Consider the following 72,089-nt stretch of genomic DNA (forward strand, 5'->3'; position numbering starts at 1 on the left):
CACATCCCAAGAGGGATGTTTACGGATACTCCTCGGACATCCGCCGGCGGATGTCCGCCAGCCATCCAAAAACGAACGTCCCTCGTACATACACAGAATCTCCGATGCGTATATCCGAATATGGACATACGTAGGCATGCCCTATGGACATCCCAGCCTGGCACTGGAGATTCGGACCTTACTCGGACCTACCCCGGATACCCGTGGTTGACTGGGTAAAGTTGGAAGTTGCGCTTCTTTCCTGTCGTCTCTATCTTTTTCCTGTGTACGTCTTTTTAGCGCACACCCTTTCAAATATGGATATGTACGAACTAGCCCGTCAAAAAGCTTTACTAACATATAGTTCTTGCTGTCACATTCGAAGCTATAGAAATCTCATAAAAAGGAACTGCGCGCATTATGCAACTCAAAATGTGGTGGAAATAATCCAGTTAGACTGAGAAAAGCTTCTTTGGTAAAAAAAAAAAGCTTCGCGATCATTTTATGCGAACAGCTAAGAATAATAAACCGTACGTATGACAAACCCAGAAACTCAGGCATGATTTAAGCAGAAATATGGCGCTCTCTAACCCCCCCCCCCCGCCAATAAAAAAAATTACGTAGGAAGGCCATGCCGAACTCCACTTTTTCGGCGAAAAATATCCAAGAAGTATACGCATGTGAAATGAGCCCTCGCTCATAAATTACAGGCCCCTCAAATGGTGTATCTTTCTGTGGTCGCTTAATTTTACTGCCTATGATATTTCTTCACTTTTACCAGTTAACAGTAACTGAAACAAAGATCTCAGTAAAGGAAGCCAAAATAAATGGTACAGGTCGCGGAAGCAAAAGGGATGGACATCTCTGATTACAATTAAAGGAAAGCCGCTGTGGTGGTTACAGTAGTATATGCATCTAATTGTGTGTAATGTCTTGATTGTAATGATGCGCAAGACATTGCTGTACATGGATTATTCCGCGCTGTTCTCTTACGAGCGCTAAATAATTATAATCAAATTTATTTCTCGTGCTATTTCGGTTTCAACAGCCTATAGCGATGGCTGTGACGCCAACGTGTGTTTATAGCTAACAAGGCAGGAGCGGGGCCTAAAGCTGGTCCTTCATAGTGCAGATATCGCGCTTACTGATACTGATAACTATTGCTATTCTGTGCATGTGCTGTTTGTGTCAGTTGTCTGCACTGTGCTTATGGTTCACAGGTCACGGGAGACATGAAAAAACTGCGATACGTTGATTAGTCGTTTTACTTCGCTACAATGCAGTCTGCTTCAAGAATCGGATTGACAACGAATGTAGAAGCAGAGATTATATTGTAGTTTTTTTCATGTCTCGCGCTTCTTGACCTATAAGCCACTTTGACGGTACAGTCATCGTTCGGCTGCTAAAAACCGAAACCGAAACAGCATGACAAAACATTTCCCTGCTCACAGAGTATCTACCGCGAAGAAAGAAGAACTGTGAAAAACGGTCATTTACGCTTGCATTAATGAAAAAAAAAAGGTACTGTTTTGAGAGTTCAGAGGTGCAAAGCGGCGGCGTGATGGTTACGTAACTGTGGAGGCCGAGACCGCGCGCCAATAGCGCAGTCTATTTTTCCATGGTGCGCTCCTTCGTGCCTCGCCTTCGTTGAGTGCGTCTGTTAATCTGCGTCGCCTTTTTGGTACTCGGTTCGAAGGCTTTCTTTTACCAGCAGGCCGTGCACTTTATCGCAGCATGCCTCCTAAAAAACGGTAACTTGCTTATTTTGAGCCCGGTGCGTCGTCAGCGAAAGTTCCGCGGCAAACCGTGTGGAGCCAGCGGCAAAGGGAACCGTCGAATGAAGTTTCACAGGTGAGCCGTTGCGCATGGCACGTTTCCAAATACGCCCGCTACCCCCCAATTTCTCCCCGTACTCCTTGGGCTGTACCTTGGGCTTCTACGAAAAAAAATAAAAAATCGATGAGCAGAGGCAAGCAAGCCTGTTTCTAGCGTGTCGTGGGGCCCGCACCGAATCGAGGCGAGTGCATATTTGTGGGATGGGGGCGGATTTAACAGGCAGTGGTGAATAGGTGAGGCGTGTTTCCGAAGTGAATGCAAACAACCATGGAAGAATCGTCTGTCAGCTTTTTCCGGTTACAAATTTCTCCCATGCACTGCCTTCTGCATAGCAAATGCCCTGTATTCGTGCATCGTTTATTCGCTAATCTATTTGTGCTGCGACATTGCGTATTGCACCGTAAGATCAGCGCGTGCTGTGTATGAACGCGTCCTGAGCGCAGAAAATGACAATTACGAAAGGTACGAGTGTTTTCTCGAGTGTGTGCACGGCAGTCGGCTGTGTGCGCGAAATAGTTTAACGCGTTGGTCGTTATATATTTGTTTTTTTTTTGCTGCATCACGAAGGCAACGAAGGCTGAGATTGCACAGTTTAGCAAACGATTGATGTATTTGCCTCAAAGCGTGTAAAAGCTGCCAGTGGGCTAGCACATACATGCAACCGTGCGCGCAGCGCGTCTCAACACGTCCCACTACGTACGCATAGGAAGCATCCGACCGTTTACATTATTGTGGTTGTACTTCATGCGAGTACACGCTACGAAGCAGAACAGAGTCGACGTCTGGTTGGTCTTGCAATGATGCAATACAATCAGCGGTGTTGCAGTGGAAATAAATTAGTGTTAGAAGCGAATTAACACAGCGACTGCCGTGAAGCAAGCAAGCAGGGGGAGAAATTTGGAACCGGAAGTAGCTGTAGCAGACGACTTTTCCATGAGCCTCTGCGCTGACTCTGGAAACGCACCTCACCCATTGAAAGGGGACAATCTATCCCCCTCCGCCTGAAATTTTGCATAGGAAAACTTTGCTTATCCCAATTTTCCGAAGAAAAAAAAATCTCCAAGCAGTACACAGTTCAAGTGGTTTGCCCTCCCCCCCCCTTACACACACAGACACACACACACACACTGATGTACTACCCTACTGCCCTTTGCCCCAGAATGAATCTAAATTTTCGTGTAAATGTTGAGGTGTTCAGAGGCAATTCTTGAATTCAAGCGAAGCCACATAGATATGTGCACGTAGACTTGCTGTGGTGACTATGTGTTTAGGTGCTTGGCAGTTGAGCCCGAAAATGCATGTTTAGTTTCTTGTGTGCCCTTTTGATAGTTTAATGTTAGCTGCCTGTGAACCAGGCAGATGCGGTATTATGAGAAAATGTATTATTTTATTTGCCCATGTTTCCTGCCCACTCAGTTGTGCTAATGCTTGTTCTATGCATGGGCTCATGCCGCTGTTGAGCAACTCTTTTTTTTTTAAATATTAGCATCTCTTGTTGTTGTCTGCCTTGTGTGACTGTTGTGAAATCATACTCAACAAAACTGGCAATGGTGAACTGTAAGGCGGCTTGTCGCACTTTCACTCTTGGTCCTACCTTTTTAACACTTTCCCATATAAAATTTAAAGGAGTGTAGATACCAAATTTTGGTTGCGTATGTTTTCTTGTTTGTAATGGTGCGTTAGACATTACTATACATGGAATACCATGAGGTATCTGGCTACAGCTGCCAAATAATCAAATTTCATCTCTTACCTGATTCGGCTTCTGTTACAAAATCAGTGTGATGGCTACGATGTCAGGTCAGTATAGGTCACATGAGGCATGAAGACAGCTGCAATATAATCGCTGCTGCTTCACTCATTGCGATTCTGCTGCTGTGGTGGCTCAGTTGTTATGGTTCTCAACTGTTGACTTGAAAAGCGGGGGTTAAGTCCCAGCCACTATGATCACATTTCAATGCTAGAGTCTCATGTGTTGCGCGATGTCAGTACACATTCGAGAACCACAGGTGTGGGTGAAATTATCCGGAGCCCTCCACTTTGGGATCCCTCATAGCCGGGGTCGCTTTAGGACGCGACAACTCCCATGAACCATGCACCAAACCCATTGCCATTCCAGCTCTTGCGGCAAGCTGTCTTTAGCATCACAGTGAATTAAAATTATGAAGCAGTGATTATGTTGCACTTTTTATTTGTGTCTCACGTGACTTATACTGACCTTTCACGTTGTAGCCATTACTTGACTGTTGAAGCTCAAACAGGTGAGATACGAAATTCGATTATAAATTATTTAGTGATTGTAGGTCAATGTCACATGGTGGTCCATGTATACTATCTCTTATGGATCATTATAAAGAAAAAAACATAAACCTGTGATGAAAATATTAAAATGTGAAGGGAATCGGAATGATGTTCATGCGGAATGATACCAACTCGGGGCATACATGAACAGGTTGCAGACATTCACTTCGATACTGATGTTTTTTTCTTCTGTTGCTGATGTAGTCTTTCCAATGTTTTTTGTAGCAAGCTGAAGATGAGGTGCATGACAACGCCTCTACAAGTCATCCCAACTTGGATGATGAGCCTTCAACCCTGCATCTTGATGACAGCATTTCTGATGCACAACTGCCAAGGCTTGATGAGGACACCAATGGGCTTGACAACCATGTGCTAGAGGACCCCGATGAAGACTTGTCGGAATTTATCAGAGTGAACTCCGAGTCGAGACTTCCACACTGAACACTACCCACCTGCAGGCGATGCTGCTTGTATTAACATTATTAGCATTTGTTGTTGCTGCTGGCCTTCCTTGGACACAAGTGGACAGCTTGTTGAAGCTGTTGAATGCATTTCTTGGCTAGAACGTCTTCCCATCGACAAAATATGGCTTTAGGAAGTTATGGGATTTGCACAAATCAAGGATGGTGGAAGTCCATACATACTGCCCAACGTGTGAGTGCCTGACATCAAGCTGCGGCCTAGATTTCCAGCACTGCACTAATTGTGCAGCCACAATGACTGTGGCACAGCTGGTGAAAAAAAGGAAGCTTTTTCATAACTGTCGACCTCAAGCATCAGCTACAGTGTCTCTTAAAGAAGTTTGGGGATATAGTTGGCGCAAACCTCCAGAAACTGACAGCTGAAACTCATCAGGGAGCTTACAAGGATATCACAGATGGCCAACTGTACAGAAAGGTCCGCCGTGAAAGGAACATGAATTGGAGTGACCTGACTGTTACCGCTAACAGCGATGGATTGCCAGTATTTAATTCGAGCAAAGGGTCAGTCTGGCCAATTCAAGTAGCGCTTAATGAGCTCCCTCTTCCCTATCGTTGGAAGAACATCCTCATCGGCGTCATTTGGTTTGCCAAAGGTCACCCACCTACTCGTCTCTACTTGAAGACATTTGTTGAGAAATTCCACACTATGGGCAGCTTCACGTGGTCATTTGCCAGCAAAGTTGTGCAGTCAACAGTGAATGTGTTGTGCTTTTGTGTTGACTCGCCAGCTCGCGCTTTACTGCTGAATGCTAAGCAATACAACGGATACTGTGGCTGTTCTTGGTGCCTTCAAAAAGAAACGCTTGTTGATGGTAAGAATTGTTTCAGTCATCTTACAAGCTTTGCCTCTTCTGCTTTCTGCACACTGTACAGCTCTAAGAACATAATTTTGTTGCTTAAATGCATTCACATGCAACAAGTAACATACTCGTATCCCATGTGGTTGGTATCAACTGTTACCAGGTATAAAAATACTGGTTCACATCAGTTTGAACAAGGTTGTGTTCTAATACAAAAACAACTTGGTGTTGCAGCAACTTGGTGATGGAGGGCCATGATGATGACGTGACAATCTGTGCTTCCCCATAAAAGCAGTGAAAGAAATTTCACTTGGGAAGGATTATCACCCATATGGGGGAGAGAGAGACTCGAAGATGGTATGGCAGAGAAAAGGATGGCAAAGTTGCTTGATTGTGACAGCTGTAACTCTGCTGCTTAGTCTTTTAATGAAATTTTTCTATTCACATATTCCAGAGATGGAGCCTGACAAGTGCCAGGGTATAGCAGGTTTCGACCATAGGGATCACAGGTCTTCTAAAACTCCTTATAAGTATTCTGAAACAAAAGGCTGTTGTGGGGTGCTTAGTTTACTCTCTAGCAGGCATAATGACAAAGGACGGTCATTTTGCGCGTTGGTGAGCAGTCACATTTAGCTTTGTGTTTACTGTGAGAAATATGTGCAGATATGCACAGGGCACTTATTTCTAGCTACGAGGAGATTGGGTGCTGTTAATTATGTGAGCAAATGTCTGTGCTGTCTGTTTAAACTCTTGTGATAAGTTTATTGTCTGGTGATCCAAGACGTACGAGGTGTGAAGACTGGAATCACAGTTGTCACCTGTGGTGCACATGTATGGATTCAGAATGGAAAAAATTGTCACTTGGAAGTTCTATCTTACACAAGCACTCTTGTAAACTTTTGTACCTCTTCCTGCAGAAGCTATGCACATTAAAGGTCAGGAAGATTGACTGTGCAGGTCAGATTCCATAGTGATCCTAATAATCCAGAGCTTTTCATTAGCATCTCCCATAGCCTAGGTCTACCTCTTGGAAGTTGGGTTCTGCAGTGAAAAATAGGGCATGCAAGCTCCACATGTTGACTTATTGCCCATTTACATATTCTGAGTGTAACATGAAAAGCCTAATTTTGTAAAATGGGCTTGTGCATTGATTAAAGGTAGATGTGGTACCATTGCATGTAGTTTAAGTTATTGTAGCATTTCATAACCATCACTTACATGTGCATTCGTACTCTCCTGTCTGTTCTTTAGCATGTATTTCTTTGTTTATTATGCATAGTACTATGAGAAATTTATCTGTCATTTCTTTTTTCAGGCACCCTGAAATATATCATGGAGGGGCGAGATATGGTCGAGCGATGCCATGACACTGTGTACAGTACAATGAAACTTGTTGCAGCCAGGCGAGACCGTCCTGTGGATGGTATGAAGGGCTTGTCAGCCGTCGCAACCCTCAGCACATTGGACCTGTCGTGGGGCTTTCCACCGGACTACATGCACTGCGTACTGGAAGGTGTCACATCGCAGCAAATGGAACTTTGGCTGTGTTCACCAGGAAGTGCCTGGCACATTGGGAATCATGTGAGGGAGTTGAATGACCGCCTGTTGAAAATTCGGCCACCAATTTCACCAGATTGCCAAGACTGGTAACTGAGCGCTCGTTTTGGAAAGCTACTGAGTGGAGATATTGGCTTCTTTACTACAGTGCACCTTGCCTCTTCAATATGCTCCCGCAGAGATATTTGACGCATTTCTGCCTTCTTGCACAGAGTTTATTTTTACTCTTACAAGCAAGTGTTGAAGAGACAGATATTTTTTGTGCCGAAAGGCTTCTTGTGGAGTTTGTTGAGCAGATGCAAATTCTCTATGGTGAACACACCCTGACATTCAATGTGCACCAACTTGTGCACCTTGCAAAATCTGTGCGCATGACTGGGCCACTGTGGGCAACCTCTACCTTCCCATTTGAAGGAGGGAATGGTGACATTCTCAAGCTGGTTTCTGCAGCGAAAGGTGTGCCACATCAAATAGCAGAGCGCTTCATCATGCGAGAGGTGCAGAAGTCCCTGAAGCGTCTGGTACTACTGCCACCCTACCTGAACAAGCAGCAAAAGCTGATCTCGGGGAAGCAAGGCAATAAGCTCCAGTCAGGAGTATTAGGTTCGCCATTGCAGCCTGGCAGTCTTGAATGCCGTATTCTGGATTTGATCAGCCAGACCATTGGTGCTGTGCCCAGTATGAGTGAATACCCCAGAGCACGTATTAAAGGGTTCACTGTACATAGTGCCAATTACAACAGGACCGAGAAAACGTGCTCTGAATATATTCTAACAGATGATGGCAAGTTCTTGCGAGTGATCAAAATCTTTTTAGTGGAAAACAGTATCTTCTTACTCTGCCAAGAACTAATTACCGAGGAAAGCTTTATGCCTTTCATGTTAACTGCTGAACACCCTCCGACTGATGTTGGGTTGTGCCTAATTTGTGAGCAGAAAGTTATTTCACCTTGTGTGCTTGTGGCACAGAGCGACCAGTCACATATTGTGAAGGTGCCCAATCTCTATGAAAGTGATTAGGAACAGATGCCAGGGACAAATTTAAATTGGCTTATAGCCAATCCCTGCGACGCTGCGTATGACCAGAAGTTTTCTATGTTGTCCGTCTAGAGCCCAATTATGCATGCTGAAGGACACTGATCCCACACTGTTTTTTTTTGCACAGTCCATTTTATTTGTTTGTAGTCTTATGTTTTAAAGCATTGGGTCGATGCTTCTTTGGAAGGGGAGAAATTCTGTTAACCTTTGTAGTGTTTGTTTATTCTTCAGTGTTGCCGGTGCGCCGCTTTATTGCTTTGGCTGTGATGCAAGACGCGACCAGATTTATCTCGATTGATCGCATACAGGCGGAGCCGCTTCTACGTTATTCCAGAATGTTCTAGTAACTTTGCTCACTTTATCTCGAAAGTTTGCTATCAGCTTTAAATTCAGCATGGCCAAGAGCGGCAGGCATTCTGTCCGACCGCAGAGTTCGCCTGTTGCTACGCCGCCGCGGAGTCATTCAGTTCTTTGCTTGTGCGAGTCAGCACAAAAAGAGTTTCGGTTAGAAGCAATTTTCGCTGTCTTCTTGCTCTCCGTACTGCAGTCACCACTCTGTGACAATATTTGCCTCAGTTGTATGGAAGGTGTGCACCTTTTGCTGCATATGTCATTTGAAGTTTATTTCCTTGTGCTGTTCTCGATTATTGTGAAACATCTCTGCATCTCTGTGTTGCACTGTTATAGGTCATTGTATATAGAAGAAGTATTCTGTCTAATATCCAGTGTGTAGTCCTGTTTGTAATTACTAAAGTTGAATGTGGCTTGTAATCGCATTTTTCATATGCCATATTTGGCCTAAGGTTCAAATGTACGTGTTTTGGTTTGTTATGTGAGATTGTTAGTTTGTTATGTGAGGTTTGTTAAAATAGCGCTTCAGTTGTAGTGTAAATAAAGAATTATGATGTTTGATATATAATTTTCACACATGTTTATGAAAACATGTTAGGAGGTTACCTTAATTATCATTCTACTCAACATTGTTTCACAGAGGCGATTAGATCTAGAAGGGCGACCTTCTGCTGCATACGTTCTGCTTGAATTGGTATGTTGAGGCATCTGCATCAGCACATAACATCCAGTGAAGCAAAGTTAGGGCATGCTTAAGCATGACACTTCTGCCCTTCGCTTTACCTGAAAAATGGTTGGTATAGTTCTATACTGCACTTTGTGATCAGTGCTTCGCGCGTTAGACAAGAAGTCCAGATTAGGATGGATGCACTCTGCCAATATTTGTCTTTGCTGTGTATGCCCCCAAACTAAAGTAAACTAAATTAGGTACTGCAGTGTAGTTGTATACGTTTACAACAGCACACTAACTTCTTGTGTGTGTCAGCCAGAATGTGTTTGATTGGTGTCCAAACCTTAATGCCTATTCAAAGTGTTTTTCATGCCAAAATTAACCAATCCACTCTTAAGTGCAATTGACGACCAAAACAGTGTGCACACCACAACCCATGCAGTCTGGTGTATGCACTACAGCACACTAACACTGCATGCTGTGGGTACCAAAATACACCAATCAAGTGTGATGTGCATGCTACAACACACCAACGCTTTCTGGTGTGCACGCTACAACACGCCAACCCGTTGTGGTGTGCCCGCTGCAGCACACCAACCCAGTCTGGTGTGCACACTGCAACACACCAGCCCAGACTGGCATGCACGCTGCAACACACCAACCCAGTCTGGTGTGCACACTACAACACACCAACCCATTCTGGTGTGCACACTACGACACACCAAACCGGGCTGGTGTGCACACTAAGACACACCAAACCGGGCTGGTGTGCACGTTACAACACACCAAACCGGGCTGGTGTGCACGTTACAACACACCAGCCCGGTCTGGTGTTAACATCAGAACACACTACAGAAGCTGGTGTTCACACTAGGAAACACCAGAACACACCAAGCCATCCTGGTGTATTTTTCAACTGGGATGCATACGGAGGTATTTCTCCACCTGCTGCCTGATCAGCCAACAAGCAAAATGTGCTTAGGCAGATCAGAATAGATGAATGTGTACGCATACAGACGAATAAAATTTTGATTTGATTTGACTCGGACGGGGCCTCTCGGTACGGTTTCTGGCGGAGGGGGTGTGCATATCCAATGTCAATGCGATGACTGGTGCGAGACACGGGAATGGGGCGTGCACTGTCGGGCTGCGAGAAGTCAAATAATTTTATTCTGACACCGACGCAGGGCGGAGCCTCCGGGAGAGATGAAGGAATACGCACGCGATGTTGCTACTGAAAGAAATACCCCGAGGTGCTACGTGAAGATATTAGGCGACAAAAGATGTAGCTACAGAACCAGCACATACGGTGCCGATAGAAATCTGGTTGAATATCTACAACGTGTATATTCAGACAATCAGGTGGTAGCAACCTGGGAGGGAGAAACTACAAAACCAGCTAAAATTAAGAGAGGGCTAAGGCAGGGCTGCCCACTATCACCCCTACTTTTCATGGTATACGTGAGTCAAATGGAAAAGAGGTTGGAAGAGAGCAGGGTAGGAGTTGACGTGAGTTTTATGCAGGAAGGTCAGAAGGTAAACCAGGTGTTGGCTGGACTAATGTATGCGGATGACATTGTTCTACTAGCAGACAAGCGAGATAGGCTGCAGGAACTAACTAAAAACCGTGGTGAGGAGGGCAACGAGCTAGGACTCCAGTTCAGTAAAGAGAAGTCAGGGATAATGGTATATAATGATAAGAAGGGAGACCCACAAGAAATACAGGACACTATGATACACCATGCGAGAACTTTTAAGTATGTAGGTGTATGGCTAATTGAAGGGAAAAAATATCTGGAAGAGCATGAGAGGATTCTGAAGTATAAAGGAAGAAGGAATTCAGACATTATGAAGCATAGAGCACTATGGAACTATAATAGGTATGAGGTGGTTAGAGGGGTATGGAAGGGAATCATGGTACGGGGCCTCACATTTGGAAATGCAGTCCTGTACATGAAATCAGAAGTACAGTCAAGGCTAGAGGTCAGACAAAGAAGTGTAGCAAGGCTAGCCTTGGGAGCCCATGGGAACACTCCGAATGAGGGAGTCCAGGGAGATATGGGTTGGGCGTCGTTCAAGGTTCGGGAGGCAATCAGCAAACTGAAATATAATCAGACACTAACGCAAATGGAGGAAACAAGGTGGGCAAAAAAGGTGCACAAGTATCTGTACATGAAAAGTATTGACACAAAATGGACAAATAGAACCCGAAAGCTAAGAACGGAGTATTTACGGGTGAGGGATGGGACACAACAAAATACTAACGTGAAAGCGGAGGTAAAGGAGACGGAAAGACAGATGTGGAAAAAGAATGCAAGAAAAATCGGCGCTGGGTATATATAGGACACGTAAACAGGACATCAAAAATAGCGATTGTTCGATAATTCGCGGGGCAGTTAACTGCTTTTTCAGGCTAGGACAGGGGCTCTCATAACAAAAACGTCTAGGTCCAAATTTGAAGAAGTGGATATTTTGTGCTCTGCTTGTAAAACGGAAACGGAGACCATAGAGCACTTGGTTCTGAGGTGCGCAAAACTCCGCCCAGCCCTCCTACAGGGGGCAGCAACAGCCACAGAGATAGCACTGGGATTTACTGGGGAGGACGGGCGAGTGGATGGGAAGGGCGTGACATTGACGAAGGGGAGGTTGCAGGATTGGTGGCGGAAATCAAGGGAGGGGTGAATATGGAGGGGAAAAGGATAGCCAGACTAGACATTGTGAGAGCGAAAGTGGAAAGAAGGGAAAATAAAAATAAATTAACAATGGGGGAGGTGTAGGCTAGGTGGCGAAAGCTACTGCCCAATACAAAGGGTAAAGCCATTAGAGAGGTTTAGTATAGCGTACGTAGACATACGCAAAGGCATAGCGTACGCTATAAAATAGCGTCAGTCGTACTGCGCATGCGCCAAACGCTATGTCTTACGTACGTTGGCGTTACGTACGCTATTTTTCGAATTTAGCGTGCGTGCTCTTGCGTACGCCAGGAAAAATAGCGTTGTCAACATGGCGGCGCCCATGGCGCCCGCTTCGGAGAAAATGTCATGTTATTGAGTTTTTAGGCACATTAGTTGCCCTAAGTGGAACGTATGATACTCGCTTTGCCTCCTCTCGCCGACAGCAGAACGAATGAGTGATTAACTTGCCCTATTTTGGATTCTGTGTAACGATTCCGCTGTTCCTAGCCCTAAAAAACACCGCAGACTATGGATTGGCTCTATTTGGATTTATATGCCAAGGTAGTCAGAGCCTTGCCAAAAGTAGCTGTTTCGGCTGTAGGGCAGCAGGGGTCCAAAAATGCTAGTACGTACCATGACGCTCTTCGAAAACCTTGCTCGGTTCGGTTAACTAAACAAAAATTTAAAAAAAGCTAGCCCCTCCTATTCTAGAGCACTGTAGCCCTGCCTCGACTGCGCAGTGCGCGACTCACCAGGGACGCCATGCAAGCGGTAACCGGCTATCTACGTGATACGACTTGGATCGGCTTGGCCTATGCCTTGGCTAAGCGCGAAAAATAGGCCGGCGTTATTGCGACCGGGTGAGAATAACGGAAATCCAAGCCAAAGCGTTATTGCTACCCGGTGGAAATAACGAAAAGCCGGCCCAAAGTGTTATTTTCACCCATGGATTGCCTTGGCTTCGTTTATTGTTGGCGGACGGGATTCGGGCCGCCGTTTTTGCAACGTTTGCTTGTTTGATCGGCCCCTGTCAACGCCTGGACGTGTGATGTCGGGGTCGCGCTTCGATTTTAGGCGGTGTGGTAAAGTTTCCTATGGTCATGCAGGCGTTTGGCATCATTCTCACCGTGTATATGTCACCTTGGCTTTTGCGTGACGCGTTGTGATCTCTTGATTCGTTGTGAAAGGACTCGTGTGTGCTTGCGTTGTTTGGGTGCTCGCGCTTGTGCAGTGCCTTCGAAGACGCTCCAGCTTTCTCTGGAAAATCTTGTTATAATTCGACATGAATACGCTTTCATTTCGCGTAATTTATGAGTTTTGCGAGTAGGCATATGTGCGCTCATTCGTTTCGGCATTCAACCTGATTTGCGCAGAGGATATATGCAAGTTAATAATGAGAATTCATTACAACGTGGGGCCAGGGTCATAAATACGATCCAGGCACGGTGGTTTTGCAGTCCCCGAGGCATTCGTCAGTTGAAGCGAGCAGTGGTTCCGTATGTACTCTGGAGGGCCACGGCACGGCCGCTCATCGCAGCCAAGTGGCGCAGAAGTTGGACCTGGACGTGGTGCTTCACGTCATCTACCACTTCGCTTCGATGCGCGGCCGTGTCGTGCGCAGTGGCCGTCCAGAGTGAGGCCACGCGCGTGTTCGTACTGAGTTGACGACCCTGTACATTCCAAACGAATGGCAGGAGTTTTCAAAACGCACTTGGTGAATATTGCCCACGTGCTAATTAGTAAATTGCGCGAGGATTTTGCAAATGTTAAAGATGCTCTGCCTCGTTCGAAGTTCCCTGGAATGGTTTGTCTTGCAACGATTAACTCGGTCTACATCGGGGGAGACAACTAGAAACATACCCAGGCGGCTGAAAGAGCATCGCAGTGATGTCGGCAGGAATCGAACAGATGCTGTGGCAGAACATGCACAACCAGGGCGTGAAATTGCTTGGGAGAGTTTGGAAATCTTTGCCACTGAAAGAAATTTGTAAGTGTGGCTGCACCTGGAATCCTTTATAATATAGATGATTCCGAAGACAGTCATCAGAACAGAGGGAAACCTTTACCAGGCTTATGCAAAGTCATTGCCCTGATTAGTTAAGGAGCTGCTTTGTCATGACCGGTCCTTCATTTTGAACGAGCAACCTGTTAGGGTTCTGAAATGTCAATCAACGTGTTCGACATGATCAGTGACCAATGTTTCATTCTACTATTAAGGCAAGATGAAAACTTCACGACGTGTGCCCTATGCAGCAAAGCTAACTGCAGTTGCGCCCTAAGCCCACAATATATTCCACAATTAACGTCAAAAAGGTGGCCAGCAGGTTCAGAATCCTTAATTGTTTTGTAACACTTCTCTCAAGCTGCCTTGCCTGAATCCACGCACATTTTGTGTTAGAAAGCATGGGTGACAGAAAAGACATTACAAACAATTGGTGTACTGCATTGGTGTTCTGTGGGAAAACTTAATTCCGTCAGTAGGTATGCTAGATGGCGTGGCAATGGTGTATACTCCCCCCCCCCCTTTAAGATGCATTCATTTACCTATGAGATTGAACGTCTTTTAAGAGATTAGGGTACCAGTTATAATAGCATAGACATGATGGCACGTGAACAACTTTCATACTGGCTTGTCTTTTGAATTTCTTATTTAATTGCAGTATTGCTTTGCATTGAAGCCATACTAATAATGATTCCTTTATTCCTGTGTACAGTGCTTCAGCCAGGAAATAAATTGATTAGTTGCAGCTCATTTCCCATGTTTTCATTCCTTGTTTGTGTGCTTAAACCACTCAGACTGATATGCTTTCTTCAATTCTAAGCCAACTTTCTCAATAATAACTCACCTTGTAAGCAATGCATATAAGCAGAAGTAATTCACACGGCACATTTCACTTGGCCGAAAAGTGTCACAATGACTCAAAATCGGCCACTTCGTATTGGTTAGCAGCAAGGAAAACCTTTTTTTTTTATTGTAATAAATCTTGGTACTGTGTAGATATTTGTGTATGTTAGTTGCTGTTGAAATGAGGTCCTCGACGTGAGCATGGTCTGCCGCAATTTCATGGCACTTTGTGCACTGCCAACTTCGTGCTTCTGCTAACAAGGTTTGTTGAAGTGCTGTTCAAAGAGCTGGGATCATGTATTGTTGGCACCAGCTTAGCGAGGACCACTGGAACTTGCAGAAGCATGATCAGTCCTTAAACTGGGGCTATTTGATCTTGCAGTTTAATGATCATTTTAATGTTGGATAATCGTAATTCAGCTCTTGCTGTCTTATTAATATGAGTGGTAGACACCTTTGACCATGCCCCGAAATCTCAACTTTACAATCCAGAGGTATAGACTCGTTATACAAAAAGTGTTTCAAATAGGTATTACATGTTGCGAGAAAAATTTTTACAAGTTTTGGCATTGGCAGAGCAGCAAAGGCTGGTATTAAATTTGAATCAAAATAGTTGTTTTACCACACATTATAAAATTCTCTGCAATTCTTGATAAAATTTGGGAGTGATATTAGGATGGCAAGATGTTTTTAGCATTTCAAATGCCCTTTTTTTGACGACAAATTTGTCACAACAATATTGATGTTTCTTTTGCTTTACTATAAATTTTTCTTTCTTTTTACCATTCAGTTTCAACACTACAGACAGTCTTGTTTTCTGTTTTGCAACATCTATTTCTTTCCTCTGGTGCACTGATTTTCAGCTTTTCACAAGCACTACAATGAGCCCTATATTTCATCACGTAATGACCACATGTTTAAAGTCTGTGTTCTCGCATGTCATATGTTCATTTTATCCACACACCAGTAACGACTGGAACCACTTTTTTACCTTTGTCACTGCGATCGTCAATAACATCGCCTTCAAGAAAGCTGCAACTGATTTGTTCTGTTAATAATTTGTTCTGTTCACCCATTTCTCTAAATAATACCCTTGAGCCTTGAGAGTGAATAAGTAAGGTGATGGAACAAAATATTTTAATGCATAACTTCTTGAAATGAAATTGAATTTTCTTTTCGTGCAAAGAGGGTGCAGCCACAAAACGCTACTGCTGTCAGTGGCTTGACAAGGTAACCCAACAGGTGATGACAAATGCAGTGTGTATACCGAAACACTGAATGAAAAGCATGGGCAGGCCGCCACGGTGGCTTAGTAGTTTTGGTGCTCAGGTGCTGACCTGAAAGATGTGGGCCTGATCCCAGCCTTGTTGGCCTCATTTCAATGAAGGCGTAATGCTAGAGGCCTTTTGTACTGTGCGATTTCGGTGCACGTTAAAGAACCCCAAGTGGTCGAAATTATCCACAGCCCGCCACTACGGCATCCCTCATAGCCTGAGTCACTTTGGGACGTACGATAAACCACATAAAACCAAACCTCAGACAAGCATGGGCTAATTCTACTTGGTCATAAACTGCACACACATACTCATTACAGCTTATTGAACAGCAGAACAAAAGCAAGTGGTCAACTTACCTATATACGATACGAAAAATAAGTAGGTGAATGAGCAGCATTATTTAAAGACGTGGGGTGAAGCAACGAATCATCCATTTAATTTATACAAAGGGAAGAAAGTTGATATATGCCACCCACCAAGCTAAAGAACAGACAGACACTCCAACATAATCACCAGTAAACAAAATATATTGAGGAAAACGAGTTTTCAGGCAAGTTTGTATGACACTTCAGATGTAGCTGCAGCGCAAACACCCACATTCCAATTAAGGAACACACGCATCCATGGATTCTGCAGCAGCCGCATGTGTGTCTGAGAGAGAAACAGATCTATTATGACGCAACGTGAAGCGCCGCGGATATCTTGTGCCAGGGTCACCAAAGCAATCTGGTCCATATCAGCTTGTCGGATGCTGTGAGTAATGCTGCAATTGAAAGGCAATCATCATCATCATCATCAGCCTGACTACACCCACTGCAGGGCAAAGGCCTCTCCCACGTCTCTCCAATTAACCCGTTCTTTTGCCAGTTGCGGCCACTGTATCCCCGCAAACTTCTTAATCTCATCCGCCCACCTAACTTTCTGCTGTCCCCTGCTACGTTTGCCTTCTCTTGGAATCCACTCCGTTACCCTTAAGGACCAGCGGTTATCTTGCCTTCACATTACGTGCCCTGCCCAAGCCCATTTCTTCCTCTTGATTTCAACTAAGATGTCATTAACCCCCATTTGTTCCCTCACCCACTCCGCCCTCTTCCGGTCTCTTAACGTTACACCTATCATTTTTCTTTCCATAGCTCGCTGCGTTGTCCTTAACTTAAGCTGCACCCTCTTTGTTAGCCTCCACGTTTCTGCCCCATAGGGGAGTACTGGTAAGATACAGCTGTTGTATACTTTTCTCTTGAGGGATATTGGTAAACTACCATTCATGATCTGAGAGAACCTGCCATATGCGCTCCACCCCATTCTTATTCTTCTGGTTATTTCCCTCTTATGATCCAGATCTGCGGTCACTACCTGCCCTAAGTAGATATATTCTCTTACTACTTCCAGCACCTCGCTACCAATTGCGAACTGCAGTTCCCTTGCTAGGCTGTTGAACATTACTTTGGTTTTCTGCATGTAAATTTTTAGCCCCACCGTTCTGCTCTGCCGGTCTAACTCATTGATCATGCTTTGCAGTTCTTGTCCTGAGTGGCTTAGCAAGGCGATGTCATCAGCGAATCGCGAATTACTCAGGTATTCTCCATTAACTCTTATCCCCAACTCTTCCCATTTCAGGCCCCGGAATACCGCCTGTAAGCAGGCAGTGAATAGCATTGTTGAGATCGTGTCTCCCTGCCTGACACCTTTCCATATTGGAATTTTATTGCTGATTTTATGGAGAACTATAGTAGCTGTGCCATCGTTGTAAATATCTTCCAATATTTTCACATACCACTCTTCCACACCCTGATTCCGCAATGACTGCATGACAGCTGAGGTTTCCACTAAGTCAAATGCTTTCTCGTAATCAATGAAGGCTACATACAGGGGTTGGTTATATTCTGCGCATTTCTCTATCACCTGATTGATAGTGTGAATGTGGTCTATTGTCGAGTATCCTTTACGAACGCCTGCCTGATCATTGGTTGACTGAAGTCTAAGGTAGTCCTGACTCTATTAGCGATTACCTTAGTAAATACCTTGCAGGCAACGGACAGTAAGCTGATCGGTCTGTAATTCTTCAAGTCCTTGACGTCTCCTTTCTTATAAATTAAGATAATGTTAGCGTTCTTCCAAGCTTCTGGTACTCTCGGTCACAAGGCATTGCCTGTGCAGGGTGGCTAGTTTTTCTAGCACAATCTCTCCTCCGTCCTTCAACAAATCTGCTGTTACCTGATCCCCACCAGCTGCTTTCCCTCTTTGCATTGCTCCTAAGGCTTTCTTTGCTTCCTCCTTCGTTACTGGCGGAATGTCCCACTGCTGTGCTCGACTGCCTCTCTCAGTAACCTGATGATTACATTCGCTGCTGTATAGGAAGGCAATGGAGTTCAGCTCAAGTTAAGGACATTTTTTAACATTTTCTTTAACAAATTTTTTAAACATTCTTTGTTTTTTTAATCATGAGGAAGGCGATATTACACGAAGGGGCATTACATTAATTCTTGACAAATTTGCAGCTGAGCTGTATTCGTCATTTGACAAATTGTTTAACTGCGCTTTTTTTCTCAGTATTCAGAAAATCTTTGATGTGATAAAACAGGATTTTACCAAGAAAACTGTACCTGCTAGGCTTTTGAGCTCCCTTTTTCGCTATACTTGAGAATTTTTTGTGTAGCCATTCATTATTAAATTAAATAGCCAAACTGAACCTGGTGGTAAACTACCAATATATAGAGGCTGGTAAACTGCTGGATTCTGTTTTATCTTCCATACTATTTAAAAAAATTTAATCACTAATGGCTTGAGCTCGATAACTTCAGGTGCTTGGTCTTCCAGTGCATGGACTGCACAGTTTTGCTCACAGATCAAGTACACTTTGAGACAACAATGCATTAGTTGCAGGAAAACATAAATTATATATGCTTAAATCATCTGACAATGGAATTTCAGTTAACGCACAAAAACAATGATCTCTTTCAGGAATATTTCAAAGGCTAACAGATAGAGTGGCATTTTACTTAATCGTGGTTCTCTATCCTGCAGCTGTAATTCAATAGAATATGTGAACTGAATCAAATATCCTAGCATATTCTCTTATACTATAGTGGTAGCTTATTATGTTTGTGTCACATTACGGAAGATTCTGTGGTTGCTCTTTAATGTGAAATCCTTGGCTCTTGTATCCATGAGAAAAAAACAATATTAGAACTCAGTTATGATACTCTTAGCTAAGATATTACAAAATTTGTTTCAACTCCTTCATGTTTGCCATGTGGGCAATATAGCTTGAAGAATGTTTGAAATGTGTTTTGAATAGCCGTCTTCTGTCACCAAGTCTATACATTTTCCTGTTTCTAGGTCTTTCCATAGTCTTTCTTACAAACAGACATCACCATTTTTTACAAACAGAAATTACTCATCACCATTTTTAGATATGAAACTTATCAACAGAATCTACTTCCCATCGAAAGTTGCGGAACCACAAAATTTAGCTGGGTACAGGAAGGCACACTGGCATATATATACCTGACAACTTTGGTGGATCACACAAACAGTTCTTTACTGTACCATCCGTGCACAGCCTAAAGGGGCAGCTGAAGCTGCTGTATTATTCTTCAGTGTTTTGCTGCATTACCACACGCAGTCTTCTGGCAGTGAAAAAGGTGTGTGTGCGTGCAAGTTAAATGAAAGTGCTTTACCGAGATGGCATCTTGGGAAAGAACAGGTGAGGCTGAAAATGTTTAAGCACACTTCTTGCAAAATCACATTCTCATTATTGATACACAAGGCAGCATGACTGTAACATTTCAAAAAGAAAAAAATAATCTGTATTTGTTGTGCCTGTAATAATTGTTTCGTGTAGCTTTTGGTTGTTTTCATTCTTTTGCTTCCGGTAGGAGTAATTGCACAGTTTGCCCTTATGTATCTACAATTGTCAGGCTGTTTGTAATCTTTAATTTAATATTGTGTGAATGGAAGAAAAACAGCAAAGAGGTATTTTCAAAAATGTGTGAACAGAACGAGTGCAGTACATTATATTTGTTCTGCTCAGTAAATGACCTGATTTGAAACATTGCAAACATTATTCTGAACATATTGATTTATGATTGATTTATACTGCAATCTGGGCCTTTAAATTATTTCACAGGGGCTGCTGGCTCTTATTGTACTGTCTGCATTATTTTTTCCGTGAGCACAGGTTCATCTGATGGTATGTTTTTCCATGCTTCATCTTTAATGGGGTAAAATGTGTGCTTTACATAATTTTCTTGCTCAGCAGCTTTGATAACAACTAAAGTCAAGAGCTTTCAACCTGACATCTTAACAATAAGCAAATTATTTCTGCTTCTATTTAATAAGAAAAGTTGAGCTTTCTGACGACCAAGTAACCATATGACCCATGTCTCACATTGCAGTTCTAATCCCCACTGTCTCTCTCTGCTTGATGAAAATGCCATCATACCTTTCAATGAAAATTAAGTGGGTCTTGCACTGGTATTGCTCTTACTTGAAGGAGCTTTAAACCTTTTTTCTACAGTCATGAAGGCAGGAGTTGATAAGCTATAGTTCAGGTGAAATATAATTTGCTTTCACTGGGCAATTGCCATCTGGATTTACATACGTGCAAGGGAAACATCCTAAACTGAGAATTTGACATAGTTGCAGCTGATATGAACTAATATCACCCAGTCTCAACCAGAAATTTGTTGGCCACAGTTTCAAATTAAGAATCGTAGCTGTTTGCTAATATATGATCCCACACCTCTTGCAAAGCAGCTTCACTGTTCGAGCTGGAACTTAGTGAAACTGTGTAATCAAAACTGAGGTGTGCCTGAAACATCATTGCAAATAGTTCCAGTTAATGACATAATAAAAGCCAAATGTTTGTCCTGGACCAATGGCAGGTCAACTTCACAAGCATGGCAGATTTCGAGTGGTCACCAGCTACGGTAACCACAGGGTTGTGTGTGATCTCAGCAGGGGTCAGTTGGGATTTATGAGAGTAAACTGTCTACATTTTCAGTTGATGCCTGTCAAAAGCCTGCAGGTGTTTCAGCTGTGTTAAGGCTTCTGCTGTAATCTTTCTGTGGAAGATATATCCTAGCTGGGATTAGTTATTTTATAAGGAACAGCTCTTAAAGGGATCTGCTTTTACACTGGCTGAGCTTGAAAAACAGTAGCTGGGAATAAAGTGTGTATACACTTTAGTTACCGCAGTGGGAACTGCTCGAGGAAAGAGCTGGGTATGGACTTGTAGGCGTGGATGCGAGTGCTCCTGGCCCGTACAGTTTCGCCCATTTGGGCACCCCAAACTCAGTGCGCTGCAGCCGCGATGAGAATCACAATTTGAAAAATCTAAAAACTGATGCGGATATTACGGCCAGCTATAATCAACCTCTCAATAAATAAGGTGCATTACTGCAACTGGTAAAAAGTTAAATATGTTATATTAACTTACAAGCCTGTGGGTTAAATAAACATCTTAGCTGTATTTAATCTATTTAAAAAATTACCACATCTTCAGTGAAACAATCCGTAGGCCATCAATTTTGGACTAATTATAGCTTGTAGAGTACTTTCTCGAAGATAAATTAGGATTGGCATATATACGTTGCAATTGAAAACTCTCACAGTCACCTGCTGAATCAATTTTATTTTATTTTTTTGTTTTTGCAGTACATGCTTGAGTTATTTTCTACTTCAGTGACTACTACACATTTCACATTGCAGTAAAAACCAGTTCAGCTGCAAATGTCGCTGCGCATACTACGACGCATTTCGGTAGTGATTACTTCTCTGTTGCAAGCGATCAACCTGTGCAAGCTCACCCCGTTACCCATGCTTCTGGCCGAAAACCTCAACTGCAGCCATGGAATCAGCATTCTTGAATATGCATGACATCTGTGGTCATGTTGTCGAGGTGGTGATGTACGTGATTTGTGTGCATCTGGGAGAGACAATATGGAGTTAAATTTTTGGGCAACATATATGCGTGCACAACCTAAAGTGAGAGTTCAGAGTGCACTCAAGTGTCCACATATAGTTGTTAAATGCACCAGAGCGTCGAATGCAACAAAACACATTGCTGCAGAGTTTTTCACAGGACCGCAAAAAAAAGCAACAGCCAGGAAACGTAGATGAATGTTTAGCGTGAAAAAAAATTGTGCACCTTTGCCTGCAGTTTTTTTTTTATTATTATGACGTGTGCGCCATGTCCTTGTCTGGATTGTTCTGCATGAGCAAAGACCAAACAACACAAGTGATGAGTGTGCTATTTTTTCCATGATGCTATGCAAACTGTTCCTCAAATGTCCATTCCGCTTCTGAGCAGCTGTCTGTGGAAGGGTTTTAGCAGCTAAGAGGGAGCATGCCCAGAGCGTGCGAAGCTGCGGTACGCGTGCTCCTCTTCGCTGTTATCGCGGTGGCTGCGTTAATCCCATACAATCATCGCCTATTGGAATCTCGAAATTGTGTATCTGAAGGTGCAGGTGACAAGAATAAAGCGGATGGCAGAAACAAAACCATCGGAGCCAACGCGCGCAACCGCATCTCGTACAGTGCTGCTTGTGCCGTCTGCCGCGGCATAGTTTCGTTTGCGCGCTTTGGGTCGTTCGCGCTGGCATCACAGCGGCGATGTAACTGTGCCAACAGCCCCACCAAAAATCACCTATTCTGTAAGCGTACTCGCTTTGGCGTGGGGGCTTCCCGCCATAAGTCGTCTTACACAGCGGCGGACAAGCGCCGATAGAATGTATAGTTTGCTTTTTCTACCCGGCGCCGACATTGCATACGCATTGAACGAATGCCGGAACGGTGTAAACTATCACCGCGAGGCGACTTCCGCGGCATACGATGCGGAAATTATGCAACAATTGCGTTATGTAACAGATACAGGCGATCGAGTTTCAATTAAGTATACATGGGCTTCGATCTGCGGCAGCTGGACTGGCTCATGAAAACGTACCACTGGTAAAACGCAGCAACCGCGAACGTAACAGCGGGGTTCTACTCAACGTTTGTTTTGAAAGAAAAAAAAATCAATCCTTCCACTTTTCACTGTGAGGACTATAGAAGCGCCAGCTGCGGAACAACATATAACGCGTACTTCCATCTCGTATCGATATCATCGTTTCGCTGTTCCGCACGCAAGCACCACGATCAGTGCTTTTAGTGGCAAAACCTATTGAGCACGACCCTTCCTCAAACACACACACTCACGGTGAACTCTCGTTGTTCGTGCTCGCTTTTTTAGCTCAAACTTTTGGTCAAATTCTATTCGAACTGAGGGTGCCAATAGTGGACACGTGTGAGCGGCACGGTGGTTTTGTAGCCGCGTGCTCTTTTTGAGCAGTCTTATATTTATCTTCACTTCACTTTATTACCTTAAAGGCCCCCAGGATTGGGGGTATTACATAAGGGGTGGGTTACATTGAAAAATCAGATTAAATCAAATCAGATTTGTTGTAAGTAAACTTTTGAGATTTGCGCCAAGACTTTTGAAGACGAAAGTAAGGACCATCACGTCTACAGCCAAATTGTGCGCGGCGCCATGAGAAGGATATATATCGTTGCAACGCCAAGCGCCAATGGTCGGGCATATCTCGACGCCTCAATACTTCAAACTGTTAAGGGATTGAAAATTTGTTCAAATCATGCCGATTTGAAATTAAGGGTAAGGGGACCGAAAATAGTTCTTGACACATAGTTCGGAATAAAGAGAGCCCGACGAGAGGGTTTAATGCATTCACTGGTCTTGTCATTCTTATATGCGACCGCTCATCAGCACTGGCAGCATTAGCGGCGCCTCATAGATACCACTCGATCGGCCTCGCATGTTCTAAAATAAACTGGCCCCACGTCGTGACAGGAGCGCAGGAGAAAAAAAAAGAACTCCAGTGAAGCAGCCGCAAAGACCACAACCCACAGCAAGCAACGCGCGCATAGTGCATGTAATGACCCTTCATAGACTGTCGGTCCGGGGGCTCTCTAAAGCACGATGGCCACGTGCAGCACGCTGCATTGCCATGCTTCATCATCGGTCAGGACAGGTAAGCTGTACGGCCGTTGAATAAGCGTGTACTACAGGCAGTTTTGTCGCACTGAAATACGAGATTTTGACGGGACCGAAGTACCTTTCTGTAAATGGCGTAGATTTGAATGAGGCGATGTGTGTGTACAGTACACACCCTACATACCTCTCGGGCAATAATGGCCCTTAGCAGATAAGAAAGGTCAGAGCAAGAAAAAAATTTAATCTGACATTAACAAGTGATGCGAATTCAATCAGCCACTGTTCTGTTTGAGGAAAGATAGGTCAGAAACGGTAAGAGAAGACTGTAAATCGAATTTACCAAATATCATTTTAATCATTTAGGGTCCTTTTTTAACAGGTAAACACCAACATTACCCAGTTTGTGCATCCAAAGCATCATGAAAACTGGGTGAAACCCAATTCATGCTCAAAAAGTGCCTTCAAGAGAAATGTAGCCACGTGATGTTTTCCATGTCATGAATTACCGTGGAAGAGTTTCCTTTATGCTTTTTCAGAGTGCAGTTTAGGGAGATACCAATTTCACTAACTTCCAGCGAGAGCCAAGCACTACAGAATCTGCCTAGTTTGTTGTTGGTTGGAACCCCAGTAGTGCTAGGACGGTTGCCTACCCCTTTTGAAATACCTACAAAGACCATTCAATTAAAAGCACCCAGATTACAATATTCAGCAAGAGCTTTCCTAGCACCGTCAGTGCTGAAGGAGGTGGCAGTATAGCTAGAAGCATCCCACACCAAGGGATGGTGCAATCAGAAAAGGCGCTACCTACCTGTAAAAAAAGTTGGAATTGGCCCCTCCTATGCATTGAAAGTACACGTGCAGCGCCCACAAACATTCATTACCTGATTAACATTTCCACTGGGCTTCAGTACCCTTTTAGCAGTAGTCTCGGAGCATCTTGTCAGTGAAATTTATTTTCCTCATTAACTCTGCAGCATTTTCTGCTGCAGGGGCACGAACAGAAAGGCAATATGCGGCTCTGCAGAGGAAACAATGTGGTGGCTGGGTGTGGTCTCAACCGACTGTTTTGTAACATGGTTTGTCAATAGGGCCAACCAGTTGTTAGTAATCTATTCATACGCTTCATTAATCACTGACAAGGCATATGTTGGTAGGAATGCTTTATTTGGCAGAGCAGTTCCGGCCGACATAGGTCTATTGTCACTCTGCTTGCAGGCCAGGGTGCAGACTTGTGAGCACGTTCTTGAGCCAGTAGCCTGGAACGATGAATAGGTGCATGCAAGACAGAAAAAGATTAGGACATCTCCCAACACACTATCGCAGCAGCCTACACACTCCTGTAGTGGCCTTGTGCATGGACATTTGAAAGATAAAGGCAACATTGTTCAATATGTGCTGGAAGAACGACACACAAAAATTGTGCACAGAGCTCAAGAGAGAATGAAAATAGTCAAGACAAACAACAAAAGGGTTTCACTGGGTCAGACCAGTACCAATTAAGAGGATCAAATTATCAGGTATCAAGTCTTGGCAGTTAAGCTTGGCCAGCCAGCAACACTGCTGCATTTCCTTTTGTGGCTCCCGACGCTGGCGGCACACAGGAGGTCGAAGGCTCCATATGCACCATATGCTCCATAAATAATTTATTACCGTGTTACTTATACTGAGCGGTTTCGCTTTCTGAGCGCCGAGGTGTGTCATAACGTCACTCACAAGGAAGAGCAGCAACCCTGGTCACGCGGGCTCCAAAAGTAGAGACAAAGGAACTGCTGCGTCGTCTGCTCTCGTACACACGCTGTGCATAGCAGGGCTTTTCGAATTGCCGGCCGGTACTACGATATGCTTAGCAAAGACAAGCGGGTGAGGGGCAATGTCTAGTTTTGAAACCAAGCAGCTCACTTGGGACAATCACTGTTGGAATACGCGATTTGGCCGTTGTATTCAGCTTTGGTTTTTAGACTTGGAACACTCAGCCCATTCCAAAAGGATAAAAGGGTGCAAAGTTTTCCGGCAGTTTTTTTTGGTGATCTCGCACTGTATGTTGTGCATTCATAAGCAGATAAAATTTGTTTTGTACAATGCATTTTTCAACATAAATATTTGCTTTCCTTGTGATCTAGATGCCAACTGAAAGCAGCATCTGCTTGCATTGGATGAAAATGCTCCCAGTGCAGCGCATTGGTGCTGTCCACATTGCACATAAAGTACGAATCCAATCCCACTCAAATATCTTTCCGCGTGCGTTACATGGTCGAGTTTCCTTGCAGTGTGGATGGAATAACAAAAAACTGCGGACAAAAATACAAAAATGTAGCCGCTAAATGCATTCCTGAGTTAAATATGCCATCTAGGCGAGCTGGAACATTCAACAAAGAAAATTAGAACTGGGCGTCCAGCAAGCTACTCATTTTGAATTCCCGACTGTTGAAGTGAGAAACATAGTGGCGATAATAATGGACAGTATACATGATCAATTCACAGAAAAAAATTAATGAAGCTGCAAAAGCTGCATTGAAAAGAGATTTGCTTTCCCTGTTTGAGAAAGCTTCTTTTCTTCTTTTCTTTATTCTTCCCAGCATTTTATGTTCTCTGCCAAGTGCGTGTCAACATCAAATTTTTTCATTTTGAAGCAGCCAATAGTAATAAAATTCAGAGCAAATACAACTGAATATTCTAGAGTAGTTCAGATATCAATACAGATAGTTAAAATTACAATACAAACATGTTTCCTCAAAATGCACCAATGAAACAGTATTCCACACCAATATTTTACTCCTCATAATATATCACATCCTAATGCTTATTGAGCATCGCAATGAATGAGGGGAAATCATGTAGAATGGTACAATTTGCCTGAAGCATAACTGTGAGCAGGGAAAAACGTGACAGCTTGAATTTGTAAGCTGGCAAGTGGAGATGATGCTCTTGCCACAGTTCGCACTCAAAAGGCGTATGACGTGACATGGCACACTGCAGAGAAACAAAAGATTACGCAGAAAAATCAATGAACAGCAGCTTAAGCTGCAACGCGAGTGAGAGCTTTAACAAGACTACGTCTTCCACGCTGCCTCGTGACAGCAGCTGTTTCCGTTCTCACCAGACGAGAAGTGCCTCAGTGATCTTAGATCTGGAAGTTTCTAAAAATTATGCTCACAAGTTTCTGCTCTCTTTTAATGCTTCATAAGAGTGGTGGTCATACGTGCTTTTACAGAAGAAACAAAGAGCACCACTTTGAGAAAATGCTGGAAAATTATCTAAACGAAACACTCCGCATGCTTTCAGGGGATTCATAAACTGCTCATTGTACTGCCAGAGATTATTTCAGGCTTTCAAAGGTTGGTTTTTCTACCAGTGAAAAGTACTGCCCTTTCCTGCCTTTCTAATGAAGGCACCCGTGCTCACTCTGGCACCCCTTTCGACAACAGCAATGCCACGGGACAAGCACCAAGAGAATCCCTTGTGTTTGGCGCATGATAGCCATAGTTGCTTATGCGCCATAAAACCCCATATAACTAACCAAGAGATTTCCATAAAAAATATCAGCTTTCTATGACCACATCACAGCTCAAACCGCAGCGAAACTAGCCTTTATTTGTTTGCTTCTGCAATAGCCTACAAGATTGATGAGGCCCGAGAGCAAGATTTCTCGATTGATTTTGATGCCACGCTAGGGTGGAAAATTTACTGTCGAGTCCAGGAACCTGTACAGAATGAACCAGTATATACAATGCTCACATCATGGATGAGAAGAAAAAGACACCTAAAACAGACAGGCTGCCATGCCTTATACATGTTAGAAGCAAAAATATGCCACGCCAACGTGGAGAGACCGTGTGCTGGGCACTCGCAGTACCGTCGAAACTTGCGGCAGACCACTGCGTTAATTTCAGTCAGTCCTTTTTTCTAACTTTGTCACTTGATCGTATCCCTCACAATTCCCTCATTTCTCCAGGTAAAGAAAATTCCCCTGATGATTCAAGGTTGCTACACACCCTGCAAAGCCATCACAGCCCTTCAGAGAAATACAGTAGTACCTTGCTATTTTGTTCTTGGTTCGTGTAATCTGCCGTATAACAAACGCAAAAATTATGCATCTTACGCTATTTTTCTTCAGAATATAAATCCTGGATAAATTTATAAACAATTCCCTGGTGCACATGCCCATAATTTCGTCAAATTCTGACGGCATGATCCATTCAGAGACTAAGAGGAAATGCCAGCCAAGCTAGTCATCATTTCGATGCTTTGCCCAAATGCACCTGAGGACTGCGGAGAAGGTTATGAAAAAAAAAGCAAGGAGACAAAGCATCTTAAGCACTATATAGTTATATCTGGTATCGTAAGTGGATTACGCTGTAGTTTAACTTTCAATATCACAGTACAGGCAGTGCAAGGCATAAACAGTGAAAAGGTGATGAGCGTACGCAGCCCAGCGCTCGCTCATTTGTGAACCAGGACATAGTATGAAATGGTTGCAGTTGTAAAATAGCAGCCACAAGTGAACATGCAGGCACCAACCTCAATGATCTTGCAGTCAATGGAAGAGTATGGGTGCCATAGCCCTCTATCATCCCTCCACTTCCACAGCACTGCATCGGTCTGGTGGGCGTTGGGCTTTACAAGGAGTGAGTCCACCACAAAGATGCCATCTTGGGGCAGCACTGGCATCAGCTCTCTGTGAAAGGAACATCACACAAGTCTCACAAAAGCGAAACAGCAACATTTTAAAGCAACATCCTGTTAACGGTACTGCCAACGAATCACACCATTACAACCAGCAGAGGTGGTGGTGGCATGCTTTTTCCAAGTATACACAGCAAGTAAATGGTCTTGCTAATGCTGTCAAATAATGATGCCCCCCAAAGAAGTTCTACCCTAACTTGCAATTCAGAAGCCAGTCACGTCAGATAGCGAACAGAAGTAGCTCACTAAGAAACTAAATTAAAACCTATATTTTGGCCTACTTTCAGAGAACCTACCTCATGCTCAACACGCTCTGAAACCTAATGTGTGCAATTGTTGTACCTTGCCACTGCTGTGTTGTCAATGTTAGATTTGAAGCAGAACAGCAGCAAAGAACAACATATAGTGTCCACGTCTACTGCCAAAACAATTTGCATAATGGTCATGACATTAACAGGCGGGTTCAATCCCGCAGCGGCCGGGATCGAACCCGCGTCTTTCTGGACAGCACAGCCGAGCACCATAACCACTGAGCCGCAGTTCAACATCGCTGACAGAGTCCTGGTGCATACGCTCAAAATTGCAAGTAAAAATGTTCCATGCAGTTATACTCCATCTCTTCCAGTCAATACATTCCCAGATTACACAATTTCTTAGCACCTACACTCAGAATGTAAACAAATTCTAGTCACATAATACATTTAGCAACCAACTGCACATGTGCAAACATAGAAGTGTTTTTGAGAGCGATGAGTACAGTAACTTCTTCAGTCTACAACATACTAGTAAAATCAGCCAACTCGCCCAGCAGAAAGTTTTACCCCTCGTGAGTGGAGGAGTAGGAGGCGGATGAAAGCACAGAACACTCGCAATCCTCAACCAGACAATTTGGACAAATGGAATTGCGCTCACCAATATCCGAGTACATGTCCGAGGGGGAGGAGTGGACCGCACGGGAGGCCTTTGCTGGAGGAGACCTCGCTGCCACGTGGCGCCTGGCTGCAGGCCGTGCCTGGGAGGAGGTTCCCTCAGAATCCGAGTCCGCGGCAGCACTGGACACGCCTTTGTCGCTGCGCTTTTTGCGGCGCTTGCGGGATTTCACAGTTTTGAACCCCTCGTCCTGCAGTGACGCAGCAGCCGCGGTCACCAAAGCGCTCGCATCCAAGGCTGGCTGGTTTGCAGGCTCTTGGCTGATGGGCTCGGGAACACCCGCCGCGCCCTCGCTGTTGTTCGAGACAACAGGTTCTGCCGCACCCTTCTCGCCACTGCTGGGCGCAGCGGAAGCGAGAGAAGGGGGCGACCCCGCCCAAGATGGCGCTGCCCCGCCGCGGATGCGTCACCCTCGCCGCCACTGGGTGTGGCGGGGACAAAGGGCAGCGCCGCGGCAGGCGGGACCTCCTCTCTCCCGGCGTTGGCCTCGTCAGCTCCCTCCTCTGGGGCGACCACGTGGACAGGGCTCGATTCCTTGTTCTGCTAGGGCGGCATCTCTGGAACAAAGAACATGCCTTCCGTAGCCTCTTGCGTGCCTGAGTTGGCCGCGACTGAGGCGAAAGTGCGCACGTGACACGTGGACACTGCGTGATCACCTTGACACCTGGCACACGCTGCCTGGCATGCCTCGTGGCCGAACTGGTCGCAGCGCGAGCACTTGGGTGTCTTGCACGCGGCCGCGTGGTGTCCTTCAAAGTTACACCGGCGGCAAACGCGAACGACCCCCTCGTACTCGCACTGGATGACCTTGTCAGCTACGTGCAGCAGGTTCGGGACGGGTCTCGCCATCTCCATCTTGATCTTAAGGTTACCAGAGGGGACATCTGGAAAACCAGGCACACACTCCATCGTACGGCCCTGCACCTTTCCAAAAACCTCGAGCTCAGAAGTGAGCAGATTCGGGCAGGTCCAGGGGGAAGCCAAACACGCGAACGAACTTGGACCGCACACCGCGGTACTCAAACACAATCACTACTTCCCGCACCTTAACAACAGGATCGCTTAAAAAGCGCTCAACTGCCTCCCTCGTCTTAAAAATCCCTTCAAATCGACCAGCACCAAAATCCTGCACTCCACCAAGCTCGTGCTTTTTGAAACGCTGAACCCAGTCCTTGCATAAATCAGCATTCGTGAAGCCTTGCGGCACACGCGAGAAAAACGTAAACGGCCTGAGCCGCGAGGGCGATACCATGATGGCACACCACGTGGCGACCGCCTGATCGGGCGGCCGCTTTAGCGCGGTGACCGCGCGCGCGTGTAAACACGCCGCGCCAACAATCAACAAGAAGCTCCCGAAACCTGGCTAAACGCGTCCAGAATGGTATGGAAACAGTTCACCCAGGTAGAATCGAAGCCGCAGTCTCTCGGAAGGAAATCCGCAAACGGCTAACGCACCGAGGCAACACACGCGCGAGCAAGCGCGGTTTGCTTGGAACGGGCCATGGTGACGAGCGCGGACGCTGGAAACGGGAGATCACACTCACCTTCCATTCCTCCAAGGTTCCGCTTGCTTGACGTCCTCACATGTGCAGAAGACGTGACACTCGGTACGAGGACGGACTCGAACAGCACCCAGAGCGAAGCCTTGGCCCACTGACCACCGGCACGACACGAACACGAAGCGACGAAAAATGCTTTGAAAACATAGCGCAAAAAGGACACGGACGACACACCAGTGGACGGGAGAGGCGCTGTCTCGAACTGTCAGCCTAAACCAAGCTATTACTACCACCCGGTAGAACGACAGACTGGACTCGGCATGGCCGCTGCAGGCCTTTTTAAAGCAAATCTAGCATATACCCTCCTCGCCTACGAGGCGGTGACGAAGTATAGGGCGGGTGCCAGACCACTGGAAAGCTCCTTTCATATTGGGCGCACCCTATCTTATAGGCGGCGACAAACTAACATCTTCACCAATGAGTGTCGGGTGAGTACCAGATCACTGGAAGTCTGCTTTGCTCATTGGGCGTTTTTGCTGATGACGACATTTCAGATACCAAAGACCCTGAAAGCATGAGAAAGGGGCATGTGGAAGGTGGAGGGGGTATGGTGAAAGGGTTAACAACAAGGGAGAGAAGCTTGCAGAAGCCAGAATGCCACAGCAGGGCGTCGCGTTCCTGTAAACGGCGATAGTGAGTCATATGGGGGGAAGACAGACAAAGACAAGACGACTTCAGTGGTGAATGGAAACAGGTTTGGAGGTGTCCCTCCTTATCCCTGTCGTGGCTTCACAATACCCCCTCAGCAGGATAACAAAACAGAGTAGGCTCGAGGTGCTCAGGGGCCCCTGGGGACCCTTGGCCTCAGGCCCATAGGCTTCCAGACTGTTGTCAGCCTGGGCCATCTGTAGCCAAATTGGGTACAATGGCGCTTTCCCTTCACTGATGCCTGCCTCTACTTGCTCATCGCGTTCGCATCCCTGTTTTAACTCAAAGGGGGAGAGCGCCGGGTACATTTCTGTGCACGTGATGAGGCATCAACCCAAACAAACACATATCACCCCCAAAACACTAAGCGCGCCTACTGAGCAATGTGTGATGTGGTTTGAAGGAGTACTGGTACTGGAGAAATTCTGCTTAGAAAAATTTCAGATTGCAGTCATGTACGGGTACACGTATTGGAAGGTACAGCTACAGTCCTTTAATAATTTTAGTAAAGCATAGAAAGACTCTAGTACAACGCAAAAGAGACACATGAGGCACAGAAAGAGGACAAAGACAAGGGCTAACTCGCGACTAATTTTATTTTAAAATTTGTGTTGAATCAGCGCTTGCCTTTGTCCTCTTTCTGTACGTCTTGCGTCTCTTGCGCTGCGCCATTACGATATGAACCGTTACGAACTTGCCCAACTGTCCATCCATCTTGATGTACGAGTAGTCTTTTTATCGAATCAGAGCAACAGGTGCAGCACGTGACTTTGTTTATTCCCAACATTACGGCCAGAAACTTGCACCAAACATCCCAAGGCACATTCGCCCAAAGTAGAACATTCTGAAATGAACCGTTCCCTTCAAGTTCCGGCTGTCCACGCGATGTGCTTCCCCGAGTCGCCACTGCGCACGACGCAATAAAAGCGCAAGATGGCGCCACGCGCCCGTCATCTGCGTGCGTTTGTTGAGAGTAATGCTTCCGGTCCTGACAAGCAGATGGCGCCACTAGACCAGAATCCAGAGCCGCTCCTGGGCGCGGCCATTTTCCGCCGACTGGTGCGCCGCGGTGCGGGCGTTTCTTTGAGGACTGCGGGGCTGCGGCGGCTCCGCGGCCGCGCCTGCATATAGCCGCGCTTCGGGCGCTAAAAAAACATTGCCGAGCATACTTCCGCAGCGCGGCTGTGTTGCAGGAAGTATTCACGTTATCAAAGGGAGCACATTGATGCGTTTTAATTACATTTAGTTTCACATTCACGTAAATTGTGCTGATGCTTAGAACGCGCTCGTGCCTATATCGCTACCGTCTTGGTGCTCCACTGAAAAAAAAAACTTTTAGTTCAATATCAAGTATTAGGTGTGCGGCTAGCATGCAGTTCCAATTCCCGTGCACTCTTAATCCTTCGGCCATAAAGTACCACCCACAAACAGGGCTTTCTTGTCGCATGCGTGGTGCGCCAGTTTATCAACAAATTGCCGCTGTGAGCTTAACTGAGTCGCAGCGCCAACAAAAAACAAAATTTATCGTGGTTTTTGCAACCTGGTGCATAAAAACGCACTTTTGCTTAAATTATCAAAGCTTGAAAAGATATTAGCTGCGAATCCAGCTTTCACGAATTCTGAGGTCCGAAGTCGCGTTCATTTTATTCGGTAGCTCTCGCCGCGTGTGACAGCATTGCGTAGGCGTTTGGCTAAGTGTGAATGAATGTATTAAAATCGCGCATATTTTCCTATGATTAAGGTAGATAGCAAAAGCAGAAAGACACTACGGTAAACCCTTTACCCCCGCCCCTTGATCCCTATGACGTGCGTGCGGAAAGAGCAACTGAAATCGGTAGCGGTCGTGCTTACAATCCTGTGCATGAAATGTGTTTAATGGGAACTAGAGCAAGCTCAGCGCAAGGAGATAATCGAAAACACGCGCTTCGTCGGGACAACCTTCAGTCTGCAGCTCGCCTATCCAGTTACTACACCACTGAATCAAATCAATAAATCCACATTCCTGTGCCTAAAATTATCCTAGGTGATAGCGCACGTAAAAGACGGCAACAAACGACACGCCAGCGCAGAAATCTGCTTAGAAGTGCCGGTTTCCAGTCCGTACGCTACCTGGCCGACTACTCCGCGGGAAAAATCCTTGCTGTTTGCAATACTATTCCAGAATTTCCCTGAGCAGCGCCGCCGCACCAGCGGCTCGATGGAGCAGCGTCACCGCTGCGGTGCCAGCGTTTAGAATCCTGAGCCAGCAGAATATCATCATTGAAAAACGTAGCGCGAAAAACGAGACACAGAAAAGGTGAAGTTTGAGGTGAAGACAGGACACGAGCGCTAATCATCAATATCAATATCATCATAGTGGACACAAACAACGAGACAGACGCGCACTGCCTCGCCGCACTTACATTCAAATGAACGGAAAAAAACTCGGAGATGTCACGTTAACGATTAACTGCGCGCAAGATAACCGCAGTACTGTCTGGTAGAGGGAAAATGTGAGTAGTGACGCACAGCACACACCCTCATACGTTATGAAGAAGCACTACAACGACAGAAGCGAACACGTAAACATGCATTCTACGCGCGGCGCCGGCGCGTCCATGGAGGAAAAAAAACTGAGGAGGGAGCGTCCGGCGACAACCTTGAAGCCTCGTCTTAACAAGTAAAGATATAGCAAAAAAAAGATAGTGTGTCCCCCCGTGATCGCACCACGTGATAGCGTGCGGTAAAGTCTAGCCCCGCTGCGCGCGCGCATGCGCCGATTAGCGCGGCAAACTAACTGTAGATCAACTTCCTTGCTGTAGACGCCCGCGCCGGGTCGCGCATACGCGCGCACTAAAACATACCGAAATCAAAACATAAAGGACCGGCTCGGAGAGCGAAAAACTGAGGGAGAAAACGACTTCAAAACACTCGGCTTGCGAACGCTGGCCGCGTGACGTCACGCTCTCTCCTTAGTTTTTTTTCCTCCATGGGCGCGTCCCGCAGTCCATCGGGCCGCGCGCGCCGATAGATGGCGACTGGTGTCGAGAGTAGGGGCGCGCCAGCAGCCTGCGTGTGAGGGTAAAAGAATGCCGCTCCTGGGCGCGGCCATTTTCCGCCGACTGGCGCGCCGCGGTGCGGGCGTTTCTTTGGGGATGCGGGGCCGCGGCAGCTCCGCGGCCGCGCCTGCATATAGCAGCGCTTCGGGCGCTAAATAAACATTGCCGAGCATACTTCCGCACCGTGGCTGCGTTGCAGGAAGTGTTCACGTTATCAAAGGGAGCACATTGATGCGTTTTAATGACATTTAGTTTGACATTCACGTGAATTGTGCTCACGCTTAGAACGCGCTCGTGCTTATATCGCTACCGTCTTGGTGCTCCACTGCAAAAAAAAACTTTTTGTTCAATATCAAGTATTAGGTGTGCGGCTAGCATGCAGTTTCAATTCCCATGCACTCTTAATCCTTCGGTCATAAAGTACCACCCACAAATAGGGCTTTCTTGTCGCATGCGTGGTGCGCCAGTTTATCAACAAATTACCGCTGTGAGCTTAACTGAGTCGCAGCGCCAACAGAAAACAAAATTTGTCATGGTTTATGCAATCTGGTGCATAAAAACGTACTTTTGCTCAAATTATCAAAGCTTGAATAGATATTAGCAGCGAATCCAGCTTTCACGAATTCTGAGGTCCGAAGTCGCGTTCATTTTACTCGGTAGCTCTCGCCGCATGTGACAGCGTTGCGTAGGCGTTTGGCTAAGTGTGAATGATTGTATTAAAATCCCACATATTTTCCTATGATTAAGGTAGATAGCAAAAGCAGATAGACACTAGGTAAACCCTTTACCCCCCCCCCCCTTCTTCATCCCTGTGACATGCGTGCGGAAAGAGCAACTGAAATCGGTAGCGGTCGTGCTTAAAATCCTGTGCATGAAATGTGTTTAATGGGAACAAGAGCAAGCTCAGCGCAAGGAGGTGATCGAAAACACGCGCTTCGTCGGGACAACCTTCAGTCTGCAGCTCGCCTATCCAGTTACTACACCACTGAATGAAATCAATAAATCCACATTCCTGTGCCTAAAATTATCATAGATGATAGCGCCCGTAAAAGACGGCAACAAACGACACGCCAGCGAAGAAATCTGCTTAGAAGTGCCGGTTTCCAGTCCGTACGCTACCTGGCCGACTACTCCGCGGGAAAAATCCGTGCTGTTTGCAATACTATTCCAGAATTTCCCTGAACAGCGCCGCCGCACCAGCGGCTCGGTGGAGCAGCGTCGCCGCTGCGGTGCCAGCGTTTAGAATCCTGAGCCAGCAGAATATCATCATTGAAAAACGTAGCGTGAAAAACGAGACGCAGAAAAGGTGAAGACAGGACACGAGCACAAATCATCAATATCAATATAATCATGGTGGGCGCAAACAACGAGACAGAAGCGCACTGCCTCGCCGCACTTACATCCAAATGAACGGAAAAAACCTCGGGGATGTCACGGTAACGACTAACTGCGCGCAAGATAACCGCAGTACTGTCTGGTAGAGGGAAAATGTGAGTAGTGACGCACAGCACACACCCTCATACGTTATGATGAAGCACTACAACGACAGAAGCAAACACGTAAACATGCATTCTACGCGCAGCGCCGGCGCGACCCGCAGTCCTCCGGGCCGCGCGCGCCGATAGATGGCGACTGGTGTCGAGAGTAGGGGCGCGCCAGCAGCCTGCGTGTGAGGGTAAAAGAATCTGGTCTATACGCTGAACGAAAAGCGGGAATGTGGCCCCGTTTAATGTACGCAAGCGTGCATACGGTTATAGAACAAAATAGCGTCGATTTATGCTCGTTTCTAACCATATCTGTGTTTGCTGCGAGCGATGACGTGGTGGCCTGGAGTAAGAAGCTTATCGCAAGAAAAAAATTATTGAGCTCTAGAATATTGATACGTGGGTTGTTTGGTGTAGTCAAACATTAAAAAGCTGATTTCGTTTATAGTTGCGATTAGCCAGCGGAGTAATACAGCACCCCGCGGCCCAATGTTAGCAATTGCTGTTTATTTAAGTTACATCTTTCTATAGTTTTTCCGGTGAGAGAATTCGCTCGCCGGTTTTTCGGACAAGTGTGAAGCGCACCGCGAAAGCGGATCGCCGACCATGCTATGCAATAATTCTATTATCTTGAGGCTCAGTACGTATTATCTGCTGCACGCGTTCTTTCACGAACATATTCTTAGTCGACGACATAATCAACTATGAGGCAATGATTCGACGCGATCAGCTCTGCCAGTGGCCATTAGTCACGAATTAAAATAATGCAGTGCAGTACGGAATATGTGTCCCCCGATGAATCACGCCTGTGTGACCTCTTCAGAGCGAAGCCAGCACTACTCTTAACCCTTTGAGGGTCGAATTATTTTGAAGAAAACTTTCCCAGGTGGTCAAATTACTTTATTGCGGATCTTGAATCTACAAAATGTATATAATCGAGAATAAATAGTAAAAAAAATTAGGAACAGTACTTTGGTGACAGCATCACTCACAACTGGAAAATGTTCAATAGAAAAGAATAGCAACGGTGATAAGCAAGATAAGAGCAGCACCAATAAAGATAGAAATCAACTTTCGCCGCCTCTGCAAACAGTGCCCACAAAGAGAAAACACGTTTCGCGCGACTACGTCGCGATCCCGCGGCGGAATCGAAACCGCGTAGGCGCGTTGCCACAGAGGGCGAGAATACCTCGTGAGCAACGGTGATAAGCAAGCTAAGAGCAGCGCCAATAAAGATAGAAATCAACTTCGCAGCCCCTGCAAGATAGTGCTGACAAAAAGAAAACTCAAATTTCGTGCGATTCCGTTGCGATCACGCGGCGAAACCAAAACTACAAAAGGGGTGTTGCCGCAGTCTGTGCCGCCGCCACGGTGTAGCCGCCGCACTAAAGCTAGACATAAGTTCTGCTTATCTCCGTAAGAAGGCAGCACAAAATTCAAACACTTCTTGTAAGTCCTAAGAGGTGGCAGCACCCCCAAGTGAGCACGCATTGTTCTTTTGGCGCAAAATTTCAAACGGAAGATCGAAACCGTACCCGTGCGGCACAGACCTTGCGGGACGCTGAGAAATGCGGAGAAGAGGAAGAGGACGGAGCTGTGCTGACGTGTCTCGCATGGGCTCCCGCCTCGAAGCCACTTTTCGGCAGAAAGAGTCAGCCTTCGGGCTCGAATATTTTGGACGACATCCGGGCCATTGTCCAGTGCCTGCTGAAGCCGGATTTTGCCAATCTACGGACACCTAGGCATATTGCCGGCTGACTGCCGGCCTAGCCATCGAGCTCGACCTAGCTCGTCACCTCTCCGCCGGGAACTGAGCTCCCAGGGACCTGCAAAGATGGAGTACGCCGTGGAAGGCGAGAAAATATCAGCGTCGGAGCTCGAGGACGGAAAATGGGAAACCATTCTTCGTTACCGCGACCGACAACGAGGCCTGAAGAATAAAGGGCCCGCATCAACCGACGACGAGCCTGCGCAGGGGCACGGCCAAGGCAAGTCTAATTCCAATTTTCCATCGAGAAAGAACGGGAAAAAGCTACTTGCACTCAGCAAGAAAGCACTTCTCCCGCGCTTACCGACCGATGACTACTAAATCGTCTGCCGACCACAAGGTTGGAATCTGAGGGACTTTGCGCCCGGACTACTACTCTTCTGCGCCTGCGAGGTGTCCAGGCTGCCGTATGATACGGTGAAGAATGAAGACATTATCAGAGTCAATACGGCCAACAACACCTTCACGCTATGCACGCCCGATCGTCAACGGGCCACTGCATACGCCAAGATTGAAAAACTGAACCTCCAAGGTCAAACCTACAACGTTACGTCGTACGTGGCGGCGCCCGAAGACTCGGTAAAAGGGGTCATTTACAACGCCTACGCGGGAGACTCGCCCGAAGCGGTTCGCCAAGGCTTCGGAAACAGAAACGCAGGAATAGAAGTTGTGGATGCCCGAAGGATCGGACAGTCCAGAACAATACAAATCACCTTTTTTGGAAAGAAGCTACCCAGCCAAGTAATCTATCAGTGCGGCGTCTTCCGGGTCCACCCCTTCAGGGAGCAACATGAAGTATGCTACAACTGCAGGAGGGTAGGACACCGGGCCGACGTCTGCTACAAACCTACAACGAACCTTTGCCGCCGCTGCGGAGAAAATCACTCGCCTCCACCTGAGGGAGAACAGCCAACCTGCCAACCCGTATGCATCGTCTGCAACGGGGGCCACAACACAGGCAGCCGGAACTGCAAATTCCGGCTGATCAACAAGAACAAACAAGGAACGCCCCATGGCAACCAGGCACCCAAGCAAGGGGACAACGACTCATCACTACACGGACACCTGTCAAGGCCCAGGAAGAAGGAACAGGGTGCTACCGGAAAAGGAGGCAGCCACAGCCGGAACAACTCCAGCTCCTTCCCGCCCCTGGGGAACCCAGCAGGGAACGACAAGCGAAGCTCGAGCCGCGGACGCAGCGATAGCCGCTCCAACAAAAAGGTGAGCTGGCCAGCAGAGGCCTCCCAATCTATTGACGCTCGAGAGAAGGAGTTTCAGATCCAACTACAATCCCGAGACAGAGAAATTGCCAGCCTTAAAAAAGAGTTGGCTGACATTAAACGCCTGTTACAAGCGCATCAGGTACAGAATGCCACTGCGGCTAGAACGCCACCCACCGCGTCCCAGGCTTCGACCAATAATGCGATGGAAACAGACGCCATTTGCCACACTCCCTCCACCGCGTCCCAGTCTTCGGCCCATAACGCGACGGACACAGACGCCAGAATAGCAACTAAAAGACCGCTTCCTACAAAAGAAGGCGTGGAATCCAAAAGAAAGGCTGTAAGGTCGTCGCTTGCACCCGCTTGTACGCGTTTCTTTTGCTTGTGTTTTTTTTATACAGTTACGCCCCGAGCCGCTTCGCCGGGATGCCGGGCGTCCCGGGCGGGGAGGAAACTTTTGTCTTTTGTATGCTGTTTCGAGTTCTGTTTCGTACAGCGGTACCCCCGAGCCGCGTCGGCGGGGTGCCGCGGGCCTTCGGGGGCGGACCTTTTGTTTGTCTGTTCTTTGTCGTGCGGAGCGGGCCCCCTGGACGGACCGCGCGTTCATCACCCGCATTTGAGATGTTTGTTTCCGCGGGTGAACTCGCACTTTGCGTGGAGTGAGCATTGAGTGTGCAACTGGTTTAGTTGGGTCTCGTTCTAGCACCGACATGTAAGGCGTCGTGTGTCCCCGTAGAAGGCGCCGCTTCGCGCATGTGCGGGGCTCCGGACGCCTTCGACAGACCACACCCCGCACATCTGTTAGGTGCCTGGGTTTGCGTTGTTTTTCTTTGCCGTATGTCGCAGCCACTGGTCGTAAATTTGCGCTTCTCCGCGGGGACGGACCAAGGCCCAGACGCGCCGGCGCCCCAGCCCCGTCCGCGGTAAATGGATTCCCCGAAACCGGGGGAAAGCGTCCTTGGTAATATGAGAGCGCTGAACGAATACATGTTTTTGTGGAAGACCAGCCACGGCCGCGAGCTCTGAGCGGGCGGCAGTTGAGGTCAGAGCTGGGTAGGAGACGGACTTCCTCCCGCATGCTCGCTTAGGACGACGGATTGTCTTAAGTCCAGGGGCGGCCCAGCTCGGTTATTCTTTTCAATGCTGCTGTCATCATTATAACTCTACTGTACCTTTTTATTGCAATCAAGTGTTAATTAAATAAGTGTTCTCAGTTAATCCGGCGGAATCGAGAGGTTCATTGGGCGAAGCAGGGAAACGGGACCTACTAAGAAGAAAGAAGAAACTACAAGCAACAACGAGTGAAGAAGGAAAGAACAAGAGTGAACAAAACAAACCGAAGAACAACATCATAATTGTTTTACTGGCGCAGCCTGCGACAGGATCGCCGTTTCCTGTCAGACTTCGGCGAACATCAGGCTTTTCGAGGACGAAGACGATCGGGCCGACGGACCGTGCCTGAGAAACGTCTCCGCCGGAAAGAGGACAGCAGCTGAAGAATTATCACAGCATAGTGGCCAATGGACCGAGCCAGCTGTGCTTGCCGTGCCGACGGACCGGCACATGGACTGCTGTACTACTAGCGACGCAGCAACAAGAGGCGTCCAGCACTGCGGCCAACGGACCGAGCCAGCGGTACTGAGCGCTTCAAGGTTCAAGGGAAAAACAGATCAGCGCTGAGTGACTGACGACGCAGCAGCCGTCGACTCCCAGCGCAGCGGTCGACGGACGGAACAACCGGCTCTGAGTGTGTGTCGACGGACCGACACATTAGCGCTGACGGACTAGCGCTACAGCAGCCGCAGAGTTCCGGCTCGACGGACAACGGATTGAGCCAGCGGTGCCATTAAACCACAAGAGGCACATCGGCCGCTGACGGACTAGCGGTGTGCTTTCGCGTTCGCCCTGCCTCACATCGAGAGCGACAACGGAAAGCAGCGAGAGCTACGGGCGGCAAGGGACGGAGACTGTGCCTAAACTCGACCGGAGGGAGAGACGCAAGATCAACTGACGTGGGTGTCTCGGGGACGACAGGGCATGCAATTCCTGTAGGAAGGTGAGTGGTCCTTCTGCTGGTCCTCGGAACCCACTGACGCGGAGTTGAGGCGTTAAGGCGAGCCACAGTCTTTTGTATGATCCTACGTAGCGGTGCAGTGGGGGCAAAAATGAATACAGATGAAAGTGGTAGTAACACCACAGAGTCTAGCATAGATCAGTTGACGGGGACAGAAAGTGTGATGGGAGTAGCGAAGGGGGCAGGTAATGCAGCAGATTCGGATGTGGCCATGCGGCGGCTGGAGATGGAATTGGAGTTGAGGAAAACTACGCTGCTTATCGAGCGAGAGAGAACCCGGCAGTTGGAGCTGCAAACCGGTTCAGCACAGGGCTCGCAAGCGGGCGGGCGGCAAACGCGCGAAGAGACGCTTGCATATTTTGCTAAGCGTCTAAAGAGTTTGCTGACCCAGATTCCAAAAGATCCAGAAGTGCCGGTATGGCTTGAGGGGATCGAGGGCATTTTTCGCTCCTATAAGGTGCCGGACGAGGTTAAAAGCCATTTACTTTTGCCTCTTGTAAGTGGGCGGATCCCACACCTGTTCTCCAAGCTCTCTACCGAAGAGCTCGACAGCTACGATCAGGTCAAAAAGACAATTTTGTCCGAGCTCCGTCTGTCCCCAGGTGACTACCTCAGGCAGTTCCGCAACGCCGTGCCGGCGCCAAACGAGACCTGGCAACACTTCGCGTCGAGAATTGAGAGCTACTATGCTTTTTACATGTCGGCACGGGGAATCAAAACGATCGAGGACCTCACTGCGCTGAATGTGGCAGACCAAATGAAGCAGACGCTAAGCACCGAGGCCTACAAATATGTCAAGAGAGAGGAAGGAGACAGCTGGGTTAAGCCTCACGAAGTAGCGAAGCTAGTGGAGGCGTTCGAGGACTGTGAGGGAAAAGGATCGGGAAAGAGGCAAACATTCGCTGCCGAAAGCCCCTCCGGGGTCCACAAACCATCGTGTCCGCAAAATTCCGCCCCAGCTTCCCGAGAAAAGTCGCCTGCTTCGAAACCCTTGGCATGCTTCATTTGCAACGGCCCACATTTTGCGCGGTCATGTCCTATGAACCAGGGAGCTGGCAGTACGCAGCAGAAAAGCGTGAACAGGGTAGCGCAGGCTGATTATAACGTCGCTGGCAGCTGTAGCGGCGGAGCTACGGATATTGCCGAGCAGAGAGCTAATGTTGATGTTCAGTCCGGTGCGGAGACACCCAGGACAGAAGAACTAAATTCGCCAAAGTACGTTGACTTGAAATGCGGCGACGTGGTCGTGAGAGCGGTAATCGACACGGGCGCCGAAATCACAGTGATCAAAGAGGGCGCTATACCTAGCAACCTGACGGAGGATGTTGGCAACATCACACTTGTTGCCGCGTTTGGTGCTATAGTAGTAGCAAAACTAGCTCGGGTACCACTTGTCTTAACAGCAGGTGACAGTCGGCAGGTGAGAGGAGCTGCACAGCTGCTATGCGCCGTAACGAAGGAGCTGGCGTCGAAAGACGCAGACTGCTTGCTCTCCAAAGGGGCTTGGCACCTGCTTGAACGGACACGAAGTAGCGCTTGCAGAATGCCCGACAATAGAAGTAAGGTGGCGAACACCTTAGATGCAGGCAGCTGGCAGGTCGAAGAGTCTCCGTCGTCGGAGAACATCGAGACAGATCTGAGTACAGATGAGGTACGCGTAGCGGTAAACGAGACGCTCGCCGAGGAAACGAGACCGCCACAGAATCGGGTATCCTGCGAGGCGCAGCGATTGGACCAAAGCCTGGCAGATTCTTTGCCTGTGGTGACTGGAACCAAAAACAAGAGCCGCCATCGCCACCTGTGGTTTCCGAGGGCTGGCATAGGGACCACTTCAGTGGTTGTCATGTAAGATGCATCTGCACGGTGCCATGGTATACGCCTTGCATGTGGCGACTACCTTTTTGTATCACGTAACACGGCACCGCATAGTTTTTTTGAAACAGTTGCATTCTGAGCATTGGGGTAGTGCTGACGACGACCTTTAATTATGTTACATATCGTGTGCAACAACGAGTGAGGTTGTTGCAACGATCTTAGAAGGGGCGTGTAAGGTCGTCGCTTGCACCCGCTTGTACGCGTTTCTTTTGCTTGTGTTTTTTTTCTACAGTTACGCCCCGAGCCGCTTCGCCGGGATGCCGGGCGTCCCGGGCGGGGAGGAAACTTTTGTCTTTTGTATGCTGTTTCGAGTTCTATTTCGTACAGCGGTACCCCCGAGCCGCGTCGGCGGGGTGCCGCGGGCCTTCGGGGCGGACCTTTTGTTTGTCTGTTCTTTGTCGCGCGTTCATCACCCGCATTTGAGATGTTTGTTTCCGCGGGTGAACTCGCACTTTGCGTGGAGTGAGCATTGAGTGTGCAACTGGTTTAGTTGGGTCTCGTTCTAGCACCGACATGTAAGGCGTCGTGTGTCCCCGTAGACGGCGCCGCTTCGCGCATGTGCGGGGCTCCGGACGCCTTCGACAGACCACACCCCGCACATCTGTTAGGTGCCTGGGTTTGCGTTGTTTTTCTTTGCCGTATGTCGCAGCCACTGGTCGTAAATTTGCGCTTCTCCGCGGGGACGGACCAAGGCCCAGACGCGCCGGCGCCCCAGCCCCGTCCGCGGTAAATGGATTCCCCGAAACCGGGGGAAAGCGTCCTTGGTAATATGAGAGCGCTGAACGAATACATGTTTTTGTGGAAGCCCAGCCACGGCCGCGAGCTCTGAGCGGGCGGCAGTTGAGGTCGGAGCTGGGTAGGAGACGGACTTCCTCCCGCATGCTCGCTTAGGACGACGGATTGTCTTAAGTCCAGGGGCGGCCCAGCTCGGTTATTCTTTTCAATGCTGCTGTCATTATTATAACTGTACTGTACCTTTTTATTGCAATCAAGTGTTAATTAAATAAGTGTTCTCAGTTAATCCGGCGGAATCGAGAGGTTCATTGGGCGAAGCAGGGAAACGGGACCTACTAAGAAGAAAGAAGAAACTACAAGCAACAACGAGTGAAGAAGGAAAGAACAAGAGTGAACAAAACAAACCGAAGAACAACATCATAATTGTTTTACTAAGGCCGAGGCTTCGGAAGCCGACACCCCGCAGCCGTCGAAAGCGCCTACCAAACTCAGGGCAGACATCAATACTCTGTCAGAGAGAACTAGCGCTATATCAACAGAACAAGCAACCTTCCAAGGCCTCGTTACTACCAAATTTGCAGAGATAGATATTCGCTTTGCAACACTAGAGGGACAAGTATCCCAAATAGCCACGTGCATGCAGCAAATAATAGATAGGCTTACAACTATCGAGGCCCGCCTACCCCCCATCTTGGATCTGTCCACGACGCCACAACCATCTATAACCCAACATGGCACCACGCCAAAAATTTGAAATTTGGCAATGGAACTGCAGAGGCTTCCGCCGCAAGCGGGCCCACTTGCAGCTCCACATCCAACAAGCACCGTCTGTTCCAACCCCAGACGTGATTGCATTGCAAGAAGCTAGCGGCAGGGCTACACTGCCAGGCTATAAAGCATATCTGCCACCTCATTATGATACTAGTAACGCAGCCGGCTCCTTCACAGCCACTCTGGTGCATAGAAATATCACCGCAATTCAACATTTTATAAATGATTCGGAAGAAGATTACACCCTACTTGAAATAGTACCAAGGCAAAAAGGAGACTCAAATCTCTTCATCCTTAATGTATACAACCCGCCCAGAAACAAAGGCAATGGACTCCCACACTTGTTGATAAACACAGTAAAGCTGGCTGCTAGGGCTCAACTAATAATTGTGGGAGACTTCAACGCTCAACACCCAGCATGGGGATATACCAAAGCAACTCCGAAAGGGAACCTGCTCTGGCAAATCATACAGTCACTAGGGCTCACAACGCTAAACAACCCGAGCGACCACACACGCATGGGTAACAGTGTATGTGTAGACACATCTCCAGACTTATCCCCCTCTAAAAACGTCAAGGACGCAAAGTGGGTCAACACCGGGCAAAACCTTGGTAGTGATCACTTCATCCTTAGCATCACCTTCCCCACGACAAAACTTAAAAACAAAGCAAAAGAAATACGAACCACGGATTGGGACAAGTTCAGGCAACTTCGCGACAAAACAGCTCCAAAGGAGATCTCTAACCTTAGCGACTGGGTTATCTCCCTGAATGAGGATGTCAGCTCCACTAGCGTTGTGGTGCCAGTTGAGAAGGAGGAGCAGATTGCAGACTCAAAACTGTTACACCTGTGGCAGGCACAAAAAGGCCTCCAAAAACGCTGGAAGAAGCAAAAACACAACAAGCGACTACGCAAAAAGATCGCTGAAATCGAGAGGCGAATCGAGGAACATACACTTACTCTCCAAAAACAACAATGGAACCAAATATGTGAAAGCGTCAATGGGCAGCTCGGAAATAAGAAGACATGACATCTTCTAAGACACCTGCTCGACCCAGAACAAACACGTCCCGTGCAACAAAGTCAACTGTACAGACTCATACATAAATATGAGGGTACAACTGAAGACCTAATCAAAGAGCTAGCAGAACGTTATCTAAACACGGATGATGGTACCACTCAACCAGACTACCGGGGGACTCCTAATCCAAAATTAGACGCAGACATCACAGACGCAGAGGTCTGGTACGCAATTGGAAAACTGCGGACAACATCTGCGGCAGGACCAGACAAAGTAACAAATAAGACTCTCAGGAACTTAGACGCAACGTCGATCGCGGCGGTTACAGACCTTATTAACAAATACTGGCATGCAGGCAACATACCACCAGAGTGGAAACACGCGAAAATCACTTTTATTCCTAAAGCGGGTAAGAAACTCAGCACTGAGAATCTACGCCCAATTTCATTAACATCATGCCTAGGCAAACTCATGGAGCATGTCATCCTCAATAGGCTCCAAAACTATGCGGAGGACATGAACCTCCTACCTGAAACAATGTTAGGATTCAGGGCCCAACTATCTACCCAGGACATACTCTTGCAGCTTAACAAGGACATAATTGAAGCTGACGAGGGAACAGAAACGAAAGCAATATTGGGTTTAGACCTTGTTAAAGCTTTCGACAACGTCACCCACAAAGCCATTTTGACAAACTTGTCAGAAATCAACCCCGGAGAAAGGACGTACAACTACATCCGATCCTTCCTTACTAACAGAACAGCAGTGATAACGGTCGGAACAATAGATTCTGCCCCATTCACACTAGGAAGTAAAGGAACGCCGCAGGGCTCCGTCCTGTCCCCTTTCCTTTTTAACCTCTCCCTCATCAAAATTCCCCCCAAACTAGCACAAATACCAGACCTACATCACACGTTCTATGCAGATGACATCACACTTTGGGTAGCCAAAGGATGCGAAGGCTACATAGAAGACACATTCCAAGCAGCAGTGGACATCATTGAGGCATGCGCATGGGAATCCGGCCTCACTTGTTCTGAGCAAAAATCTGAACTCTTCGTGATCCGTCGTAAACAAAGAGGTAGGCGTACCACGACATCCCCCCCGCAAATAAACGTCTATGTTAATGGACGATCTGTCAAAGAGGTACAGACCATGAGAATACTGGGGTTGTATTTACAAACAAATGGAAAGAATACTGACACATTCACTAAGCTAAAACGCACGGTAGAAGCGACGGCGCGATTAATCCGCCGCATAGCTAACCGCAGACAAGGGGTGAGGGAAAGAGATTTATGCCGACTAGTGCAGGCCTTTGCGCTAAGCAGGATACTCTATGCCACCCCTTATCTCAAATTTTCGAAAGCAGAAAAGGACAAATTGGATAGTATGATACGGCAGGCCTATAAGGCTGCGTTAGGACTCCCACTAAATGCCTCAACTGAAAGGCTTATGAGGTTAGGAATACATAACACCTACAATGAACTGAAAGAAGCCCATTTAATGGCTCAAACAGCGCGATTAGCCAATTCCAGAACTGGCAGGTGTATTCTTACCAGGCTCGGAATTAACTTTCAACCTACGAATAACGATGCTAAAGTAGACTTACCCCGCTACTATAGGACGGCCCTACTAATCAAACCACTCCCCAAAAACATGCACCCCTTACACCATGAGGGTAGAAGACAAGTAAGAGCCAAAGCCTTACATAACAAATACAGACAGTGCGCTGGAACACTTTATGTAGATGCGGCAGAATACAAAAATACCAATGCCTTTGCAATTGTGGTTGTGAACGAGAATGGTGACCACATCGTCTCGGCGACAATCAAAACGAAATCCTCTGAAACGGCAGAAGAGGCGGCTATAGCCCTCGCCCTAGCGTATACCCAAGGGAGCATCATCTTCAGCGATTCCAAAATGGGTATCAATAATTTCGCTAAAGGGCGAATTACAAACACCTCCCTTAGAATCCTTAACGCAACCAAATTCTCACCAAATTATTCCGAATTGATATGGGTCCCAGCCCATTCGGGGAATCCGGGGAACGAGGCAGCCCACAATAAAGCCCGAGGTTTCGTCGACCGGGCAGTGGATGAGTCTGGCTCCCTGAATTTTACGAAGGACTCCATGATCACATATCATGATCTCACCAGTCATTTTAAACTAGAGAGGAGAATTTTCCCCCCTCCAGACAAAAGACTTACTAAAGAACAAGAGGTTACGTGGCGTCGTCTACAGACGAGATCGATACGCACCCCATCACTCCTCGCGCACATTTATCCAGATCTTTACAACCCAAACTGCAAACACTGTGGCCAACGTGCTACCTACGATCACATCCTGTGGGACTGCAAAATAGAGCCACCTCCGGGTGATCTAGTTACAGCGCCTTCTCTCGAGCGGTGGGAGACCGTGCTGGCTAGCTCTGACCCCAGAACGCAAGTTTTGGCGGTGGAGTGGGCTGACAAAGTCGTCGAGGGCTATGTACTCTCGACCACTTAACGCGACCTCTTGCCAAGCTCTTCCCGGCGAATAAAATGTTTTACAATCAACCTTGCGGGACAGAAAACCGCCGCCGTACATATACGGCAAAACTTTCAAAGGGTTAACTTCTATGGGGAAATAAACCCATCTCATCACTGTACAATATTTTCCCTGCAAAGATGCGAGACAGCTTAGGGGACCAACGCATATTTTATTCATCTGAGTTCTTGAGAAGCAGGATGACGGAACTAGCTTCATCCAGTGAAGCGGAAAGTTGGGCAAGTTGGATAACGTTCATGATGAAGTTCATCCAGTGAGTCTTTCCATTCACCTGGTCTCCCACAGCTAGGACTGCAGGTGTGCTTGCCTAAGTCCCCTTTCCCATTCAGGTGCTTGCGCAGCAGCTTTTGTTGTTACGGAACCATCTTCTAGCAGTTTCATGTTCCTGGAAAAAAAAGCGGAAACGAGAAGTGCACGTTCCAAGGTACTATTGTGAGACATTCCAGCGGCTAGAAAGACGAAGGCGAAGGTAGACAGACAGGACGTCCTCTCTGTCTGCCTTCGTCCACGTCTTTTTAGCCGTTGGAATGTCTGACAATACAAAAAAAAAAAATCCCCTGTGCCCCTTGGTTTCTGTGGCTGTTGGCTTCTGTCATATTTATAACGAGCCCCTCATTCCCCTTCTCTTGTTTGCTTAATTGCTTAGCGAGGGCCTCGGTTCTGGCAGCCTTGATGCCATAGGAGGCATAAGAGGGTTCTCACGCAGCTTCCACCCTCTCCGTTCGATGACGTTCTACGTCACACTCTGCGGTAACTCAGGACGTTCTACGTCCGCCGCTTATGAACGTGGGTGGCGCTGATGAACACTCTCAAGGTTAGGTTACTTGTAAACATAAATACCCCCGAAAGCAGAAGATTTGACAGCCGTCGCCGTAGCTCAGAGGTAGAGCACCGGACGCGTAATTCGGAGGTCGTGGGTTCGGATCCCACCGGCGGCATGTGGTTGTTTTTTCTTCTGCTTTTCTAATCAATTTTCTTTAAGCGATAACATATTCAGTAATATTCTAAATTGATCAACACCACAAAATAAATAAAAAAAAAATCCCCTGTGCCCCTTGGTTTCTGTGGCTGTTGGCTTCTGTCATATTTATAACGAGCCCCTCATTCCCCTTCCCTTGTTTGCTTAATTGCTTAGCGAGGGCCTCGGTTCTGGCAGCCTTGATGCCATAGGAGGCATAAGAGGGTTCTCACGCAGCTTCCACCCTCTCCGTTCGATGACGTTCTACGTCACACTCTGCGGTAACTCAGGACGTTCTACGTCCGCCGCTTATGAACGTGGGTGGCGCTGATGAACACTCTCAAGGTTAGGTTACTTGTAAACATAAATACCCCCGAAAGCAGAAGATTTGACAGCCGTCGCCGTAGCTCAGAGGTAGAGCACCGGACGCGTAATTCGGAGGTCGTGGGTTCGGATCCCACCGGCGGCATGTGGTTGTTTTTTCTTCTGCTTTTCTAATCAATTTTCTTTAAGCGATAACATATTCAGTAATATTCTAAATTGATCAACACCACAAAATAAATAAAAAAAAATCCCCTGTGCCCCTTGGTTTCTGTGGCTGTTGGCTTCTGTCATATTTATAACGAGCCCCTCATTCCCCTTCCCTTGTTTGCTTAATACTCAGAAGTGCCGACCTTAGCATACAACGATAAGCTACCCGCCTGGCAGCAGAAGCTGCGCGACTATATCGCTGCTAGTCTTCCAGCTGCGACGCTGCCCCTCCCCGGACGCCTGCGTGCGGACCCCGAGGGGCACGGGTCTTCTTCTGGCGGAAATAAAGTTTCTTCACTCACTCTCACAATAGTACTAGCAACCAACTAGCCTAACTTTCTACGCTTAATGACATACGTTCTAAGGTAGAAGCCGCAAAGTTGAGCCAAAATTCCGGGAAACAGGAAGATGTCACAGGAAATCTGGTCATCACCCGCGTGTTCAGAACTGCAAACTGGACGTTTTCATAAATACAGAATTGAAAAAAAGCACAAGGGGATTGGTGTCTTTGCAATAAGAGGAATTTTCGATTAAATTCGGGGAAACAAAATTGGCTGTAGCTTAGCTGAAGTTAAGCCTGGATATCTCGAAGCGAAAAGCTGCGGCAAGGCGGAGGAGGAGCCGCCCATGTAGTGAATACGGTGCTGTCTTGAAGGTTGCTTTAGAGACATGTACTGTGGCGTGCATTCCTTTCGGGTGTACACCAAGATATGAGAGACAGGCATTTTCTTTCCTTAAAACCAATTTTCATTTCATTTCATTTTCCTTAAGGCCCTTACGGTGCGGTTCAAGGTATCTACCGAGATATGAGAGAGGCAGGCGTCGTTTCCTTTCCTTAAAGGGACCATGAAAAGAATTAAAAGCCGCTTGTAAATGTTAGAAGTGATGCTCAGAAGCATTGACACCAAGTATGAATCTTCGGAACTGAGCCGGCAATTTATTATGAATTTTTAAAAATCGTGTTTTTTAAAATTCGCGGGCCGCTTGGTGTCTTCGTAGGGAGCAATTCTGAAACCAAAATCGGGAAAACAGACGTCACTAGTCCCATGACGTCGGCAGGCCACCACACGCTGTCATTCGCTAGAGCCGCGGCAGCTTCGACGTCACGGGCACACTTCCGGTAGCGGTGAACATCGTCTGCTCGAGCGGCCGCGCGACCCCCTTGGGCAAGCGCGAGCGAGGGCATTGCCTTCGCGCATATGGTTTTAATTTACCTCTGCCGCCTCTTTCTGTCCCGAGTTCGGGAGCCAAGAAAGCGCAGAGACCGGAGAGACGCTGCCGACACACGCTGCTCCTCGGGCGTGGGACAACCGGAAGTCGTAAACCGAACGTCAGCGAATGACGTGTCACGGGCGGAGCCCAGTCCCGGAGCTGTTTTCTTTATTTTTTTATGGTACCCCGCGCGTACGAGTTGAGGGGGGAGAGGAGGAGCGTGATTTTTAATCGCCTATAACTTCGTTGTTATTGATGCTAGCTCAAAAATTCTTGCGCTGGAGTGACGAGTGATGGATTGCCTATCTTTACGTAATCTCAATAAATTTGTTTCATAGTCCCTTTAAAACCAATTTTCTTTTCATTTTCCTTCCCTTACGGCGCGGTTCGGGCGTCCACCGTGACGTCACGCAGTTCACGCATGCGCACCTGTGGCTTTTTCTGATGACGGGGCCCACGCTAGCCTCGGTGTTGATTGTTTGTTTGTTTGTTTGTTTATGGGGTTTAACGTCCCAAAGCGACTAAGGCTATGAGAGACGCCGTTGTGGAGGGCTCCGGAAATTTCGACCACCTGGGGTTCTTTAACGTGCACTGACATCGCACAGTACACGGGCCTCGAATTTCTCCTCCAAAGAAATTCAACCGCCGCGGCCGGGATCGAACCCGCGTCTTTCGGGCCAGCAGCCGAGCACCATAGCCACTGAGCCACCGCGGCGGCCCTCGGTGTTGACTACCCTAGTGAAGCTTTTCGCTTAAAAAGGCATTTGGAAGGCAAATGTCATAAAATTAACGCACTCATGTTATTGTAAGTCCCACTTCTATTTAAAACAAGCCCAAATGAATTGTGCATACAAACTTCAAACGGACATGTTCCAACATCAAGCGGGTTATCTTGACTGGAAATATGCATCGGGAAAGATCGGTGGGGCGTACGGTTATCTTGACCGGAAGTATGCATCGGGAAAGATCGACGGGGTGTACGGTTAAGGGAAATGGCCCTTAACTTTTCGTCAATGGCCGTCACAAGGCCCAAAAAATAGCCGCTTGCATACAAACTCAAAGCCTTTACCACACTCCAGGCAGGAGTATGATAACAACGTTGGAGATATAGCTAAGCGGCGGCATCAGATAAAGATGAAAGCTGATGCCTTGTGAGTAAAACATAGACAAGATTGCAACGAAATGCCGGAACCTAACACAACAAAAGAGGACGCACAGCATTTGCCTGAGAAAAACATCCTCGCATCGAAAAGTGCAATGTAGGACAGATGCACTGAATTATCAGGATAGACATGCAGCGCGGCGCGCCGCTTACTTTCGCCATGCGCGATTACTTGAACATCTTGAAGGCGCGCTACCACACACTCCTGCGTCAGTCATCGCGAACAGCAAGTAGGGCGCTCGTACAGGGCCGACCGGTTTCCGATCCGACCGTATTACGCCAAGTACGGGCAGGTAGCCTTGACGAGGAGCGACAGGCCCGCGTGGAGGAGGTAGTTTTGCCGGACGGTACCAGGAGCAGCAGCGCGGCTGACATCTCTGACGCATTTACGCGTCACTTTTCGCAGCTGTTTGCTTCCGAGGCCGTAAGGCGGGACGACGCCTCTTTCACGGACTCCCTCCGTAGTTTCTGCGCTACGATATATACCGCAGGCCCCGAGCGATCTCGGCGCGCAGCTGAGCGCTCCCGTAGGCGCGGAAGAGCTCTTCGCCACCGTTAAGGGCATGAACGCCGCCTCAGCTCCAGGCCCTGACGGCATTCCCATCAGCTTTTATACATACATACAGGAATTTTATTGCAAGATATATATACACAGTACATAGCGTGTGCCCGCAGAAGCGCAAGCGCTTGTGGGCGGGCCACGGCAGTCACAACAGCATGCGGTGAATACAAAACGCTGAAAGTGCACACTTTACAATCCATAAAGAAAAAGAAGAAGAAGAAAGAAAAAAAAAGCAATAACACAAAGTCGAAATATTACATATAGTTCAGTCAACAAATTTAGCGATTGAGAATTATGTAAAGCAAAGAAAATCTGCAGTTAATAAATGGAACACAAATTTAAAAACAAGATAGAAATTACAAAGCAAATCAGTATTTCCTTTCTTTGAAACTTTCAAACCACGCTTACAGTCCAGATTTCACAGCCGTCAACGAATCACAACCAAACATCTGAGCAGGTAGTTTATTAAAATGGTAGGGTATATAGAACTGTCGTGTCCTTTTACCATAATGTGTGTAAACCCTGGGAACTTTATAACGCGGTATATGCCGAAGTGACTGGTTTTTTATCTGTCTGTTTAAACTGCTAGATTTTACACCGTCCTGGAGGATCACCTCCTCCGGATGGTGAACGCCTTCGTCAGGGACGGCGAGAGGCCGGAGTCTTTTCGAGAGAGCCGCGTAGTGCTCATCCTGAAGCCCGGCGGGTGTCGATCTGACCCGCAGGCGTGGCGCCCGATCACTCTCCTAAACGCAGACTACAAGATCGTGGCGTCACTGCTGGCTAAAAGGTTGATGGTTTGGTTTAGTTGGTTTGGTTTATGGGGTTTAACGTCCCGAAGCGACTTAGGCTATGAGAGACGCCGTAGTGAAGGGCTCCGGAAATTTCGACCACCTGGGGTTCTTTAACGTGCACTGAAATCGCACAGTACACGGGTCTCTAGAATTTCTCCTCCAAAGAAATTCTAGCCGCCGCGGCCGGGATCGAACCCGCGTCTTTTGGGTCAGCAGCCGCGCACCATAACCGCTGAGCCACCGCGGCGGCGGCTAAAAGGTTGAGTAAGGTTTTATCGGTGCTCGTAAGCCCTGCGCAGACCTGCAGCGTTCCCGGAGCTCGGTGTTCTCGTCTCTCGCACAAACTCGTGACTTGTTCACGTTCACCTCGAGAGCAGGAATTCCGGGTTGTTTCGTCTCTCTCGATCAGGCTAAAGCCTTCGATCGGGTCGAGCACCGATACCTTTTTGGAGTTCTCGGGGCTTTCGGATTTCCTCCGGAGTTCGTAGAGCGGTTGGAGCGGCTGTACTCCGATCTTACAGCTTGCTTGCTCTTCAACGGAGCGTTGACCGCACGTTTCGGGATAGAGCGCGGTATTCGCCAGGGTTGTCCCCTGTCACCTATGCTCTTCGTGTTATGTTTAGACCCGCTCTTGCGTCGCGTAGCAGAGTCTCCGTCGATTCGCGGTTTCCCTTTGCCTGGCCAGGGCCAGGTGAAGGTGTCAGCATACGTTGACGACGTGTCCATGTTTCTGAGGGACGCGGACAGCTTCGTAGCTTTTGTACGGCTCTTTTGCAGTTACAGCGAGCTGTCCGGCGCCCTCCTCAACAGGGGCAAGAGCAAGGTTCTGCGTTTCGGGGCCTTCGCGTCGGACCTGCTGGGCGAGTTGGAGTGGGTCCCGGCTTGTAAGGCGCTAGAAGTCATGTTCCTCTCCTCGGGGGAGGTAGCCCGCGACTCGTGGACCGAGTCGAGAGCGACCGCTGAGCGACGCCTGATAGTAGCAGCGCGTTTCCGCCTGTCGCTGTCGGAACGCGCGTTTATCATCAGGTCATCGGTGTGCGCGCCGCTCTATTATACTGGGTGTTTTTTTTAGAAGGTCCAAAATTTTTAAAGAAAGGTAAATTCCTTTCGATTTATTTTAACCCTGGGGCTATACTGAGGGCTACGGCGGACACCAGGTAAGAGGCAAACTACTTTAATTAGTTCGCTGATTAACTGATTACGTTAATTAACTTTTATAATTTTTATTTTAGGGGATATGTTGTATTAGCAGAATTGGAGATAATCTTCCAAACAGACAAGCCAAGAAAAAAGGTTTTCATGAAAAAATTTTTTGCGCGCGTAAGGAAGCGAGAAAAAGTCTCCCTGGTAGGCAGCTTCACACTGTAACACAGAGTCTGTGAGCGCCCGCTCCGCCCTGCACTTTGTGTCAATGCGTTTTTGTTCCAGCGCGGCATTCCGTGAGGCCGCGGAGCGAAGCGAGATAAGAAGCGATAGCGCAGGCCGCCAGTCCGGGACGCTTGACGCAAAGCGCAGGGCGGAGTGAACTACGTCAGAGGCGCTCCCGCCGCTGCGTTACGGTGTGAAGATGCCTACCAGGGTGACTTTTTCGCGCCTCGTAACGTGCGTGAAAAATTTTTAATTACAATTGTTTTTCTTGGTTGGACTGTTTAGAGGACGATCTCCAATTCTGCGAATACAACATATCCCCTAAAACAAAAATTAGGAAAGTTAATTAACATATTTAGTTAATCAGCGAACTAATTAAAACAGTTTTCCTCTTGCCTGGCGCCCGCCGTAGCCTCCAGTATAGCCCCAGTGCTAAAATAATCTAAAGCAGTTTACCTTTTTTTTTTAATTTTGGACCTTCTAATAAAAAACACCCTGTATACCTCGCGTCGCTTGTCCGCCGCGCACCTTTACGCGCTGCTTGGCCACTCTCTGTGGCAGTTTTTTCTGGATGGGAAAAACCACGACCTACTGTATAATGGGCGACCTGCGCATCGCGCCACCCTCTACGGGAGCGCGCGGCCGAAGAAATACCACGTGACCTCTGAGTAGGGACCAAGCCAGCCGGTAGGTGCCGCTAAAACTCACCCCCTCAGCAGCGTTTCACGCGCTTCGGCTGTGCCTGCAAGCGACCGGCGACGGCGGCGCGGAGTTCCGCGGAATAGTTTGCGAAGCCATTATTTGGCATGAGAGATGGTTGCGGCAAGGTAAAGCCGCGGGCCAGTGAAATGAGAGTGGCAATGTTGCGGGAAAGAGCTCCGGGGCTGGGGGGCGGCGGCGGCGGGAGGTCATGCCGCCGTCGTTCTTTCGACGGACGCGATTGCTACGACCAGTGGCGACGGCACTCGCCTTTTCTGCTCTTTAACCGCGTTTTCACTGTTTTTAGTTTGCGGGCGATAGCAGCACAGTTGGAGTAGATTGGCAGTCTCCCTTCTCGACTCCCGCGCACGTTCATTCCTCGGTGTTACGTATTTGACGGGCAGGCTGTCCAGTGCAATACGCGAGCTCGGTTTCTGCCCCCTTGTTTTTTGTCGTGCGCTTAAGCTTTTGAACACAAACTTTAGTGATGAGTCTTTTGAAAGGGCGAGATTGTCAACTTTAATGCATGCAATATTTGTGGAAATTTTCAGGGTGAGCTCAGCTGCGAGTGTTCTGTTCATGCAGATTTAACAAATGATTCCAAAAGCATGTGCTGAGAAATAAGTGCCAGTGGTGCGATATCGCGCCATCACAGAAATAAGTGCTATACTTTCAGTACTTTTCGAGAGCAAGGTTTCTTGATCAATAATTTTCTTTTTGCATTGCGCTCAGTCAGCTGGCCAATGAAGTTAGTGAGAAAGGGCCTCATGAATTTGTGACACACGAGCTTCACAAGCCTCATTCTATGGGCCACACTGTCATCCATGGAGCACTGCAACAGTGGATTTTTTGCAGCTGACGGTAGCACCACAGCTGCGGACCGTTTTAGTGGCTGAAGTCCTTTCACGAAAAAAGATCCCTGTTGACGTTCGCCCGCTCGACTTGCTGAGCGGCACGCAACAGTAGACCATACTGCGGGAAGATGCCGCAAACGCGGAGGCATTCGCTGCCACCCACAGGCACACGGCACGCCAAAGCTTCCTCCGGTTAAGTGACAACCTGCCTACTTAAAAAGAACTCTTCCGCACCCAGCTTAGCGGCCGCTCAGCACGTAAATCGAGGGCCCACGCGTGGTAGGTCGCAGTGCTCCGCAGCCGGTCGCCGTCTCTTCGGTTTCGTTAGTTTCGTCGTGGGGGTGAGTTACAGCGCCACTCTCAGCGGTGGCGGCTTAGAGAACTAAAAAATACAGCACAAGCAAAAGCAAAACTTCGGCGCTGGGGCGGCGGCGCACGCGCAGGTCGCCCATTATACAGTAGGTCGTGGGAAAAACGGAGACCGTCGCTCGCGCGCTCCTCCGTCTTCCCACGCGCATGGGCGGGTTCAGCCTGCCCAACCTGCGCACAATGTGCAGCGTGCTTGCTGTTCGAGGCGTCCGCAACCTGGTCAACGCCACCGACTACCCGGGAAGAGGGCTCCTCGCCTACCTTCTCGGGACTTCGCGGCGCCTCTTTTTTGGTGAACTCGTAGGTCCTTCAGCCGAACAGCAGCCGGCGTTCTTCCGGTATGTTTGTCGGACGGCCGAGACTCTCACCGCCACCCTGCCCGAGGTCGACGTCTCTCAGACGCAGGCCTCCCGCTTATGCGAGCTCCTTGCCATCCAGGAGGCTACACCTGAACAGCTAGAGCTGAGCAGGCGGGTACGGTGGCGAGTCCTCCCAACGGGGGTCCGGATCGCCGCGTGGGGCATCGCTCCTTCTTCTCGGTGTCCCCAGTGCGGTGCGACAGAGACCTTCGAACACGCGCTTTTTGAGTGCGTCGTAGCGCGCAATTTTTGGCGGCTGATGTCGCGCATGTTTTTTGTTAGCCTCGACTCGCACACCAGGCCGCGCGACGCATTTGTGCGGCTCTTGCTGTGCGTCGGGGCCTTTGTTTTGTGGCGCCAGAGAGGCGTCGCTTCCTTGCAGGGCCGGCCTCAACGCGCCATGTTCCCCATGCTGCAGAGGGTTCGGGCGCGCTTGTTTCAACAGGCGTGTTTAGATCATGTGACCCTCCCAGAAGTCGAGTTCCTGCGGCGGTGGAGCACCCGCTTCATCGCCGCCAGCGGGGGCCGCGTGACGGTGCGGCTCCTGCCGTATTGAGTGTGTGGTGCGCGGTGTCGGTGCGTGTTCATCGTATTTAGTGAGCGTGCATCCCCCCGCGATGCCTGGACATTATGGACCCTTTGAACATTCTGTGCTGTGAATGATTTTGTGTGAACGGCGACAGCAGTCGCCGTCGTGTACTTGTTTCAGAGCTTGTTTGTACCGAGCGACAGTAGTCGCTGCCTTGTTGTTTTTGTCTTTGTGAGGGACTATGGTGCCTTTGTATGAATAATGAGTCCAATAAACTTCTCTTCAAGGACATGGGAAAAGTCATGTTTAAGAAAATTCTTGTTAGCTGTTTTAGTTCACATCCCCGCATATCCGATGCCGAAGAATTATACTAGCCAGCGTGTACTTTGGGCCGAGTGAAACTTCCCGTTAGCTAAATGTATGAAAGAAAGGCGGGAAGATACAGACATGAATTTTCAGCTTGGACAGTGGATTTGCATATCCACTGTCCGTTGGTTTCCAGATCAGAGCAATGTCAGGTTTCGCAGTTTTCTTTTGTGACTTCAATTGGATACTACATAAAGTTCTTATGCTGGCAGCATGATGTGCCTCGGAAGTTAGCTAGATGCCCCGAGCAGGTAATAAAAATTAATTTAATTTCATATTTGCATTGAAAGGGCGCAGTAGTATTCGGCTCCACGTGTCGAAAATAATTGGGGGCTGTGCGAAAAAATATTGTCGTGGTAAATTTAGCGATTGATTTTTTATTGATTTTATTTTTTTTATTGATTTTTAGCGATTGATTTTTAGCTCTTAGCGATTGATCGGTGTGTGATAGCTATGACGAGTTAATGAAATTATTGTAATTAACTGATTAATTAAACGATTGAAAGAAATGGTGAAAGGGGAATAAAAGCTGTAGAAATGCTCGGAATGTAACGCAATCCTTGATTGTGGTAATTAACAAAATTTAGTGTCTGCATTAGATCACTGAATTCATCGGAACAAATGAAAAAACGAAAAACGCGTTCCTAATTACACCACCACCATTTGCAACACGCTGTCGCGTTCCACTCATAAAGGCGAAGCTTAAGCGTCCTACAATTTTTAATATGCAGTATGTCAATAACAGTTCAAAAGACGCAGTTTTCCATGTCGAAGCCATCAATCGGGCACTGGTACACATCATGGACAGCGGAAGGCTTCGCATTAATTTCAGCTGCCTGCGGTGATCTAACGCGTCCGTCTGGGTGATCACTATACATGGCTGCGATCGAACTCGAGACTTCGTGCTCACCACTGGCATGAACACTACTGGACGTTGTATACTAGACATCGAAGCCATCTTATGCCGGCCCGTTTGCGTTTTTCAACCCGAAGTAGAAGCACCAACCCTGCACTTGTACGTTGTCGTTAGGAGAGCACGCCTGGTTAGGTCTGGTGTTTGCCTACAGCCTTCTTAGCGAATATTAAGGCGGGGGTACCACAGCGGCCATCTTGGACAAGACGTTAGTTCAACCACCAGGGCGGCTCCACTTGTCCGTGGAAGCGAAAAAGCGCTCCTCCGAGACGGTCTGGTCCTCCTCTCTGCGTTACCTTGACCTCCTCTCCCTCGCATTTTGGCAGAAGGAGGCGGTTAGTCACGGAGGGGGATAAACGCCCCGACAATGACGACAGCACTCGAACGTGTTTGGCACACTCGTACTGCTTCTTTCGCCCCTACGCACCCCTTGGTGGCCCTGCCATGGTGCCTGGCGATTCTTTTTTAGGAGGCACTATTTCGAATGCGGAAAGTCTCTATATCTTTGACATTTACAGAAATCATGTTTTGTTTCCATTTTTTCCAGAGTTGTACACGTTGTTTTATAGTTATTCTTTTCTCACGACCCTGAACAATATTTTGATGACCAGCAGCGGCAGCCATGGCAACCAATATTACAAAATAAAGCTTCGTAGGTTCCACTGGCATCCATAACAAAGGGCCACAAGACATCTATGGGCTATGGCCTTCGTAAAACAATATGGATTATGTCGAAATGGATGCAGTGGACTAGTAGATGACCTCTTGGTTTCAAAGGGTGGTTGCCATGTGTGTTGTCAAAGCCTTTTCTGCCGTCAAAGGCGCGTGACGCTACGCAGCTGCGGGTGTCGCGTGAGACTTGTGTGCTGTTGATTCCCGTTCGCCATGCAAATGTTCATTTCGCATTTCCAGGAAAAACACCTGCAGTGAAACATCAACTCGAGATTTCGAATCATGGCGAGTGTTTTTATTGTTTACTCACACACTGCCAGTGTTATGTAGAATTCTAAGAGAAAGCTGATATGGTAACAGTAAATAAGAGAAAATGGGCAGAATAAGGCATATCAGAATGGTACAAACATATTGCGTTCAAGTCGTTGGGTCAGTAGCTGTGGAGAGGAAAAGAAAGCAATATCACAGTGTGTTAGCCCCCTTCATCTCCCACCCGTTCCCGATAATAGCTTGGGAGAGGTAAACTCTTTTGTGTTTCAGTCTGTGACGTTGAGATGCGTTGCAAGTAATGCTGAATTTTTTTTCCGCCCGCGCATCCATGCATGATAACAAAGATCCCGAAAGCGCATACGGCCGCCGCCGGCAACATTCTTTTCGTTCACTTTTTATTGTCAAATAAACCACTACCACCACCAAGGTTCGAAAAACGAGAAGGAAACACTGGCTGTGAAACTTCGACTGGAGACTGCGGAACATAGCTGGCAAGAGCTAATAAGTACTCATTACAATTGCGTCGAGTTTCTCCCTACTGTGGCCTTAGCATAGTATTTCCATCCATTCATTGGAACTGCATTTTGTTGCCACACGAGGCAACGTTCCTGCTTTTCTGATATCATGTGATCGGCACGAAATTGTGATAGTTCCAACAGTTCGGATTCCCTGCTGTCTTGTGAACACGGATGTGAGCGTACGGCAGCATCTGTCTAGAAAATAAGCGATCGAATGTGAATATTGCACTAGCCCCCACCCCCCATCTTTTTGTACTGGCACTGTTTCTGTAGTAAATATGTATAGTAAAAGGCTCATTTTTTCTCCATTCCGGGGAATGCGGGAAGTCAGAGCTATACGCACCTTGGTAGTCCTCTAGCTGATGTCCGCAGAATCAGTGGACTTATGCTTTCACGTCACTTTTCAACTGAAATCGCTTCTGCTGCTAGGTTTCGTTATGTTTGCTCTAGCATAAGAAAACATTTTGTGCTCACGCTGAGGTCTGGGGCGAATCGATCCTTGCACAATTAGTGAATTTCGGCGATAGGTAGCGGAAATTCGCAGATCTGGCCTCCCAGTGGTCTGCATTGTCCAGGAGCCGATTCGAAATATTTGGCGGCGTTTCAGGACAGCGCTTCTCAACCGATGAGCCATAGCGCGAGGCAGGGGTGCAAGATCGTGTCTTCGCCCTAGGATAATCATCTCTGGCCGCCTCCTCTCTAGCTACTCACAGCGTTCCCTGTGCTACTTCTAACATGGAGCGCCCGATAGCTCTCTCGCTGAAAAAAAAAAAATCTTTTAGAATAGCTGTGGAAACTGCGCAACTCAAGCGCATCGGAACCGGTTGTCAGAGCGTCAGCCAACACAGGGCATTCGTCCCGTGGATACATGAGCCCTACAGAAGTCGAGTTGAGTGAGTCCGCATTTTGAGGGAATGTGAAAAAAAAATCGAGGAAGAGAGTAGAGCAGTCTCGGTTTTCCTTCTCAAAAGTTTCTCTTTTGAATACTCAGCTCGACCTGCACTGTGATCGCATTTCTTTTGATCGTGATAGTACGTTCAAAAAAGCGCTTGAGTAAGAGGCATCAAGGGTCCAACTGCAGTCCAACTGCAAATTTTGCAGTAACACTTATTTCGTCTGTCGTGTTAAAAAAAAAGCCCCAAAGAACCTCGCGCGCTGTCTTATTCGCAACTCCTGCCAAGAACCATGATACTGTCAAGCGCCGGCTCCCATTTCCACTCTGCGCAGTGAAGAGGTAAATTAGATCCTGTTCCCTTTTCTAGCGATTTTGAGTGCTCCCATGCTGCGAATTTCATATACCACACAAACTGCACAATCCGCAAAGCATTCACCATGCCTCTTTTCGCACTGGTGCTTTTTTCTTCGCCCATTACGTGTGCACAAACCGCTGAGCTGTCTCGTGGCCGAGAAAACAACAGGCACGCCATACCTGGCCGCAATATTTTTCATGTTGTGTAAAAGCAAGGCTTTTCCCTAGTTGTCTAAGCAGGGATAAGATTCCTTATACAGTGCTACCATGCGTCAAGGTGCGGTTAGCTCGTCAACATATCTAAATATTCGCAGGACAGACCCGTCGTCAGCAGAAGGTGCTCAGGCACGGTCAATGGAAGATAAAAATATATTGCATAGCACCGGTGCAACACCAGATCCTACGCAAATGCTATTTTTCTGAACAAACATGTCTGTTCCAAAAGAAACAACAGTGGAGCTAAGCACAACAAGAATCTTTCCACACTAATACCTGCTAAAATTTGAAAGGATGTAGCCCCATTGAAATCAGTACACTCGCGTAGTCTCGAATGCCTTCGCGGAGCTCCGTTAACTTGAATGTATGTCAGCCGAATGCCGCTGAATAGTTCGTGCAGCTGCACAAGGCGACATTCGACTCGAATGACACTCGGTTGGAAGGTATTTGAAACGCCCGTGTAGCAGAGATATTGCTAATCTCAGCTCGTGATGCTTTCTTAGATAACAGCATGCGATCAGACGCGAAAGCAATTACATCTGCTATGAAATATTTTCCAAGTATTTGCGAAAACAAACTAATTTTCACAATGTGCTGCAGCACCGATCGTCACTATCATGATTTCCAAATAGCACCTCTTTTTGCCATGTGACAACGCAATGAAAGTGCCATTCGTTCATGGGGAGTGCACTTCGTGAAAGTATCACTAAAGTTGCCCGTGTGACATGGGTATAAATCCCCCCCCGCACGCGCACAAACACGTTCAAACACGGAAAATGGTACGGTTTCAAAAATCATCATACACGGTAAACCATTTTTCAAAAGTCACTAAATTGCATGTGAGAACTATCAAAATGTAGCAATTACTACTCAAACATGATGCCACTTCATTTTCAGAAATTATTACTTTTTATCGTCCCGTATATACAAGTACGCTGGGCGAAGTTCCTGCGGTAAACTCAGATTTCTGGATTTCCTGCAACGCACACAGACCCCCCACCCCGGCGGCGCAGCATGTAGGCTCTCAGCCCTCATTTCTCTTCACTGCTGCCGAAGAAAAAAAAAAATCGACTACACGTCTTTCCGGGTGGACGGTCGCTTTTAGATAATGGGACTCTGTCAGCTAGGGGGATGGGGGAAATTAACAATAACGCCCGTGCACACTGCTTTGTTTTCTTTCTCCACATGGACTCAACAAACGCACTCGCGCAAGGCTCGCAAGGTCTCGCGTATTTGTGTGTGTGTAGCTATTTTCGTCTTGTTATATGCCCGCAGCTGTATCCATGAGCAGGCATACCGGGGAGGTTAATCGCGCAGAGAAAAAAAAAAAGCTGCTGTGTTGGTACTATCATGTCAGCAGTTCGGATACTCGAACCTGTACTAACGGCTTACTGTATTGCATTATGCCAAGTTTTCGATTCGCGTACCTTCCTAGCGGCCGCCAGGCGGAGCACGTTTTATGTTAGTGGTTCAACAGCGACACCAGACACTCACAGAGAAAAAGACGACGTAGAAGGAGGCTCCTTCTGTGTGTCTCATCTTTCTCTGTCAGTGTCTGGCAGGGCTGTTGAACCACTATAGATAAAGTCCACTCAACCCCTATGAATCAACTCCAAGTAGCCCAATCTGCCGTTCTTCAGAAACGCGTTCGCAGAGTTGCCTGAACGCCCTTGAATATTTTCTGCGAAAATGCATTTATAATTGTGGGTGCAGGTGGTCTCCAGAGCAGTAACGGGCAGTGCTGGCTTCAATAGCCAAAAATGAAAGGGGTGAGTCATCTGTGGACACGCCTTCCCCGGTGCACTTTACAAGGCTACGCTGGCGAACCTGACCGCGTCTTGTGGCTTGAGTCTGGTGACTGTCAATACCACGCATGTAACTGCGAGCGCCTAAAGGCTACTGGCAGCACATTCCCCCCACCCCCCACCGTTGTTGACCGAGCAAGCGTCGTTCCTGGAAAGAAACGCGCAACGCACCGCTTCACCACGCCGGTGAGAGCAAGGGTTGGGTGCCGCGCTAAAGATTTTTATTACAAACCCCACTGCGCCCAGGGTGGGTGCGCCCTGTCAACTTCTACCTACTCCCCGCAGCAGAGGCACACAGGTCTGTCTCGTCTTTCTAGCCTGGCCTTGGCTGCAGAAGAAGCTTGGATTGGAACGGCCGCATTTCAATCGCCTTCGCAAAACATCAGCTTCGCAGAACTGTGAAACCCCTCCCTATTGTAAGCAGCGTGACGTCAAAAAGTTGCGGCCCGGTGGGCAAAATTGACAACTTTTGGTTCTGAGCCTGTGTTGTTGGTCCCGAGGGCTCCTTCCCCGCCTTTCTACCCCGATTCGAGACGCCTCGCCGCCCTCACAGGATAGAAGAGGGGAAACGCTTGTGCTGAATGACTTAGGCCGGGTGGCAGGAGCGCGCTCCAGGCGCCAGTGAATCCGGCCGGTGCCTCATAATTGTCCAAATAGGTCTGCTGAGTAGCTGCTAGGGTTGTGGGCTAGGTCTTGAAGGAAGCCAGTTTTCTTTGCACATGTTGGCCTGCCTGCAAATCTGTATGCGCAGTCGCGTTTTTTTTTTCTTTTTCAGGTGAGAAAAATGTACAGCCTAAGATGTGTATCCCAGAAAATAGTGAAAACATTTTTTTTTCTGCCAACTTGAAGGAGCGAAAATTGCTAATTGATCACGTGCACTCAGTGGAGCAGATTGTCAATGAAAACGCTGTTACCTCAATGGGGAAGTGTGTGTCCTAAGTGTATCAACTTGAAATTCGAGGCCGATACAACGGGGTTTTGTTACGTTTTGTGCTAATAATAATAAACACAATCTTTATGTGAGCATAAAATAAAGTGCCTCTAAACAGATATGCGAAGCTGAAGAGATTACCGCGCATGCGAGCACACTTTATTTGCAGAGCCCTTGCTATATGTGCTCATTCATGTGCAAACAAACATTTTGACTTAGAAGTTACATTCAGCCAGAGCAATGCCTACTCCCGTAATATCTTAGAATTTCATGAAATATTGAGGAAAATAGATGTCTGTGTAAATTATGGCAGATTTTTTTCACGTTTCATGATCATGCACACAAAAGCAAGCGCTGTGGCAAATGCTACTTCAAGGCCGGAATGCGAAGACAATGCAAAGCATGAGGAACCGCCCTGAGCAAGAGGCTGAAGCGTTCGTCAGATCTGGTGAAATGTAGAGTTCCGGCCCCTTCCAATTAGGTTTTTTCGTAACCACGCTAATGAAACTCTGGTCGTAAATGTTTATCAGGTAGACAAGCACCATTTTGAAAATACTTATGGTCTTTCTTCTAATTTGTGAATACGGATCGACACTAACGTCATTTTATGTCAAAAACCAGGTCAAAAAACAATTTGCGATGTAAAACCTGCTTCCCACATAACCTTGCTGAATTATCCTGAAGTCCTTGATGGTGTTGGTGAGAGGGCTTCGAAATCTGCTGAAAAATAGCTCTTAGACGAAATGTTTTCACCAATGTCATCCACAGACCACGCAGCAAAAGGACTTCATACCGGTTTCCAAAAAATTTCACCGGAAGCTCTCGGCCCCTCGTGTTCACGGAACTATCCTGAGTAGTAGTAGTTAGTGGCTTTTATTGTAAATGAAAAGGAAGGTAAAAGGATTATTGCCAGCCCCGGCATCTGCTATTATGTCTAGAAGCACCAGAGCTGGGGCTGGGGGAAGGAAATGGAAAGCGAGATGACAGTGAGGGGGAAAACAAAGGGTAGAGAGAGGGGGGAAGAGGAGGGAATACCTTCCCACCTGCTTGTATTTCCATTACGCGAGGCGATGCAGAAAGTTTCAGCAGCCTCGCGTTACCGGCGACCTGACACGTGAGGCGCGCACTAAGGGAGAGGGCGAACGCGCTCTCTCTCTCACACACACACATACACACACGCTACGCTCCGCAAGCTCCCCCTCTCACTCGCATGCAACAAGCTGCCCCGCACGCCCGCAGCACAATTTTCTCCATTATTGACCGGAGCGGAATTCCAGCCATGACTAACAATGAGGGACACCACCCCTTTTGAGCACCCGCGAGCAGGTTGACACGTGCACATAGAGGAAGTGCCAGCGGTGCGAGCAGCAAGCGCACCATAGCAGACTTCCATATTTATGCAACTCACCTACTCCTATCTAGACACTACACGCGCATTCGTGCAGGGACATTCGCACCAAATGTAGCTGTACTATTGCGGAGCAGCTCTTCCGGAAACCGCGCCATTTACGAGAGCTTGTTTTCAATCATACTACCATGTAGCCGAGACTGACAACTAATTTCATTTCTAACGATTTCGGTATCCGTGGTTTGCACACCGCTGAGGGAAGGTACTGGTATTTCATGCAGTGCAAACAATGGCAAGAGATGCTGGCATTGTTTGTGCTGCATTGTGCGCATGCATATCACCAGCTACGCTCCCATATACCTTTCAAGAATGTTATCCGCGCATTCTTTTTTTCTTGCAGTGTGTGATTGACATATAATTTTGGGGGCATGCTTTGCATTCACTACAATGCTAGTGAAATCACACTGTCCACACGTGCACTTTTCCACCGGTAGAGGCAAAAGCGGAAGGCTTCATTCGCTTCCATTGATGTGCATTTTCAAAAGACAAACGCATGTTCCTTATAAAAACAGGACCATTTTATTGCAACATCTGCTAAGCACGTTGAGATGCCTTGCACAACTCCCCCGCACATCATGGTGGCTGCCTGCAAGCAAACAAGTCCATTCCAATGTCATATGCGAGTCTATTTCCAGGAAGTGACAGGAAATGTCAGTGCTCAAAACGGGTATTAGCTTGTTCTTTACTGCTCAACCATTGCAGTTACTTTCCATTGATTTAGTGTTTCAGGAACACACAAAGACATATGCTTACCTCTCATCATACAAAAATGTGAGGGCAGCAGCGGAAAAGGAAAGAAAATATGTGCATAAACATAGCAAGTGGACTGAAAAGTCCTTACATACGTCTAAGTCATTTGCTACCACTGTAACAATGAGAGCAGATAATATGTTAGGATAAAAGCCTGCTGAGCACGATAGAAACATATTCTGCTTACGCCATACAGGGTGATACAAAGCTGCTGGAACAATGAAACACTGCTTGTTTTTCTTGATAACATGGTTGGCATGGTTCTCACTGTGTCAAAAGAAGTACACTGGATAGTGCACAGTTTTCATCTGCGGCACTTGAACATCCATCACTTTCATCACAAGTTTTGCTCTCTGGCCCCTTTTTCAACACTCGGGTGCTTAAGATATTAGATAGCAATTGCCGCGGCCGGCAACACTCTTTTGCTTCACTTTTTTATTTATTTATTTTTTAAATAAACCACTACCACCGCTTCTTCGACATCCCTAAATTGTACTTCACTATTTATTCTTGCAGCGAAGTAGGAGAATAAGAATTTACTTGCAGTGAATACGAAACAGAAGCATGCACTGACTAGCGCATTTCTCTAGCCACAGTTATGAAGTGAATTTCACAAGCACAATTATATTTCTTTGAAAGCACCGGCCTCCTAGCACGAAACTAGAAGATAATCAGCATCATAGGCACGTGCTAGGTGCATGAATGAAGAAAATTGAACCTCCTCAGCAAAAAATTTCAGGTGCTAAGAACTAGTTTATCACCGGTGCTAAAGTACCTGCAGTAGCAACGGCTCACAGTGCGCTCGTACGATTTTTCATCACGCTTTGCCCCTCCCTCATCATAATCTGCACATAAGCTGCCAAATGCCACTCGCATAGAAAGGTGCCCATCCCCCCACAACGCAAACTGCCGCTTCCACGCACTGCGAGCTCCTAACGAGCTCAGGAGGAATGCAAAACGCAAACGCGAAATGTTTTGCGCAATGCAGAATCAGCAGGTGATTTTATCGCCCTGTATAACCTGTAGTATATTTTTTAGACATGCCAACAGTTTATAGACTTACTTCAGAGCGGAGTGAAGAAAAAAATTCCATCTGCCACATCTGGGATCCAACCCGCGACGTGCGCATGCTCCGGACGAGAGTCGTCATATACATAAAATATCCCTCAATGCCCTCTGTGACTTTTAAAACTCATCGCTTATTTCTAAACACAAGCCCCTCAACTCTCCAATTTAGAGCCACTTCTACAGGCCCCCAGCTAAGGAACAAATTATTATGCAGCAGATTTCTGCTCTCGCCTTACGAAATGTCACAGTGCCATGACACTGGTAATCTTGCACACGCGTTCATGAAAAACCGCACTCGATAACACACACTACGAGGTAGCTCACGCACGCGACACAGGTACAGTTGGGGCTTCAATGCACATACTAATAACAAAATTGTGGTCCGAATGGCTCACCTGCGTTTGGCCCTGACATCAGCCATGCGCGTACGAAGCTTTGTCATCGTCGACCTTTTGCGCTGAAGGTATTTCCGCCGATTCCCCATTTGACACTTTCACACAAAAATAAACTGGCAAGATAAAGTGATAAAGAACGGCGCTGCACACAAATACAAAAGCACAGTAAAAAAAAACACCAACAAGCAAAACAGCACGACACGCCGATGACAGCCTGCTGAGCAGCCGAAAAAACGACCGAAAGGCAGGAGAGGTTTCAGCGAAGTCAGTCGTCTGTCTCGTAAGTCTTGCTTCAAAATGTTTGACAGCGCCACTGTCGTTGACCGGCGGAACTCCATTGTTGAGTCAAAACGCCCGCGAGATTCAAACGCAGCAGCCCCGTCGACCAACAAAGGGGCGAGTGCGAGCTAACATGAGTCGTTTATCATACCAAAATTTACATCACTGGTAGTAGTAAGACCAGCGACTTCAGTTCCTGTAAAAAAAAGCCTGGAATATAACAGTGATCTTTCGCGCTGGATGTATTTGGCGGAGGTTACGGCGCACCAAAAAATGGCGCAATTGAATGGCGCAGTACTACCGTTCTGTTTGTGATAGCGAAATTCCGCCTTCAGAGGATCTGCAATATTTCCTAAATATTTCGTGTGCCGAATTTGTTCCCTATACGACGTTTACTTGCTTCTAAAACTCAGATCAAAAAAGCGCAGTTTCAAGGTTACGACCAACTTTGAACAATGAAAACTATAAAATTATGACATGTAGCTCAATGAAATTTTCAAGCATTAACAACATGGGTACTATCTACAATCCTGCTAAATATTTTTGTGATTTATGAATTGGACTAGAAGTTATTAATGCGTCATTCTTTTAAATTTCACACTTATTTATGGCACCAGTTCTAAATAACTACCCAATATAACTCAATAACTTGCCTGTGAGGTTCTCGAGTCACACTTAATCGGAAAGCTGCAGAAGCAGTTTTCTTTTCGGAGCAGTAGTTTTCGTAAACAGCACATCAAACGCAGGCAAGTCGAGCAAAAATATCGTTTTATGCCCCTCACTCTTTTGCTCACTGCTATTATACTAACGCGAATAGCTTTTAGCGACACATACCATCGCAAAGAAGATACAATTATCTTTACAATGCGCTCAATATCATTTTTCTAGCGCAAACGGATGAGCCACACCGCTCACACAAACATGACAAAAAACGTCTGCTGACCGCCGCTAGCGTGGTACCGCCTCCAGGCAAGCTGCTGCTTGACAGCTGCATGAGGGAATCGGGCGCCACTACCAGCCGCTTGCCACGTGTACGGGACTCAAAAACTGTGTTCACGAAGGCAATGAAGAAAATATATAAAGTGTTTAATTACGACAAATTTCACCGCTATTTGTCTTGTGGAAACCACGAAAAAGATTCAAAAAACAGAATATTGCATTGCGTTTTCCGCGTCGCAGCGAAAATTTCCAACTTTTCGAACCCCGCCGCTCATCGCTGCGGCGATTCAGAACAGGTTTTTGAGTCGTGGCAGCAGGATTCTCTAGCGCTTTGGCTTGCATGTGAAACCTGCATTACAAAGCCTGCTGCAGCCACGTGGACGCGCATCGTGTCTGCGTTTCAGGAACGCCACCAGGTGCTTACAAAAACTTCTCTTTGTCCACCGCAACTACATTGCACCGAGTTCCGGCAACACGACGAAAAAATTACCAACGATTACGTTACATCCTAATGCGAAATTTGAGCGCAGCAAATAAGCTGTTTCACCTTTTCGATAGATTGAGGCAAAGAAATCGAGCAACACATGTATGCGCTATCACAGAATTTTTTTTTTTCGCTGGAAGAGGGGGGAGGGGGCGGCGTGTACACCCAGCGGCAAACGATGGGGGCAGAAGCGCGCGCAGCAAGCGGACAACACGATAAAGGGAGGAGGGAAGAGATAGCAGCGACTGACTGATGCCGCTGACGCCGATAGTGAGTCAACCCCAGCTGCGGAGTTGGTTTCAGGGACAACGCCGCCGATGCCGACACAAACAATATGATACCCTCGCTTCCGCAGCGCTAAGAACCAGGTCTAGCCATGGGAAGGTGGTCACGTATTCGTCGACGTGCCGGGGCCTACGTGAAATAACCGGCGCGTCGGCAACTGAAGAGCACCCTATCCGCCACACAAGAACAGGGGGGGGGGGGGGACCCTTTCCTCCTCTTTCTGCATGGCGGCGACGGTGTTCTATGCAGTCACGTTATCTTGACTCTCTAGCGGCGTCAGCGGCATCCAGCGGTATCAGTCGGTCGCTGCTAGCGCTCGGGGGATGAAAGGGGGGCGGAGCTGGTTACGAGGCTGACGACAACGCCGACGACGACGCGAAACCCAGGAACGGACGCCAAAGAGCTGCGCTTTAAAAGGCATGGCCAACAATCACTGCACCCAAGACATGCTTGCCAGCTAAGGGTAGTCAAAAAGTTCCAGGAAACCAGGAAGCTGGGATCACAGTTGACAGCATTCCTCCAGGATGAAGAATAAGATTCCAGGGGCGCCATATCCTTCCTCTCCCCCTCTACCTATTATCCTCCCTATCAGCACGCCTGCAGTGGTGGCGGTGACAACTCGCCAGTCACAGGCCCGTGCTAATTTCCTTTCCTTTTCTTTTATCCTCTCACTGCTGCTACCTCCGTGTTTGCCGCGCGTTAACAAAGGGAAAGTGAAGGAGGATGTCTGCTGCTGGGTAACATTTCAAGCACCCCTGAATTCCTGGGACCGAATCGGTCCCAAAACGTTGGGTTGAAAATGGCCGCCGGATAGGCCTACTGCAACTTTTTCCTGGCTTCCTTCTAGACGGTTCGGCATTGGGGCCACTTCATAATTTTTAAGGAAACTTCTTGATGCAGTTTTCCTTCCGATCGCGATAACTTAAATAAGATTGACAGACTCAGTTTTCACTTCCTCCTCTGCCCAGAAATGGCTAGCTGATGCATAACTTCAAAGGTTCGGAACAGAGGAAAGAGAAAGCGCGTGTCCGCGTTTTGTTTGCTCCATTTCTCACCTTTCAAATAAACGTGATTGTATTTAAGGGCATCGGATTTTGCATAGGAGGTACGTTTCACTTCCTGCTTTGTCGCCTGATGCTTTTAGCTTATTGTGTCGGAGTTTAAAGAGCACATTGCAATGGCAGATGCGTCGGCAATTTCGTAACCACAACGTTGCATACTTTTTGGCTCTTAACTGTCTCGTCTTGATGCATCGCTGGCTATTTTCCGGCTGACAGTTTTCTATACTTTGACTATGCCCCGCCATCGGGCAATACTGGTTCGTATGAGCATTGCTCAACCTTCGTTTCCTCATAACTAATGCTGGCAAAATAATCCCATCACACCGTTGTAAAGGTGTTTTCTCATAAATGATGACAGGGGGCTTTGGCGACCCGACGTAGGGCTAAATATGAGCTGCATAAAAATTCTAGCCTTCTCAAATTGCCGGATATTTGCGCGATCCTGGTAAAACTGCTTCTCTTTTAGATGCTGCTCTCGGCCAAGTCAAAACTGCAAAAGCCGCGAGCTTCGATAATATGCAGCCAGTTGTTTTACCTGGATTCACAGCTTTGGCTGTGAATTGGAAGTATAATGCCGCCGTGTTTTTGTCAGCTGAAAACTGACTTATTTCTGTGCGTCTCGATGAGATATGTGGTTTAAAATCTCGCAAAGCAGGAAATTTCGAAGGCATACTGATGTTCCCTTTCCTAACCAAGGTGAAAAAGTACTCTGGAACTAAGCACACTCAAACACCGAAAGTAGCATAAAAGTTCACATCAGAGACAGGAGGGGCACCAAAGCTGCAGTGGCTGTTTTGCGTATGTAACCCAAGGACTGTGATTTCATGGGGAGAGCTGCTGTGTCAATTATATATTAAAAAGAAAGCAAATCTAGTTCTGAAAATAGTTCTTAATAGCTGAAAAAGTTTTTACCTGCGCAGCTT

The sequence above is a fragment of the Amblyomma mixtum genome, chromosome 10 (assembly GCF_055824585.1).
Source record: "Amblyomma mixtum isolate Tamu chromosome 10, ASM5582458v1, whole genome shotgun sequence".
Classification (NCBI taxonomy): Eukaryota; Metazoa; Arthropoda; class Arachnida; order Ixodida; family Ixodidae; genus Amblyomma; species Amblyomma mixtum.